The sequence below is a fragment of the Cryptomeria japonica genome, chromosome 8 (assembly GCF_030272615.1).
Source record: "Cryptomeria japonica chromosome 8, Sugi_1.0, whole genome shotgun sequence".
Taxonomy (NCBI): Eukaryota; Viridiplantae; Streptophyta; class Pinopsida; order Cupressales; family Cupressaceae; genus Cryptomeria; species Cryptomeria japonica.
Genome location: NC_081412.1, coordinates 98,628,993 through 98,701,081, shown reverse-complemented (window position 1 = coordinate 98,701,081; position 72,089 = coordinate 98,628,993).

The following is a 72,089-nucleotide window of genomic DNA, read 5'->3' as shown; positions in this document are numbered from 1 at the left end:
ACACACATAAGACCAAAAAGAAAATGTTGGGACTGGCTATATAAGGGTTCGCTATAGTCAAACCTTTCGCTTTGGTGTTTCCACCTCTATAAACAATCAAGACAAATAAATAGAGAAAAGACAAACAAAAATAGCTTCAAGGGTGCTGGTTATAACTCCTTCAACAAAGGAAGACATGCTTCTTATAAGGATAGAGTTTCCTTTGTGCCAATGCCATAAGGAAGAGCCAATAATCTTTAAAGCCTCAGTTAATAATCCCAGTATGGTAAAATGAAGCTTCAATAAATTATTGTGAGAGAGATGAATGGGAATGTTGTAGAGAAAAATGGTGTGTGAATGAAAAGCTTCTCCGAATCTGAGAGAGTATTTGAATGAATGAAATTGGAGACAAAATAGAAGTTTTATGCTAGATTGGTATGTGACGTGTGAGGGAATCATAGGTGTTTGTGTGTAGGATCAAAGTAAGGATGGGAGATAGAGAGGTAAGGAAGGCATGAATCACAATGGAGACAGAGAAAAAGCGAAGCCAAAGAGCATTTATGTGAAGAAAGGTAAGGGTCATGTTGATTCTAGGAGAATTTTTTATGTCAGTGAGGAACCTAGGGCTAGATAAGAGTGATACATGCTGCATTCAAATTCTATCAAACCCCTATTAGATCTACAAGGTGAATATAACTTTTCTATTAGCTTTGACCATCTTAGGGTGGCCTCAGTTGCTCAATGCATAGTTGATTATTTGGCCTCTTCTCGATCTCCCTCTCTAACAACAATTGCTCCTCATTTGGACACTCAAACACTTCTGGCATGCAAGAACAAATCAAATATGTATCATGTTTGTAGTGAATTTTATTTAGTGCAACTAAATTGTGAAAACCATAACTCTCCTCTAGGGTTCTTCTCATCTCTGGATTTGGCTTCTCCTGAGGCACAAGTTCCAAATCCCAACTCTATTCCTCTTTGCCTTCCAACATTTGTTTCGGTTGGGGATGTAGAAGTTTTTTTCACAAATGAGCCTATGGATTTCCACATTTTCAGCAGCTATATTGATGCAGCTTCTACAAATGTGGGGAACCGTTCTTTGGTCATCAAAATTTTGAGTAAACAACTACCTTTGGATCGAGTTCTAGAGTGGATTAAATCACATTGGAGCAAACTGACACTCCCTCATAAAACCTTTGAATTTTGGTTTCTATCTTCTTTATTTTAGTTCTTCAGATTGAAACTATGTGGTCTGAAATGGTCCTTGGTTCGTCAATCAATCAGGTATCTTTGTTACACCTTGGACCCCTTTCCTTAATCTTTCTTTTTCTATAACCACAAAAAACCCTATATGGATAAGGCTCTACAATCCTCTTATTTTGCACGATTCATAGATCATCAAGAATCTAGTTAACCAAGTGGGTATATTAGTCAAACAAGACACTGTTGAGGTAGTTCCACCGTGTAGGTTCATAATGTTGGACATGTGTTGTCATTAATGCCAAAGGATTTTGTCACTAAGGATATTGCTGGACATATGTTATTAGTTGAGTATCAAACATGCTACTTACTTGTATGGTATCTAGAAGGTTGAAGACGGTATATTATTGTCTTGTCGTGCCAAAGGATTTTGAGTTGCAATAGTACTATGGAATGATATGATCATAGAATTAGTTGTCTATAATATCATGGTGCATCTACTCATGTTTATGGAAGTGGTCTAGAAGTCTATTTTCAAGTGATAGAGACATGTTACCCAAACACTTAGCTTGGTCCAGTAACCTATTGTGATCCATATTTCTTCATGTTTAGGAGTTATGTCCTATTGTTTGAAAGGGGAGTATGTCTACACATATTTTATCAATATCTAGAGTTTTTGGAGTTGTGGTGTAGAGCAACATAATGTTTGTTTTGTTATTTTGGTTACTGTATTGTTGGTTGACCCATTCATCTTCCAAAGTGATGCGACAGTGGTTTGATGTGTGTGTTGTCAGATACTAAGGTTATATGTTCGTTGGGACAAGATAGATCCTTAGTATGATTTTCAAGACATGTTCCCTTGTGTGGAACCATGTATAAGATTTTTGGTCCAAACCTATTACGTGATTGGTATGGTTGACTTGAAAATGTGTCGTAGCATGTGTATCCACTGGAGATTGTGTGGACAACCTTTAGGACCAGATTAAGATACCTTGTGAAGTGTGTGGTGTTTTCTTTTGTTTTGAGTAGCGTGTGGGCTAATTGGACCTAGCCTATTACATGTTTGATGAAGAATTCTTTGTGTGGCCAACATGAAAATGGTTAACTATGTATTGGGCCAACTTATGATTGTAATTGTAATTCTAGCACACATATATAGGCAATTCCATCTGTTGGCATTTGGCATAACTGATGCAGATCAGGTGATGCAATTGAAGTTGGATGACTACACCGGTAAAAGATAGAAGTCTATTTGTGATGAAGTGATTAAGATTCTATAAATAGATGACATGATCAGTTATTTATGTCATTGCTGGGAACTGATGTTCCTGATGTTTTATTTTGCCATCTAAGTGATTTGGTTTACCAAAAGACATGGTTTACTGACAGTGAACTAAAGTCTGTGAAATAGGACTTTAATTGGTAAAGCATAATTGTTTTGATTGGATCAATCGATCGACGATGACTGGTGATTTACGGTTTGGATGGCGAACTTGTATCATGGAAAGGTGTATATGACTAGAACCAAAACTTGTGATGATTACCGGATGGCATGTTTCAAATTTCTGATGAAGTTTTGTTAAGGTTTTAGTAGGGTTTAAAGACTAGTGAAGAAATCATCAAGCCGGTAATGAATTTTGTTATGACGGTGATCGACAGTGAGTCTACATGAAGTTGGTAACACAACATAACCCACATGAAATATTTGATAGCTATTTTGGTGTGATTCAAGGAATATTTTCTTGGGAATTAGTGAAATGCTTAGTAGACTATTTTGAGGATACAGATTGGATTTCTATGATGGGTTAAGATCAACCAACAGTTGATATTGCATTGTAATTTTTTGTAATGATCTGTATAGAGATCTATGATGATCTCTTATGATCTAATTATAAATTCATGATGTAATTAGGTTTTGTGGCCAACCTAGTTGAGATGGTTATTTAGGTTGACATAGTTGATGTTTACTGTGTCAGTGGTCTTAGAGAATGTGTTAAGCCATCCAAGTGAAGTGTGAGATCAGCCTGAGAGTTGCAGAGTGTTGTGTATAACTGGATCTGATTAAGCAAGCAAAGAAGTGCAAGTAAACATATCATTTTCTTACTGTTGTTCCCTAACAGTTGCAGCAGGTTAAATCCCTTAACCGGGTAGGTCCTAACAGGCCTTAAACATTTAAGTCCCCTAACAGGGCAGATCTCAAAAGAGTTTTAAAATCCTCTCATGAGGTTGATCCTAACAAATCATCAAGCTCCTAACCGGGCTGCAAGGCAAATCCCCTAACTAGGTGACTCCTAATAGGGTCCTCTCCTAGCCAGACATATTGTAATCTCCTAATAAGGCTAAGCTCCTAACATGGCATACTTCAAAAGAGTACAAATATTTGTGGGTGCCAACTCCCACCATGGTTTTTCCCTATTTGGGTTTCCGTGTCAAGAACTTATGGTGTTCATGTATGAAATGTTTTTCATGTGAGATTCTTGTTTATATTTCATTTCATGCATTATTTATGCGACACCGGTTATGATGTTTTATTAAAAGTTTATCAGAGGTTACCGGTACTGATAAGAAGTTATTTGATCTTATTGATAACTTTAATGTGTTGGTAAATGATAAAGTTTATATGATTTCTTTGGTGGTGAAAGTATTGGTAAATGATTTGATTATTGTGTTAAGCAAATCTGATAAAGAGGTTATTAGATTTGATTACAAAAGTTGAGATATTTGTTAAATGGTTTCAAATCTAAGATAAGTTTGATTTTGAGTTAAACTTTGAATTGTTCTTAATATTGATTCACGCCCCCCCCTCTCAGTATTAACTGGATCCTCATAGGATTAACAATTGGTATCAGAGCTTTGGTCCTCTGTGTGCAGAAAGCCTAGCCACTTAAGGAAAATATTTTGAGGAATTCAAGATGATGAAGAAAGAGGGTCCCAAGTTCAACAAGGATAACTACAAGATTTGGGAAGACAAAATGAAGATCTACATCAAAGGTCTTGGTGCATAATATTGGAAGCAATTTTTAACAACATATGTTGCTCCTACCACTACTCCCTTAACATTGGATGAAATCAGAGAATAGAAAGATAACATAATCCCTAGAAACTATTGTAAGTACTTTATCTAATTCAGAATATATTGATGTTCAAGGATTGGAAACTACAGGTGAGATTTGGGAAAAGTTAGAGACAATCTATGGAGGAGATGATCATGTTCAAAGAGCCAAAGAGGAAAGATTGAGAGGAAAGTTCGAGGACATGAGAGTGCTTGAAGGAGAGAGTATTGGACAGTATGGTTAGAGAATCAAAGAAATTGTTGGCGGTATTAAGAGTGCTGGAGGCAAAATAGAAGATGATACAATAGTAAGTAAAATGCTCAGAACTCTTCAGCCTTAGTATGCTATAAGAGTATCGACAATCCAAGAAACTAGATCTATTTCAAAGGATAAGGTAACTGTTGATTCATTGATTGGTAAGCTTACAACTTTTGAGTTAAATAGTTTTGACAATAGTGTGACAAAATCTATTGAATCTGCCTTTAAATCTTTTGTTACCAGTTCATTTGCTAGAAAAGGAAAAGAAATATGTCAAAATCATGAGTGTAGGACAAGTCATGGAAGTAACCGGGGAAATGAAGACAATGAAGATGAAGTTGATGAATACTAAGAGGGGGGGGTGAATTAGTATGCCAAAAATCAATGCACTAAAACACTTACACAGTCTAAAGATAAACCGATAAAGCAGTCTAACAGTCAGACCGGTTACCACACATGCAAACCAAAATGCGAATAATGCATTCACCCACAAAAGCAATACAACCATAACACAAGATATTTGACGTGGAAACCCAACTGGGAAAAACCATGGTGAGATGGAACTCACAAGTCACTATCTGCAGAATAAAAACCAGACCGGTTAAGGTCTTACAATGTTCTTCACCAGAACAGATCCTGTTAGGAATCTCAATCTCTGTTAGGAGATAAGTCCGATTAAAGACTACATTGTTAGAGGATATTAGAATCATAGGTGTGAACCACCTTGTTAGAGGATTTTACAAAGGCTTTGAGGCCTACCCGGTTAAGGGCTACAGACTTGTCAAAGATGTGAGTAATCAACAAGTGTTTGATCTATCTAATAGCACAAACTGCTTGATTAGATCCAGTATTGCTCACAACTAATGCATTCAAGCATTACTTCAGTCTTCTCTCTCTCTCTCTCAGTTACAACTTGATCTTCTCAGATAAGATCGTTCTTACAACAACTCAACAACCACCTTAAACCCTAGCACGACATTAACCCTTTCAACAACAACTTAAAACCCTAGACATGATGTCCTTTTAAAGGAATCTGATTTCATGTCGGTCCAATAGGATTACATTACAATTTCCTAGGTTCAATGAATCTAGACATACTCAGTAACACGACACAAAAAGCACCATCAATGTGTCGGCACTGTCAAACAATCGGTGGATTGGTAACTCATCACAAAATGTCGGTTGGTAACTCATCACAGAGTATTACCGGTTCATACAAAATACCGGTTGCCAGTTTGACAAAAATGAAGACTGGTAAGAATGTGTTGTGCCGCTTTGCTCCCTCGTACCACTTGGGATCTACGAACCGCTTGGGGTCAACATGCCGCTTCAGACCGGGAAACACATTCTGCAAAATCACCACTAGTCTAAAGACTATAATACAACATACCGGTTGGAACAAATACCGGTTGAGCACAAGCTCATACATATAAAGGGGATCTCAATACAAGTGTGTGTCCATCAATGACAATCATAACTTAAATAAACAAAAATGCCAACAATCTCCCCCTTTGGCATTGATGGCAACACTTAGGAAAATAAAATTTTGACATCTAAGTGTTTTACAACAAAAACTTGCCATTAACAAAATTGCTCCCCCTAAGCATATACACTATCCCTTAATCAACACAGTGTATAGCAATTTTGCATACAGAGCATAATCATTGAGACATCAGAGCATATAGCATATATCAAAATGTCAAAACCAGATACTTCTCCCCCTGTGTCAAAAGATCAAAATTTTAAAAACAAAAAACCAGATACTTCTCCCCCTTTGCCAACAATGACAAAGAACCGCTGAATAACCCTGTTTCCATATATATATATAAAAGTTTATGACAATAATGAATAATACTTGTCAAAAACCGATTTATAGTCTTGCAAAAATTGTTTCATGGATAGAGACCAGGACTCAAGTAGGGAGGTTGCCACTTCCTTCTCTGTTTGCATCTGGGATACCTGTTCCTCCATGGCATCTACTATGCTCAGTTCCTATGTGACTGTCAGGGCATCCAGGTTCAGATAACACTTCTGAAGAATTTGCAGTTGTGGAAGTAAAACCAATTGAAGCTCCTGCAAATCCCTAGACCGTGTACTGATCTCTTGCTCCATCTTGGCTGACTAGATCTAGAACCGGTGAACAGTTTGCCCATATGCTGCAAAGGAATCATAAGGTGTCTTAAATGTGCCCAAGTAGGACTGTAAGTCTGTTTGAAGCTTTTGCTTCTTGGCTAGCACATCATCATAGAACAGATGAGGTTGACAGATTTTGCTGAGTAGCAAGTTTCCCTCATCCAAGGCATTCCTTATGTCCTTTTGATCTTTCAGCAGTTTAGTCCTAAGCTCATTCATCTTTTTCACTAGAGAAACATTAAGAGCCTTTTGGTGCTCTTTCTTGACATTGGCCTCTGCTACTTCTTCCAGACTCTGCACCTGATCATCCACTACAGTACATAGAAGTTTGAGCTATGCTAGTGATGATTCAGTGTCAGGAAGATTAGTACCGGAGATTAAATCGGTAAGGGTGTCTACAGCTGCCTGAATTATGTCCTGTTCCTTTTTCCTGTGAATGACTTCAAGGCGCTCTTGGGCAACCTTGATGCTCTGCATAAGCTCAGACTCACTTGCAGATTGGAGATCAATAGGAATCAAGATAGCAGCCGGTTTGGCTTGGCTCCCGGTTGCCTTAGGAGTCTCCATCTGTGTGCTCTTCATTGCTTCAGCTGTCTTGTCTGCTTCTTCCTTCTTTTTCATCTCCTTCTCTTCTTTCTCTTTCTCTTCTCTTTTTCTTCTCTTCCTCTTCCATCTTCTTCTTGTCTTCCTCTTCTTTCTTCTTCTTCTCTGCTTCTTCCTTCTTCTTTTCTTCCTCTTCCTTCTTCTTCTGTTCTTCCTCTTCCTTCTTCTTCTTCTCTTCCTCTTCCTTCTTCTTCTTCTCTTCTTCTTCCTTATCCTCTTCTTCTTTCTTCTTCCTATCATCTTCTTGCTTCTTCTTTTCTTCATCTTTTCATTTCTCCTCTTCCTCTTTTCTCTTCTCTTCCTCTTTCTTCTTTTTCTCATCTTCATCCCTCTTCTTCTTCTCTTCCTGTTCCTTTACCACTTCCTGTGTGTCCTTAGCCTGTTCACCGCCCTGTTCTGCTTGTTGCCCCTATTCAATTCCCTCAGAAGGTATGTCCTGAGTGACATCTTCTACATCTAGGGCATCGACATCGATGGTGTCGATTGGTTCTTCCACCAGGTTTCCTTCCTCATCAAAAACCTCATCCGGTTTGGAAATAACTAGTTCTTTTTCCGCTTGGAGGTTGGCCATTCATGCTTTGTGAGGTAGAACGACATGATTCATGTGTTGATGAGTGTCTTTTTCCACATCATCAATTCTCCCCTCCAATAGCCAGTGTCTTCTTCTCCTTGTGAAGAAGAGACCTTTATTTTGATCCAATACATCAAACAATTCTGAATTTGAGAGTTTGGGAAAGTATTGTGAAAAGACTTTCTCCCTAATCTCCTATTCCTTTTCAATGGCAATGTGCCATTTATTATCTATTGCTTTAAATAAAGAAGCCGGTGTTTGAGATTTAATCTCTGATGGCGACCGATCATTCTTGCACAAATAAACAATGATTTCTTGTAGTATTTCCTCCTTCTCCTCATCACTGAAATCATCATAGTGTAAAGCGGAAAATCGCGATCGAACCCTAGTTGCTCTCCCCTCTTCCAACTCCAAGGAGAGAGAAGGGAGATTCACTAGGGTTGATGGTTTTCACTTAGGGGAGAGACTTTACATTCAAAAGAGGGGTTGAAACCCACAAGATCCAATCCCACACAATGCAAGATTGGATGCTAAATGTGTTTCAAGGGTTAAGAAAGCAAGGCTACCCTCTTTTGTAAAGAATGTTGATAGAAGAATTAAGCTAGGAATGCATAGAAAGTGACAAAGATTCGCTTATAAACTGAGATAGGGATATAGGATGAAGCTGCGGACCTGGAATTAGCAGTAAAATGTCGATACGGCGCTGTCCTGCAAATTTGAGCAAAAGTTGTCGGGACGATGGCGCCCGAGCGCCACGGTCCTCCGAAAAATCCGCGAAACGAAGGGGAATCTGTTCGTCTCTGCACAAGGATTCTAGATCTTCGATTTCAGCCGCTTACCTGCAACCTACACACAGAAAAGCGAAGACGATTGGGGGGTTAGGGATTAGGGGTTTGCCTTTAGGTCAAACCCCGGTTTTGGAATTAACCAAGAAATGAGCAATGCTGTAAATGTAAATGTCTGTAATGTAAAACAAGTACTAATACCTTGTTGTAAGGATGTTTGTATCCTTATGTGCGAAGGTATAGATGTTGTATGTTGTATGTTGTAGTAGTATGTAGTAAGTGATCTCCTCTTCAATGGTTGAATCCTTGTCTTGAATGCAACACTTAGCCTTGAATGGAGACTTGAAATGATCAATTGCTTGAAGGAATGCTTGAATGCTTGAATTCTTGAGTATAATTTCCATGCTTGTTCCATCATATCGAATGAAAGAGGAAAATGTATTTTATATACTTGTCATTTAGGGCTGATAGACTGATTTTCCCGACCTTCGGCCGACCAGGAAAGATAATTTTCCAATTTGCAAACATAAAGACCCGAAGTCCAAAAGAGACCGGGCCCAAAATAGGACCTAGGGACCAGGGCGCTGGGCGCCATGGTCCTGGGGACCAGGGGCACCTTGGCCCTGAAGGACCAGGGCGCTGGGCGCTCTGGTCCCACCTCCCGGGACAGCAGGGTGCAAAGGAGGTTTAGGCCAGGGTGCAAGAAAATGTAGTTTTTGGTGTCGTGAGCAAGTTTCAGGGTCTCCATTCAGGTTGCGTGTTGCATCGCCATCGTGAAGACCGAAATGCAGTCGAAATTGCAAGTGTCACAATTTTAGGACGCTACACATAGTAATATACTAAATCATGAAGTAATTTTCTCCTAATATTCTTAACTGTCCTTTGAAAATGTGTCAAAGGTTTGTATGAGGAGATGTCAATATTTACTGGTGCGAATGCTATCCGTTCATTCTTCTTCATCTTCTTTGTCTATCAGGCCTTCTTTGGCTTTTCATTAGACTCGATTTCTTCAGAGTCTGGTTCGTTTGTCTTAGTCTTCCTCTTTCTTTCGAAGACTTTTATCGGTGTTACCGTCGGTTTCTTCTTTACCGGTGACCGCTTGGTCACTCTTGGAGTTGTAGTGGTAGTCGGTGCCGATGCTGCAGGCACTGCCTTGGCTTTCTTTGCTGCTGGTTCTTTTCCTTTCTTAACTGATGGTTCTTCAGCCGGTGCAATCCTCTCCAAGTAGGTTCCGGTCCTCTTAGCCTTTGGATCAATAGGCGAGGCAATAAGGGTTGAGGCATACCCTTCCAGCATGTCATACATAACTTCATAGCCTATTGGCTCTACTTCCTCCATTCAAGGCTCAACAACCTCCATTAAACATTTGTCCACCTGAATGGTGAAACAGATGTCATCTTCGTATTTCTTCACTATGTCATCTGAGATTCTTACCCTCTGACTCATCTTTCTTCTGAACTCATCAAAATATTTGTTCAGTACTTCAGGGTAGCCGGTTCCAATGGCTTGAATGCTTTCCTTTATCTGTTTAGTTACTGGTTGGTCAGGAGACCACTGGACATCTCCTACTCCAGGAAAGTAGCCTTGGAAATAGAAGAACAACCCTACCAGTAGTTGTCCAAACTTAAATCTCAGTGCATTGTCCTATTTGATTGCCTTTAGATTCAACAAGAGTTGCCTCTGCATACCGGTGCATAAGTCAAAATATGCATCCTCTTTTATCATCCGGTAAGCGGCATTTACCGCTGCAGCAGATACAGAATTAATCCTGCTGGCTGAAAACATTTTGTAGCCTATCACCATGCAGGCGTATTTCACAAGATCATCCTTGATAGGATTAATTGTCATACCCCGTGAATCACTGGTTGAACTGGTGAGCTTGGCTATTTTAGTTTTTCTCACCTTTCTCAGGGCTGGCACTTCCCCTGTGTTGCAAAAACCGATGATTGCATGAACTGCCTGAGGCGTAATATCATGCGTCCTCTCCAGGTACATCTTGTCACCGTGGACTCTGCTCAAAATAATTCTGATGTGATCCTCTGTGAAATCTTCTAGAAAATATACAGCATTATGGAATTTCTTCTTCTCTAAGATACTAAACTCTGGTTTGATCTTTTTGTCCTTGCCACAAAATAGACCTAACTGAGTGTGAATAGATAAAGACCCTAGGTCTTCTATTTTGCAATCTATAAAATCAGAAATTCCCTCTTCAACTATGACTCCAGCCAAAACTTGTGATAAAACATTATATTTGGACTTCCTCTGAATAAAACTTTCTGACTCTATGGATGTACTCGAACTGGTATGAGATGCGTAAGCCATTGTAGAGTATTTCAAGAAGATGAAAAATACCTTTTTAAATGAGAATTTAGGGCTTCCTGATTCTGCTTCACTCCACTCTCCCTCGGTTGCCAAATCACCGCTGTGTTCTCCACTACCGCTTGCAAACTAGATTTGAATCTCTTTCAAGGTTTATCAATTTCTTGAAATCTTAGCTCAAATCGCCTTTTCTTTGCTCTGCACTTGAAAACTTTTCTTCGCTCGAAAACAGATAGTGAGAAATGATTTGAAAAATGCATTTATACATGTCTCTCACCTACTGTCATTAATGCTCCCCTATTAGGGTGTAAACCCTAATTTGCCTTTTTACCGTTTCTGGTCTTCTGCCAAGCAACAGGTATCGCATACTGGTTAAGGTCTTTTATCGGTGTAAATCGGGGGTTCGAAAGCATTTCGTCGTTTGCTCCCCCTAAGCCTTTGAGGCTTAGTTTGCCGGTTTTGATATTTTCACACTAGGTGTAGAAACTGGTTCCTCTTCCGACATTGTTGGTTTCTTCCTCCATGTTTTGTTCATGTCCATTTGAACTATTTCAACATCGATTTCTCCTTCCTGAGTGACTGGTATATCATCAGATATATTTTTTCTGCTTCTGCAGAATCTTGCAATGTGACCCGGTTTGTTGCAGTGATAGCAAACAAGTCCAGGTGCTCTCCAAGGTCCATTGTACATGTTTCCATTCTTCCTTTTGCATGTTTCAGCAGTGTGACCATGACCATGACAGATCATACAATTTTCTCTCCATTCGGTTGCCGCTTGATGGCCACCGCTTCTCGACTGATGATTGAAGACATTAAACCGGTTGTGGTTTCGGTTCACAAAAGGTTCAGGACCAGTTCCTTGGGTCCTTAGAGGATATCTTCCAGTGTTATCCATCACAGACCTGCATTCAAATGCTCTATGCCCAAACTTGTTGCATGCATAACAATGACCATTGAACTTATTGGATCTAGGTACATTGTTGATAAAATATGGAAAATTATTGTAGGCTTTGCTCCTACATACATTAGCAGTGTGTCCTTCTTTAAGATAGTTAAAGAAAACAGGTTTGAATTTTTGCTTACCTTTTCCTTTGAGTGCCGATTGCTTCTTTGATGCTTCAGAATTTGTTCTTGAGGATTCTCCTTCCTCATGTCCAGAGAAACCAAGACCATTGGTATTCTTTGCCGGTCTAGATGACTCAAGCTTTTGCTCTAGCTTGACAGTACTTTTGCCAAACTTAGCAAGTATTTCCTTTGACTCAGAGAGTTCTTTGGAAATAACAGTGTTTGTCTCCATTAGACTTGCATTTTTCAAGATGGCTAAGTTCAGTTCTCCTTGCATGTCTTCCTTTTCCATTCTTCTCTCATGAAGGCGAGTAGTCAGTGCACTAATCTCTTGTTTCAACTTGGAGATCTCATGATCTCTATCCTTTATCTGATCTTCAACTTTTCTCTGGTTCTCAAGCTCTTGACTAAACCGAATAGTCAGTCCTTCCAACTCCTTTCTCAAGTTGGAGTTTGATTCATTCAACTTGTTTACTTCAGCTATCATGGCTTCCATATTAGCTTCATCTTCAGAACTACTTTCAGATAGCTCCATCAGCTTTTCTGCATGTTCTCTCCTTTTTGCTTGAGATGCCTTGTATTTGACCATAAGATCATCATAGGCTTGCTCAGACTTAGTGAGCCATTGAGTAAGTTCCCTCATGGTGTATTCCCCCATATCTCTTTCCAAGTGGTTAAACTTATAGAAAGGTAGGCTAAGATGAAGTTGATGAATACTAAGAGGGGGGGGGGGTGAATTAGTATGCCAAAAATCAATGCACTAAAACACTTACACAATCTAAAGATAAACCAGTAAACCAGTCTAATAGTCAGACCGGTTACCACACATGCAAACCAAAATGCGAATAATGCATTCACCCACAAAAGCAATACAACCATAACACAATATATTTGACGTGGAAACCCAATTGGGAAAAACCACGGTGAGATGGAACTCACAAGTCACTATCTGCGGAATAGAAACCAGACCAATTAAGGTCTTACAATGTTATTCACCAGAACATATCCTATTAGGAATCTCAATCTTTGTTAGGAGATAAGTCCGATTAAAGACTACCTTGTTAGAGGATTTTAGATTCATAGGTGTGAACCACCTTGTTAGAGGATTTTACAAAGGCTTTGAGGCCTACCCGGTTAAGGGCTACAAACTTGTCAAAGATGTGAGTAATCAACAAGTGTTTGATCTATCTAATAGAACAAACTACTTGATTAGATCCAGTATTGCTCACAGCTAATGCATTCCAGCATTACTTCAGTCTTCTCTCTCTCTCTCAGTTACAACTTGATCTTCTCAGATAAGATCGTTCTTACAACAACTCAACAACCACCTTAAACCCTAGCACGATATTAACCCTTTCAGCAACAACTTAAAACCCTAGACATGATGTCCTTTTAAAGGAATCTAATTTCATGTCAGTCCAATAGGATTACATTACAATTTCCTAGGTTCAATGAATCTAGACATACTCAGTAACATGACACAAAAAGCACCGTCAATGTGTCGGCATAGTCAAACAATCGGTGGATTGGTAACTCATCACAAAATGTCGGTTGGTAACTCATCACAGAGTATTACTGGTTCATACAGAATACCGGTTGCCTATTTGACAAAAATGAAGACTGGTAGGAATGTGTTGTGCCGCTTTGCTCCCTCGTACCGCTTGGGATCTATGAACCACTTGGGGTCGACATGCCGCTTCAGACTGGGAAACACATTCTGCAAAATCACCACTAGTCTAAAGACTAGAATACAACATAACGGTTGGAACAAATACTGGTTGAGCACAAGCTCATACATATAAGGGGGATCTCAATACAAGTGTGTGTCCATCAATGACAATCACAACATAAATAAACAAAAATGCCAACAGAAGTGATGGAACTTGAGACATTGTTAGCAAAGAGATTTCCAAGAGGCACTGGTAAGTATAAAGGAAAGCTACCTTTGAAGTGTTTCTCTTGTAATAAAATTGGTCATATTGTTGCTACTTCCCTAACAGCGATAAGAAAGAAAATTTTAGAAGATTCAAAGGAAAGGGAAAGAAACATTATTATGCTGCAGTAGATAAAGGTGTGACCGATGAGGAGTCAAATGAAGAAGATGACAATGAATAAATTGTGTTTGTAGCTGTGAAGGGGGAACTGTATGATAAAAAGGCACTAGTATCTCATATGGAGAATAATGATGGATGGATTATACACACTGGCTGCTCACACCACATGATCATAGACAAAAGCAAGTTCATAACCCTTAATGAATTTGATGGATGTGTTGTTAGATTTGGAAACAACTCTCCTTGTATGGTGAAAGGTAAAGGTTCAATCTCTCTAAATGGAAAGAGTAATGTTGATGATGTATTTTGGGTTGATGGTCTTAAGCATAATCTTTTAAGTGTTGGTCAACTCAATGATAAAGGTTATTCGCTTGATTTTAAGAGTGGAGTATGCAAAATTATTGGAGGTAATGGTGAGCTGATTACTACCAGGAAGCAAACTAGAGGTAACTTATTCCATTTGAATAGTAATGTTAATAACTATTTGGTTGCAAGAATGGAAGCCAGTTGGTTATGGCATAAAATATGTTGTCATGTTAATTTTGATAATTTGATTAAGATAAGCAAGTCAAGTGTTGTAAGAGGATTACCCCAACTTGTCAAACTGGATAGTGTGATATGCAAAGATTGTCAAATCGGTAAGATGACCTCTATTTCTTTCAAGTGCAAGAATGGTATTTCTGAGAATGTTTTAGATTTGGTACATACTGATCTCTGTGGCCCTATGAGAACAAAGAGTTATTAGGGTGATAGGTATTTCATGATCTTCGTCGATGACTATTCTAAAATGACGTGGGTAACATTTTTGAGAGAGAAATCAAAAGCATTTAATAAATTTAAATCATTTAAAGCTTTGGTTGAGAAGGAAACTGGTAAGAACTTGAAGTGTTTAAGATCACATCGAGGAGGTGAATTCACATTTGATGAATTTGTTAAGTATTGTGATGGACATGGTATAAATAGATTGATGTCTGCTCTGAGGACACCACAACAGAATGGCATAGCAGAAAGGATGAACAAAACAATAGTTGAAGCTGCAAGAACCATGTTATTACTGGGTAATGTATCCAAAATGTTTTGGAGAGAAGCGGTCAAAACTGTTGTATACAGTTTAAATCGGGTATTGGTAAAAAGAGGTAACAATAAGACACCCTATGAGCTATGGTATGGAAAAAATCCTTGTGTAAGTTATTTTAAAATCTTTGGAAGTCAATGTTTTATCAAGAGAGATAACTACACTAAGAAGTTTGATGCAAAATATGATGAGGGAAGTTTTCTTGGTTACTCTTCTAATAGTAAAGCATATAAATGTTACAATAAGAGAACTAAGAAAATTGTTGAAAGTGCTAATGTAAAATTTGATGATTTATTTGATAAGTTTGAAGGTACAAGTAGATCTGAACCTAAAAAGGATGATAATGAGGAAAAGTTTGTGATCATTGAACCGAAAGAAAATAATAATGAAGAACCGACAAATGTAGAACTAGGTGCTCAACCAGTGAGCGATGATAGTGAGGAAGAAGATGAATAACCAGATGAAGAAGATGAAAAACTAGCACAGGCAATACCGAGATATGTCAAATTGAATCATTCACAAGAGAAGATAATTGGTGATAAGAATGCAGGTGTGCAAACCAAGAGAAAGATTTGAGAGAACTCATGTTTGATATCTACAATTGAACCCAAGATAGTTAAGGAAGCACTAAAGGAATATGATTGGGTTAAGGTAATGAATGAAGAATTAGATCCAATTGAGAAGAATCAGACATAGTTGCTTGTTCCTAGACTGGAGGATAAGAATGTAATTGGAACAAAATGGGTCTTTAGGAATAAATTGGATGAAGAAGGAAGGATTGTAAGAAACAAGGCAAGGTTAGTCTGCAAAGGGTATGCTCAAGAGGAAGGTAATGATTATGGTGAAATATTTGCACTTGTTGGTAGATTAGAAGCTGTAAGGATGCTACTGGCATTAGCTACATATAAGGGATTCAAAGTCTACCAAATGGATGTCAAGTCAACCTTTCTAAATGGGATTCTAGAAGAAGTATACATTGAACAACCAGATGGACCGATGATAAAGACATGGTGTGTAAATTGCACAAAGATTTGTATGGTCTTAAGCAGGCACCGAGAGCATGGTATAAGATATTACATGCACATTTGATTAAGATTGGATTCCAACGCACCAATGAGGACAACAACATTTATTTGAAGACTGATGGAGACAAGATGCTGATAGTAGAAGTGTTTGTTGATGACATAATTTTTGGTGGCAATGATGATATGTATATGGACTTTGCTGAAATAATGAAAAAGGAATTTGAAATGTCTAATCGGTGAAATTAAGTTCTTTATTGGCTTATAGGTTCAACAAATGGATGGTGGTATATTTATTTGTCAGACCAAGTATATCAAAGAGGTGTTGAAGACTTTTGGCATGGAAGACTGCAAATTGGTAGGGACACCGATGGTGACTAGTTGCAAGTTGTCAAAGGAAGATGATTCCCTTGTTGTTACTAAAAAAGAGTATATATCTATGATTGGCAAGCTACACTATGTTGTTCATAGCATACCAGATATTGCTCATGTTGTTGGATTAGTGGCTAGATTTTAAAAAGAGCCTAAAGAAAGTCACATGGTGGCTATGAAGAGAATATTTTGGTATCTCAAAGGCACATTAGATTATGGTTTATGATATCCCTATAAAGGTGATCTTACTTTAGATGTCTTTACTGATGTTGATTGAGTAGGTAATGTGGATGATCGAAAAAACACAACTGGTGGAGCTTTTCTACTTGGAGGAAGATTAGTGGCATGGCAGAGCAAGAAACAAACATGTGTTTTTCAATCTACAGCTGAAGCTGAGTATGTAGTTGCATCCATGAATCGCATGTAGGCAATATGGATGAGATATGTTCTAGAAGGATTCAAGATAGATATGTCAGAACTAGTGACTATCTATTGTGATAATACAAGCACAATCAACATTTCTAAGAATCATGTACTTCATGCTAGAACCAAGCACATTGAATTGAAGTATCACTTCCCAAGGGAAAGAGTTCAAGATAAGGAGGCGAGGATGGAATATGTGAAGAGTAAAGAGAAATTAGCTGATATCTTTACTAAGCCCTTACCGAAGGCTCCCTTTAAGTTTCTTAGAGGTAAACTAGGAGTTAGACCCCTACACTGGAAGAACTAAAATGATGAAGATCCATCAATCCTGTGGATTTCATGTTTATTTTTCACTAAGGATTGATGAAGGTACAGGCTAGGGAGCAAGTATGATGTAAAGTTCTGATTTAATGCTCTGTTATAATTAATCTGATTTATGTAGCAAAGATGATGAAAGAGGTAGCAATAGAATTAAAGACAAGTGATGCATTTACATCTTTGGCATTGTTGTCAAAGGGGGAGAATAAAAGAATAGAAATCAGATATGGCAAACATGTGAGAAGTTGAAGATCAAGTTGAGTGAAGCATTGGTTAAGGGGAAGATGAGAAAAGGAGAACCGATAGAGATGTGATATCGGCAAGCAAGTTGTAGATGATGATGTTATTCTAATTTTATATTTGATTATTGTTGCCATCAATGCCAAAGGGGGATATTGTCAGCATTTGGCATAACTAATGCAGATAAGGTGACACAGTTGAAGTTGGATGACTGCACCGGTAAAAGATAGAAGTCTATTTGTGATGAAGAGATTGAGATTCTATAAATAGATGACATGATCAGTTATTTGTGTTGTCATGGCTGGCAATTGATGTTCCTGATGTTTTGTTTGTCATCTAAGTGATTTGGTTTACCGGAAGATAGGGTTTACTGACAGTGAACTAAAGTCTATGAAATAGGACTTTAATCGGTAAAGTAGAATTGTTTTGATTGGATCGATCGATCGACGATGACTGGTGATTTCCGGTTTGGATGGTGAACTTGTATCATGGAAAGATGTATATGACCAGAACTAGAACTTGTGATGATTATTGGAAGGCGTGTTTCAAATTTCTGATGAATTTTTGCTAAGATATTAGTAGGGTTTAAGGACCAGTGAAGAAATCATCAAACCGTCAATGATTTCTATTATGATGGTGATCGACAATGAGTCTACATGAAGTTTGTAACATGACACAACCCGCGTGAAAGATTTGATAGCTGTTTTGGTGCGATTCAAGGAAGAGTTTCTTGGGAATTAACAAAATGCTTAGTAGACCATTTTGAGGATACAGATCGGATTTTCGTGATGGGTTAAGATCAACGTATGGTTGATATTGCATTGTAATTTTTTGTAATGATCTGTATAGTGATCTATGATGATCTCTTGTGATCTAATTGTAAATTCATGATGTAATTAGGTTTTGTGGTCGACCTAGTTGAGATGGCTATTTAGGTTGACACAGTTGATGTTCATTGTGTCGTTGGTCTTAGAGAATGTGTTAAGTCATCCAGGTGAAGTGTGAGATCTGCCTAAGAGTTGTAGAGTGTTGTGTATAACTGGATCTAATCAAGCAAGCAGAGAAGTGCAAGTAAATAGATCATTTTCTTACTGTTGTTCCCTAACAGTTACAGCAGGTTAAATCCCTTTATTGGGTAGGTCATAACAGGCCTTAAAAATTGAAGTCCCCTAACAGGGCATCTCTCAAAAGAGTATTAAATCCTCTCATGAGGTTGATCCTAATAGATCATCAAGCTCCTAACCGAGCTACAAGGCAAATCCCCTAACCGGGTGACTCCTAACAGGGTCTACTCCTAACCGAGTGTATTGTAAGCTCCTAACAGAGCTAAGCTCCTAACAAGCCATACTTAAAAAGAGTACAAATATTTGTGGGTGCCAACTCCCACCATGGTTTTTCCCTATTTGGGTTTCCACGTCAAAAACTTATGATGTTCATGTATGGAGTTTTTTCCATGTGATGTTCTTGTTTATCTTTCATTTCATGCATTATTTCTGAGACACCGGTTATGATGTTTTATTAGAAGTTTATCAGAGGTTATCAATATTGATAAGAAGTTGTTTGAGAAAGTATTTGGTCTTATTGATAAGGTTAATGAGTTAGTAAATGATCAAGTTTATATGATTGCTTTGATGGTGAAAGAATTGGTAAATGATTTGATTAATGTGTTAATAAAATCTGATAAAGAGGTTATTAGATCTGATTACAGAAGTTGAGATATTTGTTAAATGGTTTCAGATCAGAGATAAGTTTGATTTTGAGTTAAAGTTTGAATTGATCTTAATACTGATTCACCTCCCCCCCTCTCAGTATGAACTAGATCTTCATAGGATTAACATCATCTAATGTATACATATATGTATACATCTAGTGTTACAAGTTCATATGTGAATTGGAGAATGATGTTGAGTGTAGTATCCTGATTTATTTGTGTCATTATCAAAATATCATATGTTGTGTAGGGAACTGTTTGGATTTTGATCGAATTAGATGCAATTTGTGTTGTGAAGTTGAAGGTCCTCAATTAATATCATTATTATTATTGAGACTGAAGTTCAGTTGATGCTCATATTTGAGCATAGGGGATTGGTTTCTCTAATGGGTTGGTTCTCACAAATACATTAGATGATTGGTATATCTAGTAGGTTAATTCCTACTCAATTATTGTAAGTTATTTATTATTTTGTGAGGCTAGATTTGGGAAATAGATCCAAACTACTATTTTCACCATGGTTTTTCTCATCTTTAGTTTCAACATATATCTAATGTTCTTTGTGTGAACGTGTGTTTGTTTATGTTGTTTAGATGTTGCGTCATTAAGGAACCTGGATTAGGTTGGTTTGTTGATTTATGATCATTACTTGGAGAAATTATTAATGGTAATCAATGTTTAATTTGAGTGGAAATCGGATATACCGATTCACCTGCCTGCCCTCCCTTCCCTTTTTAATACATTGTTTTCCCTTCAATTGGTATTAGATCAAAGATTCCTTGGAAAAAATTTAACAGCTTGAGGTAGATATGAGATGACATGCTTAGTTTCTCAAGCAGGTTTTTCCTCAAATCATCCTCTATAGTTTGATAGATCCAATTATTCTTTTTAAGGTGGAAGAATGGAATCATATTTGATGGGTTTAGGATTTGAGATTTGGCAATTTGTATTCGATGGATATGAGATCCCTGACACTCCCCCAAGGGATCACACTAGTAATAAATCTTGTGAGAATAATGTCAAGGGTAGGAATATCATTATTTTTTGTTTACCTAACTCTAAGTATGTGAAATTCACGCACTTCAAAATAGTTAAGGATGTATGGTTCAAATTGGATACAATCTATTAAGGAGATGAAAAGATCAAGGAAGCAAATTTTCTTATTTGCAGAGCTCAGCTTGAAATTATAGATGAAGTAGAATGAAAACATTGTTGCAAATCACTTTGAGTGGATGAGATAGTTGTTCTATTATAGGATTTGGTGAATCTAACTAAAAGAACCAGTTATTAGTTATTCTATTAGAGGACTTGCTACTATCAAATAAGTTTTTGATTACGGGAAAAGCAGGTTTTGAAGGTATCCCGAAACCCTTTACAAAATATCCTTAAGAGATAAAAGCATTAAGAAACAAGAAAAGACAAACTGCCAAAAAACCAGCACAATCATGGGCATAAATCAACAAAAAATCCCAACAAAACCAACCAAGTCCAACTAAAACACAAACGAGACAGAAAACAAATTACTTCATGTTTTTTAGGGCATTAGCCAAATTTCCGCTAATCCCTTGCAAATCTTTGATATTATCCCTAAGCTTAGGGATATCCTTGGAAGAGGCCACAACAACTTTTTTCATGCTTGCTCTTGTTCTTTTCGCCGCACCACCAGGAGCACTTTCCACTGTTCCTTCCTCAATAGCATCCTCATTAATATCCAGATCCACTACAGGTTTGGGGGTGCTGGAACCATCAAGGAACTTGGAAATATCATCTAAATTCTTAGTAACAACGGTAAGGATATCCGGAATCATTATCAGAAAGTTTTTCATAGCTTTTTTTTCATTCCTCAAGATTACCAATCTGAGCTTCCAACTTCTCCAATTTTTCCTCCATTCCTTTTTTCCACTATTCCTGGTTTATTTCGGCTTTCTTCCCTTTTTCTTTCTTTTGTTTCTCAGTTCTTTCCATCTTCTTGATTCCTTCATAAACCCATGCGAGCCTCAGACTGGTTTTTGAGTTTGTCCAGAATAATCCCCTCTCCATCTTTATCCTGACACCTGCTCGAATTCTCCTTGTCCTTCTCCTGCTTAGTTTCCTTGTCCTTTTCTTGCTCAATTTCCATTTCCTTTTCCTCATTAACCTTGTCCTTCTCTTCCAGTGGTTGACTGTTAACAATTCCTATGCTCATACTGTGGGTCATACTATTTTGATCAGAAACTTCCTCAACTCCTCCTTCCTCTTCTCCCACTTCCTCTTCCTTCCAGCTCTCCTCTCCATCAGACTCATCAGTCTTCATCTCACTTCCATCTTTACCAATGTCCTCAGATTCAATCTCTATGTTCTTCTGATTACCCTTATCCTCTTGAATTTTCTCCAAAGTAGCTTTTTAACCTTTTTTTCTCTGTATACCCTCTTCCTTGCTAGGCTCACCTTCCTCCATCTTCCTCTTACCTTTCCCCAAGACACCGACAATCTCTTGTTTTCCTGGATAGCCAAGATCTTGCAATGCTCATAAATGAGCAAAATAAGGCCGCTATGAATCATAGGCGAGGCAGGGTTCTTGCTATGTTTATTCAGAGACCGCGACAAAGACCTAAAGAGGTAATAAGGAAGAGATATCCTCTTCTCATGTCTAAAATTATTTAAAAGCACAAAATGGTATGTGTGGACCCTGGTAGAATGACCCTCCATAGTAATATATTCTATGATGGCATTGAGCACACAACCCCAGATTTTCTTAATATTAGAAGCATCTTAAAACCCCCCCGTAGCTTTTCCTATTTTTGCTCTCTCCTTCTCTTTTCACAGATAAAGTTTAAGAATGTTATTAGACACTTTCAAGTCTCTAAAGAAGTTAAGACTAGAGTGGGGCATACATGTAACCGTCGCTATGAGATCCGCATCTAGCTTAAACCTTACACCATGAATTTTGAAGGATCCGTTAATCCAATTTTCAGTGACTTTGGTGACCGCTAGGTTAACTCTGCCTTTATCATAGTCGACCAGCCTTTCCATGAAATTCGTCATGAATCCTTTCTCCAACTTAGCCCAAACCTTAGGCATCTCCTTCCATGTCAAAATATTATTAGGTTCCTCTCTTCTTAGATCTCCCCCCATTGTAGGATTTGATTTACAGTTTCTTCTCTTTTGCAACTTCAAACCTTTCTTCCCAATGACACTCAGAATTTTGAAAATGCATACCCACAAAGTGTGCGGTAAATTAATATTTTTGATTAGGACTCTGTCATTTTGACGTGTCATCATTACCTTTCTAAACATTTGAATATTACTCATTACAACATTCATGATTAATCTGTGCAATCCCTCTTTCCCCATTAATTTGTCCTTTCTGATAAGATCTTTAATATTAAAATCCATATTAACTTCCCCATTCCATATATATTGGGCTTCGTACATAACGCCTAGGTTTGCTAACCCATCCGCAACCCCATTTTTTTATCTATAGGCATGCTCTATAATAATAAATTTAAAGCTAGCAATTATTTCTATAGCTCTAAAAATAATATTTTTTATAATCCATGAAGGCTCAATTTCTCCCTTAAGGCATTTAATTATGTTAAGAGAATCTCCTTCCAACCATAGATTATCATGATTAAGATCTTTTGCAATAATCAAAGTGTTCAATACTGCAACAACTTCGGCATAATGACTAGTCTGATTACCCAAGGGGCCAGCAACTGCCACAATGCAACTTCCAGCAAAATTCCTGACAATTCCCCCATAACCAACTTTCCCCAGATTCCCCTTAGACGCCCCATAAAAGTTGGCCTTAATCCATCCCTAAGAAGGAAAGCACCATGCAAGACCATCCTGACCCTTATCCACACTGATTCTGTTATTGGATAAATTCCATCTTTCATTAAAGTCTTCTTTAGTAGCTAAATCATGATCAGTTCCATTTAAACATTCAAAAATCCCTCTATAGATTTTATCCACCACCACTTGAGGGTTAGCACTTTTGTCCCTAAAAATCTTGTTGTTACGCTCCTTCCAAATGTTCCATATAACATTAGGGAGAGTAAGTTTCCAGAGCTCAACATTCTTAGAATTGGAAGTTGGACAAAACCATTGCTGCCAAAACTCTTCCAAAGAATTTGGGAAAACCCAACACAACTTCCACCTACTGAAAATCATATTCCAGATTTCTTGACTAAAACTACACTGGTAGAGGATATGACAAGTAGACTCCTCCTCCTTGCAACAAAGAGAACACCTGTTAGGAAAAACAAATCCACGTTTGTGGAGATTATCAAGAGTTAACACCTTATTTTGGATAAAATCCAAAAGAAGATATTAATTTTGGGCATCAACTTCTTTATCCATACTTTAGCACACAAAGGGATCTCGTCTAACACTTTGTTGTGGATAGACACTGCTGAAGACACAAAATATTTCCCATCCGAAGTTTCCTTCCAAATCATAGAATCCTCAACGTTGTCCCTAAAATTTTTAGAAGAAAGCAAAATCTCTAGACATTTTAATCTCGAACAATGTTGGTTGAACTCAATCCATTTCCCATTTATCCAATAGTTTCTAACAAAGCCTCCATACCTACTGTTGAACCATTCTTTCCATTCTTTAAAGATAGGAATTTCCTCCAGCGGTTTATCCATAAGCCATCCGTCCTCCCAAAATCTAATAATTATCCCATTCCCCAATTTCCACATTCTTCCAGCTGCTGCCCAATCTTTAGCTGTTTGAACTACATTCCAAATAGCAAAACCTTCAACCAAAAAAGTATTTTCCATAAATTCTTCCTCAGAAGGTTGCATGTAAAGATATTTCTTTTTCTAGATTAAATTCCATTCTCTTTCCTCCCCTTTCATTCTCCAGATTTGTTTAGCTAACAAAGCATTATTCATAAATGTAACATTTCTTATTCCCAAGCCCCCATACTTCTTAGGAGTACAAATATTATTCAATGCAATAAGGGGGATTCTATTTTTATCTTCCACTCCCGACCATAAGAATTTTTTTTGAATTCTTTCAATTGCCTCTGCAAACTTTCTAGGGATTTTAAATAGACTGAGGGCATAGATAGGCAAATTTTTAAGGGTAGCTTTAAGAAACGTCACCTTACTCGCTTGGCTAAGGAGGGCTCCTTTCCACCCAGCCAACTTGGTATTGAATCTATCAACCAGCTTCATCCAGAAATTCTCCGAAGGCTTCAAACATAGAGGGAGACCCAAATAGGTTGAAGGGAACTCAACAATTTTGAAACCAAGGATTATTTCAATCCTTATTTGTCTATCCTCAAGGATATTGATAAAGAACAAAGAACTCTTATCCCAATTTATTTCTTGACTTGATGCAGTTTCATAGGAATCCATAACACTCTTCATGTTTCTTGCTTCCCTAATGGTAGCTTCTCCCATTGTGATCGAATCATCAACAAACTATTCATGAGTATAGGTTATATTGGAAGATGAAGTAAGGCCTTTGAGTTTACCTTCTTCCACATTTCTCATAATAAATCTACCCAAACTTTCAGCTAAAATAGTAAACAAGATTGTAGAGATGGGGTCCCCCTATCTTAGGCCTCTAGAACTTTTAAAGAAACTGGAAGGGGATCCATTAATAATAACTATAGAGGTAGAAGTACTGGTCAATTGAGAACAAAGCTTAATCACCTTATCCACAAACCTAAAAGCTTTCATAATTATAAAAAGGAATTGCCAATTCACTCTATCATAAGCCTTAGACATATCCAGCTTAAGAAAAAAGCCCTATTTTTTAGCAGCAGTTAAAGATTGAATATTCTCATGAACAAAAATAATAGAATCCAGAATCTATCTTCCAGGGACAAAACCATTCTGCTGAGCCAAAATAATGCGGGGAAGAATATCCAACATTCGAGAAGTAAGAACCTTAGATATAATCTTGTAAACAGAATTACAAAGGCTGATAGGTCTGAACTTATTAAGAGAATCAGCTCCAGAGATCTTAGGAATAAGAACAATAAAGGTAGCATTGAGTTCTTTTAAAATCCTCCTCGAACCAAAGAATTCTTTAAATCTATTATAGATATTAGTCTCCACAATATGCCAAAAGTTCTGGAAAAAAAACATAGGGAATCCATCTGGACTAGGAGACTTATCTCCATTAAAACAAAACACTGTCTTTTTTATTTCCTGATTTGAAGGGATTCAAGATAGATTTTTGTTATCTTCCTCCTTTAAAATAGGAGGGATAGCTTGAACAAGAAGGTCTTGATTACTGATATCCAACGCGTCCACCCCTCCCAACAGATTGTTAAAAAAATTTATAGCTTCCTTTCTTATTTCATTTTCATCCAATAAAATTCCCCTATTGCAAGATAATTTGGAAATTCTATTAGCCGCCCTATGCTTAAGAGCAGTCAAGTGGAAAAACCTGGTGTTTTTGTCACCTTCCTTCAGATACAATGCTCTTGATCTTTGTCTCCAAAAGGTTTCTTCATTAGAGATAATTTCATGGTATTTAGACAACAATCCATTTTCAACATTTCTCAAATCCTCAGAAAGCCCTTCCTCTTGGATTTTCTCTTGAACATCTTTTAAATCAGTCTTAATTTGATCTTCACTTTTAAAGATATCTCCAAAAGTCTCTTTGTTCCATATCTTGACTTTAGCTTTTAAAATGTTAAGCTTTTTAGCAACTCTAAATAAGGTCGTTCGCTCAATCTCTGAGTTCCACCATTTAGCAACACAGACTTCCAACGTCGAGTGGGATAACCAAGTTTTTCAAACCTAAAAGAAAAATTTCACTTGGCAGACTTTGAGTTGGCAGTGAAAGAAATAGGGTAATGATCAGATCCAATCTTAATGATTGAAGCCAAAGAACAATTATATTTAGATATCCAATCAGGAGAAATAAGGGATCTATCAAGCCTTACTTGAATAAGATCAGATCCAGTTCTCTGATTGGTCCAGGTGTAATTAATCCCTTGAAGATCCACATCCATCAAAGCTTGATTATTAATAAAATCCATAAGATCTTGTCTACCCTCCATTTGGAAAGTGAGGTCCCCAATCTTTTCATCCTCTTTTAAAGGAGTATTGAAATCTCCCATGATCATCCAACTTTTGTCAGCAAAACTTAATCTGTCTTCAGCCAGACTCCTCCAGAACTTAGTTCTTCTAGCTTTAGAATTGGGAGCATAGACATTAGTGATAACCCAAACATAGTTATCCTTTATATTCTCAAGCAAGACTGAGGTCCTATTGATCCTTGAAGCAATTTCCTTACCTATAATAGTATTCTGGTTCCAAAAGATAGTTGTTCCACCTGAGGCACCCTCTGAACTAGTTCCTATAACCCCATTACTTTTAAAAATTCTAATTCTTTCCACTTTATCCTTGCACATCTTAGTTTCCTGAATAAGAATTACATCTAGCTTATGATCTCTAACAATATTACACAACACATCCTTCTTATGAGGGGCATTCAACCCTCTTATATTCCATGAGATTATCTTCATACTTTAATCGGGGATAAGGTTGACTCAATGGAGCTCTGTGTTCCATCAGCACGATTCTTCCAACTTTCTTGTTCCCTTTGATTCTTTAGGGAAGGTCTCCCCTTCTTTTTGCTATGACTTCCAACATCTGCTCCTTTCTTATTCTTACTTCTAGTCAAGATACCTACATTAGGTCCTCCATTATTTGACTTGCCTTCTTTAGTACCGAGAATCCTGAGATTTCCCTCAAGAACTGCCATTTCCAAACTTTTAGGAGGAGTCTTGCATTGGGAGTTCAGGATCATAATTCCATTCTACTTCGGACTTCCATTTGTTAATAACAACAAAGGCTCAGTATTCAAAATATTACAGTCCTGCACTTCATTAAAGTCTTCCTCATTTCTTTATTATTAGATGAAGCCGAAGCATCATCATAGGAACTCTCATCAACTTTACCCTGGATGATAGGACCACTCTTCTGATCCACCAATTTGAATTTTTGGATCTTTTCTTCTTTCCCATACTCTTCCTCATTGTTACTTTCTTTATTCTTGGTAGAACATTCACAAACTGATTTTTCAATGTTACTATTCAACCCTTACTTTCCTCATTTTCCATCTCAATAACTTCCTTCTCAAGGACAACCTCTAAAGGTATATCATCATTCTTCCCTTTCGTTTGCCATTTCTACTTCATTTTACTATCATTTTTACTAATCTTACTCTTATTAAGCGGGCAAGATTTCGCCTAGTGACCCGACTTTTTACAATGAAAACAAACAAATGGAAGAGATTCATATTCAATAACTTGGGTCCATTTCCCTAATTTAGACAAGATCTTGATAGATTGGGGCATGCCCGTCATTTGATTAACATTCACACAAATACGAGAAAAAACCAACCTTGATTAAGCTGCTGTCATCGGATCGATTGAAAGAAGTTCACCAAATGATCCTGCGGTCCCTTTAAAGACTTCCTCGTTCCAAAATTCCAATGGAAGGCCAGGGAGCTGCGTCCACACAGGCGCCGATGCAAAATAGGATTCATCCAATGGGAGGTTAGGAGCCCATTTCTATAAAGCCAAGGTTGACTTGCTGAACATCCATGGCCCTTCACAAAGTGCTTTCTTCATATCTTCTTCATTATTAAAGGCAAAGGAAAAAAAACCCTTAGGCAAAGCCGCAACATCCACTTGACCTTTAAGAAACCATTTCCTTCTTATGAAATTCCTTACAACATCAATGTTAGGTCTAAAACTAACAAATCTTCCCACCAAGGTCATATCTAAGCCAGACAAAGTGAAATCAACCAGCTTATCTGGAACAAAAATATCAAAAACCCTTGTCGCCGGATCAGATATATTTTTAACTTCCGGAAGACCAGATTTCACCAGAGGCCTGACTCTAAAAGAGCAGACCATTTCCTTTCTTTACCTCTATCATGTGGGTCCCCAGTTTTGGAATCTTTCTCTTCCACCGATTTGACTGTCGTCTTGTCCCCCTTAGTACTTTGAGAAGCCTGGGGACCAACATGATTAGCAACTCCACCCGCAGGATGACCGCCATCCCTAGATTTGAAATTTTAACTTCCCGCTCATCGCTCCGCTTGCCGCTCCTCTCCACCCATTCCAATAACCTTGCACTATTGATGTTTGTTTCCTATCGAATAAGTTAAAGATTTGAACAAATTGATTATGGATGAGTTGGATGGGTCCCTGACTACTTATGAGATGAGATTCGGTGATAACATATTCTTAAGGAAGGAAGTCACTTTCAAGGTGTCTAAAAAAGAAGATGAGTCATATTCTGATGATGAATCAGATCTAGAAGAAGAAAACTTTGTTAGAAGACTACAAAGAGGTTCTAGTAAGTACAAAGGTAAGTTTCCTTTCAAATGTTTCAATTATGGAGAGAGGACATTTCATGTCTAAGTGTCCCAAAAAAAATTCTAACAATGAAGGTCAAAAGAATGGAAAAAATCATTTCAATAAGAAGAAATTCAACAAAAATTAAAATAGTTTCCTTCTGAATAAAGATAGTGGATCATTGGATAAAGAAGAAGGTAAAGGCACCTCTTTGAATGATGGTGAAAGAGCTCTATTCATGGCTATGGAGACTCCTGCTAGTAATACTGGAATGAAGTCAAGAAATGATGATGATGATGATGACGATGTTGATCTCGTGGAAGAATTTATTTTTGTTGGCAAACAGATAAAAAGACTAAAGAAGAGAATAGTTGAAGAAATGAAAGTTTTTAAAAAGTTGACTCGGAAACTTGAAAAACTAGAAAGAACAATTACTAAATTGGAAGTTGAGATAGAAGAAGCAAAAATGATTGAAGAAATCTTAATAGATTGGCTACTAAACACAAACAATGACTATGGGAAACTAGAGGCAGAGATTGTTGCATTGAGAAATGATCTTGACAAAGCAAATAATCATATGAAGATGAAATTTGAAAAGTGTACAAAGATGCTAGACTAGATTATTGGAAGCTAGAGGTTACCACATATCAAAATGGGTATTGGTTTTAATTGCAATAATTTTGGTCTTAAGGTTGTGGATTGTTGGAAAGGTCTAGTTAAGAGATATAGCTTTGTTACAAAAATGTGTTTGCTTCATTGTTTGATTTTAATAGCATTTTTCATAAGCCCAAAAACTATGGTCATATTGCAAGAAACTATATAAACAATTTCATGATTTCACCCATGCTAGAAATCAAAGGAAACAAATTTGTTAGTTAGAACAATGATTTTAAAAAGGTTTAAAAGAAGACAAAAGAGAAGAAGACTAAAAATTCTTTGATAAATAAAATTGCACATCATGCCCAAAATGAGAAGAATTTGTGGATCATTGATAGCGTATGTTCAAGTCACATGACCACAGATAAGTGTAAGTTTATGAATTTCAAAAAAAATGATGGTGGAGACATTACTCTTGGTAATGATTTCGTTGCTAGGATTTTTGGAATGGGTGCCCTAAGTCTTGATGGTGGTAAGACAAGAGCCTACAATGTTTTGTATGTAGAAGGTTTGAAACATAATATTCTAAGTGTAATATAGATGTGTGACAATGGCTATGGTTTATCTTTCAATGAGAAAGATCATGAAATAAAAAAGAAGGATACTACAGAGTTGGTTGTGAAAGGAATCAGAATTAATAGTGATGTGTATAATTTGAGAAAGGTAAATAGACAAAATTGTTTCATTATATAGAGCAAAGAGACTTGGCTTGGCACAAAAGGTTGGGACATATCAATTTTGATGATCTTGTGAGAATTAGCTCAAAATGAATGGTGAGAGACATGTCTAAGATCAAGAAGCCTCCATCTACCAGTTACAAACCATGTCATCAAGGAAAATAGGTAAAGACTAGATTCCCTACTAAGGAGTATTCTACTACAAAGCCACTAGATTTGACTCATGTTGGTCTATGTAATCCTATGAGGACAAAGAGTTTACAAGGTGATAGGTATTTCATTATGCTTATTGATGATTATTCGATAATGTCATGGATTAGTTTTCTAAAAGAGAAATCAGATGATTTTGAGGGTTTTAAAGATTTTAGGGATTTGGTTGAAATTAAACTAGGAGAAGAATCAAGTTTTCAAGATCAGATAGAGTTAGAGAGTTTACTTCTAACAGATATGAGGAGTACTATGCAAAGCATGAAAATTGGATACAATATTCATCACCTATAAATATGAATCAAACTTGAGTGACATAAAAGAAAAACCAAACTATTCAAAAAATGTCTAGAACCATGTTGAATTAGGCACAATTACTGGATATGAACTAGTGAGAAGCATGTCAAACAACAGTATACAATTTGAACAAAGATTAGATCAGACCAAGAACTACAAATACACCATATTAATTATGGAATGGGATACCAACATCTATTATGAATTTGAGAATCTTTGGAAGCAAATGCTACATGAAAAGAAATGAAGAGAATTTGGGTAAGTTTGACTTTAGATCTCAGGAAGGTATTTTTCTTGGTGATTCGATGACAAGAAAATTATATATATGTCACATCAAGAGATTGGAGAGAGTAGTAGAAAGTGAAAATGTAAGCGTTGATGAAACAATCTAATCACTTGAAGATCTAAAGAAAATGACAAGGTTGATTTAGTCCACAGAAGTAAAGAGATCTCTGAAATTGAGTAGAGATACCAAGTACTAAGAATCTAGCAAGGTATGTGTTATCACAAAAGCTTGTACCCTTGCTAAGCAATCAACTCAGCAACCTTGTGAAACATGGAAACAACCCTGAAGTGTGGGACCTTGCAAAAGGGGTTGAATCTCCAGAGAAGGCTGACTTCCTTCTTCAAATAGGTGTAGGTGTTGAAGCAACTCAACACTCTAAAACTAATTCCTAAGCCTACCTAAACAACTTGCAGAGGTAAAGGGAAGAGAGAATATTGTAAGTAGAAGGAGGTGATGCACCAAGAAGAGATTGTTCCTCTCCCCACTCGAAATGGCACAAGGGATCAATTGAAATTCCCAAGAGACGCACAAAATTCAATTGCATGATTGACCCAAATGCATGTGGAGGTTAGGATTTTCTAAGTGTCAAGAGAGGAGAAGGATTCCCACAAGTGACACTTAGAAAACAAGTTAACACATTATACATGTGAAAGAAAACCACAAACATACACTTATAATGGAGGTAAGAGCACATACACAACATGCATAAGTTAAAGTAAGGCAAGAATGGTAGTTTCAATTCATTTAAAGGCCAAAGGCAACACTTACGGTTGCAGAAATGCAAAAAATATTACAAGTCTTTAAGAGAAGAGAAGAGCATCATAAATCTCAAGCTAGCAGGGAGAGAACCCTTTACAATGAGGCTTAACAATCTTATATAGAAAAAGGTTACAAAGGTTATCATGACCCCTGCATGTCAGTTTGGAAGTGCAAGGAAGTGCATGCCTTGACTTGTATTTGCAAGCAACCTAGCCATACCCACAAAGAGAAATCCTGAGAAGGTGGATTGACTAACTTTCCAAAGTCAAACATGACATAAGTCACCAAGCATGGCCCCATACCTCCCTGATGGAAATCTTGCCAAAAACATTTAATTCACCCTTGTGGCTCCACAAAAGAAAGTGCACAAGTCACCAAAACTATCGGAGTATTAAAAGCCTTGAGTGTTGATCACACCATCTGGAAGTATCGTCAGTCAGAAGGAAGTCCGAAGACTTCAAAAGCCCGGACTCCCGAAGTGAGGAAGACAAGGGAATGAGCAAGGAACTTTGGAACCTTGAGGTTCTGGAGTTTCAAAGAACTTCAAAAGGCTAAGGAAAGAACTTCGGAACCTCAGGGTTCCGGAGTTCTTGAATAGAGAGAGGAAGAGAAGAAAAGGAACTTTGGAACCTCGGGGTTCCAAAGTTCCACAGGAACTAGAGAGAGAAGGAAAAAGGGGAAGGAACTTCAGAACCTCAGGGTTCTAGAGTTCTGGAGAGAAGAGGGGGAAGCGAGGAAGAGGACTTTGGAACCTTGGGGTTCCATAATTTCAAAGAAAAGAAGGGAAAAGAGCTAGGAGGGAACTCCAGAACCTTGGGGTTTTGGAGTTCCAGGAAAGGGGAGAAGAAAAGAAGGAACTTCAGAACCTTGAGGTTCCAAAGTTTCAAAGTAGGGGCTAAGCTAGAGAAGAGAACCTTGGAACCTCGGGGTTTCAGAGTTCTAAAGAAGGGAAGGGGAAGGGAGAAGAACTTTGGAACCTTGAGGTTCCAGAGTTCTGGAGAAACTGGAGAAGGGCTAAGGGATGGAAGGGAACTTTGGAACCTCGGGGTTCCAGAGTTCTGAAGCAGGAAAGAATGTGGCTAAGGCAAAGAACTTCAGAACCTTGGGGTTCCAGATTTCTAGAGAGAGGAAAAGAGGGCCTAGGAACTTCTGACAAGGAAACACTTCAAACCATGATTCCACTTCTTTTAACCTTGATCAACTGAGCAATGCTGGTCCATGGAACATCTCTGATCGGTTCTTACTGATGGACCAAGGGTGTCATAAAAATGACAACATTTTTGGCAATTTCTGTGGGATTCTTGCCTGCTAAGAATAAAGTCCATAAGCCTTAAGCATCCATTGGGGGTCACTGAAAAGACCCAAAACATGTGTGTACCATCACTTGGAGGAAAACTGAAAAACTAGAGTGCACACCCTCTTAAGGAGAATGTGGCATGTGCATAAGCACTTATGAAAGCAAAACAAATTTTAGTCTAATATTTACAAGGTTATCAACACCCTCTTCAGAAGTAGGGCTTGAGATGAATCCCATTCACTGGGATTGGAAGAAATTCACCATCAAGCTTGGAGAGATGAAACACATTGGCCTCCTTGCAACTAGTGATGACATATGGGTCACTCTCGATAGAATCAAACTTAGAGTGTCGCCTAGCTTTGGCTCTATCTGCATCCCACTTGAGAAATAGATCTCCTTCTTTGAAGACCCTATTAGTCGCCTTTTTATCAAAAACCTTCTTGACCTGCTTTTGATGAGTCTCAAGTGTATGCATAGCCTTACTTCTAGCCTCCTCTAGCTCCATCATCTCTTCAAGCCTTACTGTCATGGCATCATTTGTTGTTAATTCTAGTTGATGTGCTAGTTCAAGAGATGGTAACTCTAGGGAAGCTAGGATTCTTCCTTCCCATATACTAGCATGAAAGGGGAGTTACCAGTTGCCCTCTTGGGTGTGATCCTGTCAGTCCATATGGTTGTCTTCAACTTTATATGCCATGCCCTCTGATTGTCTTCAATTGTTCTTTTAACTATCCTGATGAGGCTCTTGTTGGAAGATTCATCTAAGTCGTTACCTTGAGGGTAATAGTTGGATGATGTATTCAAGTATACACCATGCTTAACTGCCTAAGAACTGATTTGGTTTCCAACAAATGCCCTGGAATTATCTGATATGATGGTGGAGGGGACACCAAATCTTGTCACAATTCCCTCAAGGAATTCCAGCACTGAGGCCTTAGTGGCATCCCTCAATGCAACTGCCTCTGTCCACCTAGTGAAGTAATCCATTGTGGCCAAGATCTACCTATGGCTAGCACTAGAAGGTGGATTTATCATGCCAATGAAGTCTAAACCCCATTGAGAAAATGGTTGAGCTACTTGGATGAGATGAAGAGGTAGGCCAGCTAGCCTTTGCTTCCCAGAGAAAAGAGCACATTTCTTGCAATTCTTCACCCATCTATGTGAGTCACTGAATAAGGATGGCCAGTAATAACCAACCCTCATTATTTTGATAGCCGTAGTCCTTGCAGAGAAGTGGCCCCCTAAAGAGCCATCATGAAATTCCTCTACCAGTCTATTGACTTGGTTTTTCTTGATGCATCTTAGTAAGACTCCATTGGAGTCTTTTCAGAAAAGAGTGCCATTCACTAAGACATAGGGAATGGACTACAACCTGAAATGCCTTCTTTTGGTCCGGTCCAGACCTTGGGGGTATCTACCTTCCATTAAGAAGGTGATCATGTCACCTACCCAACTAAAATGAGTGTTGTTGCCAGTTGGTTGATTATCTTGTAACACAAGGGCGACCTCTGAAGTAGTCTCAGAAGATGAGACAAGTTGTTCACATAGGCCATTGCCTCTTACAAGCTTGGTGATCTTGATGTTGATGTCATACTCCATGACCTTGGTTATAAGCCCAACCCTCTTCTCACTAATGTCCTTGTTTAGAAGGAAATCCTTAACACTTGCATGCAGAACTAAGAGATGGATCCTATTGTTGGACAGGATGTGCCTGAACTTTTTTAATGCCCTTACAATAGTGAGGACTTGATTTTCTACATAGCTATACTTAAGCTCATAGTCCTTTATCCCTTCACTAAAGAAAGCAATAGGTTGCTCCAACTTGTCATCGTTTAGCTGTGTTAGGACATCTGAGATATTGGTTTCTCCTCCGAAGGTATAGAGTATAAAATCCCTTTCATAATTAGGATTGACAAGGGTAGGGGCCTGAGAAATTGCTTGTTTGATCTCTTCAAAATTGGCCCTTCCCTCCTTGGTCAAACTAAAAGTCAAGTTTTTCTTCAACATGGAAGTGAGGGGTTTTACCATGGTGGCAAGGTTAGGAATGAATCTCCTCACAAAGTTGATCCTACCAAGGAAATTTTGCAATTGTTTCTTGTGACTGGGGAGTGGAAGAGAAAGAATAGCCTCCACTCACTCTGGATCAATGGTCAAACCCTCTTTGGATACGATGTGTCCTAGCAATCTTCCTTGATTAGTAGAAAATACACACTTGCTAGGGTTCAAGGACACACCATACTCCATGCATTTCATGAACACCTACTCAAGGTTACCAAGATGGTCAACTGCATGCTTCGAATAAACAATTATGTCATCAAGGTATACAAGCACAAACTTTGCTAATACACCCTTGAAGGTCATGTCCATTGCTCTTTGGAATGTAGCACCCACATTAGTTAGCCCAAATGGCATTTTACTATCCATTGCTCTTTAGAATATGGCACTCGCATTGGTTAGCCCAAATGGAATTTTACAATAAGCATAGGTATCCCACTTAGTAATAAATACAGTCTTGTATTGGTCTAATTCTTGGACCAAGATCTGATTGTAGCTTGAATACCCATCCAAGAATGAAAACCTTTCTGAGCCACTGACCTTTTGGAGAATTTGCTCCATGGAGGGAATGGGATAATGATCCTTGAGGGAGGCTCTATTGAGATCCCTAAAGTCTACACATAGCCTAATTTCCCCATTATTCTTCCTTACAGGGACAAGGTTGGTCACCCAGGAGGAGTGCTTGATAGGAAAGATGATATGGGCTTTTATGAGCTTGGTCAACTCCTTCCTCATTAGTGGCTCAATTTTGGGGTTTATTGGCCTTTTCTTTTTTCTAACTGGCTTTGCATCTGGGCCAATCTCTATGGTATGATGGGCTAAGATAGAGTCAAAACCATTCAAGTCTTCATAGGTCCAAGCAACTATGTCATCATATTGTTGGCAAAGATCAATAAAGGCCTCTTTCTCAATTGAGGAACACAGCTTGGCCAAGTTCAAGGACCTATCCTCAACAACAACAACTGGCTTGTAATCACCCCTCTTTGCAGGCAAGTTCATTTTCTTCTTCAACTGATCATCTGAGTTAAAAATGCCTTCCAAGGTAACTAGACCTTTAGGCAACTTGTTGGAGTTAAGCTGCATGATTTGATCTCCATACTAGTCTTGCAGCTTAGACTGATTTTTAGTAGAAAATTCTGCTTCATTTTGCAAGAAGTTGATGATCTGATGATCGCTTTCAAACACTTGCTAGTTCACTTGATTGTCTGGGACAATAGGCCTCACAACAAGCTTGATGTGTTGCTCCTTCTCACTTGCAACATGCACTGGTATGTCGAATTGAGCGCCAACCACTGCAAGCATATCAACATACTTTTTCTAACCTCTAGGAATGCTCTGGATATTGAAGGCCTCAAATCCTTCAATCAAATCCCAAACCCTATGTTTGTATGATTTGAGTAGGTTGTTTTTTGCTACACTTTAGGCTCAAATGTGGTTAACAACCAACTCACTATCTCCAAATACTTGCAAATATCTGATCTTTCTATTTAGTGAAAGTTTGAGACCTTGGATCAAGGCTTTATACTCAATGACATTGTTGGTGCAACCAAATTCAAGCCTAAAAGAGAAGAAATATTTCTCTTGCTCAGGAGACACAAGCATCACCCCAACACCTGCACCATTTTTTTTTCTTGAACCATCAAAAAACATGTTCCATAACCCCTTTGAGTCTCCTTGTGTCTTCATGAGGTCAGGGATAGGAGTATCCTCCTTATAGATACAATAGGTACCAAGCCCAGTCTCTTCAGTCTCAGCTAATGGATCAAATTGAAAAGCATTGGCCCATTCGTCCAACAAGCAATCAGGGACCTCCTACAAAAGAGTAGCAGGCTCACGGACAACACACTCCTCCCCCTCTTCATGCAAACTGCAATTCATGTTTATAGGGTTGGGGGTGTAGGGCTCAATGTGGTTTTGGGCAATGGGTTTTGCTCTTATAGTGACCTTGGTACCATACCTTGTTCAAAATAGCATATGGGATGAGTCAAAAGACAGGTACCCACCTATCTTGGTTGTGAAGTCTCTAGACAGGCATATGGTAAAGAAGGCAGGGAGGTCGATGATGGATACATTTTCCAAGACAATGCAACCAGGGCATGCATGCAAGGTTAACTTCAAATTTTTTGCCACCCCTACTATCTTAATAGAAGTGCCATCTAATAGGACCACCCCTTTGGTCACAAGTTCATATTTTATGCCAAGAAGATCAACTACTTTATTAGGCATGACTGAGCTACTAGCTCCTGAGTCTATCATGCAGTTGTCAATGAAATTATCTTCTATGATTAAGGAGATATAGAAGGGTTGGGGGGGGGGGCTTTCTGATCTTGCTTGAATATTTCTCCTCCTTGGGTTGCACCAAACTGGTGGAGACTGCATTTTCTTTGATTGTTGCCTCATCACCTGACTGATTGACATCCTTCAATTCCTCCTTAAGCAAATCCCTTTGAGATGGGATTGAAAGAGCCTCCCACATAGTAACGTTGAGGTTGGCCTTCTTCATCTGATCAACTAGGTTGAAAGGAACACCGTTTGACTTTAGAGGCCCCTTTGAGGCTACAAGGTTTTCCTTTTCTCTTTGGATGATGTACGCCTCCTCCTGCCTCTTGTTCCCTTGCATGGTACTTTGGCTTGTATCATGGACGACTACATTGGGTGTTGGAGCTTGGGCTGATGTTGAAGGTGAGGTAGCCTCCATGGATCTCTTCTTTGACCTTGCATACTGCAGCATGGACTCACCATTTGTTTTGTTCAAACCATAGAATTTTGCCTCCTGCTAATTGACGAAGGTAGAGTCACCTTGTAAGTGAGCTTGAGTGCCAACACTAGGCTGATTTGGGTCATATTGTTGGCCAAAAATGGTTGGCTCATCTTGCACTACTAAAGTTTGGACAAACCCTCCATTTTGACATGCACTTTGGTTGTGTGGTTGATTGCATGGTTGACACCAATCTTTCTCTTGGGTGAGGTTATTTTGCATTGGAACTATCACCTTTGAGTTGCTTATGGTTGTGGGGCTCACACTATTCAACGATCTGGCATTTCTCCATTGGTTTTGCCCTTGAAAGGGTGGCCTATTTTGCTGATAATTTTGAACTTGTGCTTGGTAAGATCTACTATATTGAGTTTACTGCCTTTTTAGTGCCACCAATTTATTGCCAAAGTTTTGTAGTAGAGCCTTGACCTCATGGAGCTCATTGGAGGATGTAGAGGGTGTGGATGATTGTCCTGCGGGGAACATGGGGATAGGAGCCAAGGTGGGTTTTTGAGTAGGATCTTTTGGAAACAGAGGCATTGGAGGCCTTGGAGCTATCTTCCTAGCCTAAATGAGACAATTTTTTGCTCTTATGGTTATGTCATATGCACCCGGTAGAGAGGCTCCACCCATTGATTGGATCATGACAACTATATCATTGTTGAGAGCTCTAAGATAATACAAGAAGGTATGATTTGGAGATGGCTTCATTAGAGCGGGAATTATATTCCATGTCTTATGAAATCTGAAATTGAAATCTTCCATGAACTCGTGAGGTGCCCTCTTGATCACAGTCAACTGCTCCACAAGTGATAGGTGGTCACTTTTGTCTTCGAAATGGTTGCACATCCTCTCCCCCAATTCGTCCCAATTGTGAATGGAGCTAGATGGCAACGCTCTATACCACTACAAAGCTTTGCCTTTCAAAGATGTGGCTAAGAGTCTAACAACAACATTATCTTGAGTGATATTATTGATGTAGCAGATGTTTGCAATGTCTTGAATATGCTCAATGGGGGTAATAGCTATTTCACCAGTGAAGTATGGTATACTCTTCAACACAGCCACTGGTATGTCACTCCATTGAGTCAAAATAAGGGGACTCCCTCCATTGAAGGTAAAAAAAACCTAATTTCTTTCCATGTGAAATAATGGTCTGTTGATATGAGTGGTGGGAGCCCTTGATAGTAATGGTCTTTTAAATGGAGGAGTAGAATGAGACCTGAGAGATGGAGTGTTTACAACCCTGACAACCCTGATTGCTGACAATGAAGATCTACCTCTCTGCCTTCTAGAGCCTGCAGATGGAAGCTCTACGAATTGGAAACTGCCTCTAGAAGATGCCCTTGTATGAATTATGGGCATGAAATCTACAACCGACCTCGAAAGTTTGAAGGTCCAGAGTTGCAGAGTATGACCACATTGACACCTTGGGAGCTCAAATGTCTAGAGTGAGGAAGATCGGGAGTTTGAAACCTGGGGGTTCTGAGTTTCCGAGCCTAAGCACCTTGGAACCTGGGGGTTTCGGGGTTCCAGGGTAAGATGGCTTCACTAACCTCGGAACCTGGGGGTCCGAGGGTTCCAGAGTGAGGAAAAATTGTGTGCAAGAGACCGGTCTTGTGAGAAGAGTCACCAAGTGCTTGAAAATGACTGCCTCTAAAGGCTGAGATGCCAAGAACAATATTGAATCCTTAGCATGTGAATTGAATAAAGTCCCATCGGGCATCCCAAAAATTGTTATCACAAAAGTTTGCACCCTTGCTAAGAAATCAACTCAGCAACCTTGTGAAACATGGAAACAACCCCGAAGTGTGGGACCTTGCACAAGGGGTTGAATCGACGGAGAAGGTTGGCTTCCTTCTTCAAATAGGTGCAGGTGTTGAACCAACTCAACACTCTAAAACTAATTCCTAAGCCTACTTAAAACACTTGCAGAGGTAAAGGGAAGAGAGAATGTTGGAAGTAGAAGGAGGTGATGCACCAAGAAGATATTGTTCCTCCTCCCCACCTAAAATGACACAAGGAATCAATTGAAATGCCTGAGAGATGCACAAAATTCAATTGCATGAGTGACCCAAACGCACGTGGAGGTTAGAATTTTCTAAGTGTCAAGAGAGGAGAAGGATTCCCACAAGTCACACTTAGAAAAAAAGTTAACACATCATACATGTGAAAGAAAACCACAAACATACACTTATAATGGAGGTAAGAGCACATATACAACATGAATAAGTTAAAGTAAGGCAAGAATAGTAGTTTCAATTCATTCAAAGGCCAAAGGCCAAACTTTCAGTTGCAGAAATGCAAAAAATATTACAAGTCTTTAAGAGAAGAGAAGAGCATAAGAAAGCTCAAGCCAGTAGGGAGAGAACCCTTTACAATGAGGCTTAACAACCTTATATAGAAAAAGGTTACAAATGTGATCATGACCCCTGCATGTCTATCTAGAAGTGTAGGGAAGTGCATGCACTTGACTTGTACATGCAAGCAACCTAGCCATACCCACAAAGAGAAATCCTAATAGGCTGGACTGACTAACTTTCCAAAGTCAGACATGACATAAGTCACCAAGAATGACCCCGTACCTCCTTGATGGAAATCCTTCCAAAAACATTTAATGCACCCTTGTGGCTCCACAAAAGAAAGTGCACAAGTCACCAAAACTGTTAGAGCATTAAAAGACTTGAGTGTCAATCACACCATCTGGAAGTATCACCAATAAGAAGGAAGTCTGGAGACTTTGGAAGCTCGGACTCCCAAAGTGAGGAAGACAAGGGAAGGAGCAAGGAACTTCAGAACTGGGTTCTAAAGTTCTAGAGAACTTCAAAAGGCTAAGGAAAGAACTTCGGAACCTCGAGGTTCCGGAGTTCCAGGATAGAGAGAGGAAGAGAAGAAAAGGAACTTCAGAACCTCGGGGTTTCGGAGTTTTGGAGGAACTCAAGAGAGAAGGCAAAAGGGGAAGGAACTTCAGAACCTCAGGGTTCCAGAGTTCTGGAGAGAGGAAGGAGAAGCAAGGAAGAGGACTTTAGAACCCTGGGTTTTCAGAATTCCGAAGAAAAGAAGGGAGAAGAGCTAAGAGGGAACTTCAGAACCTTAGAGTTTCGGAGTTCAGGGAAAGGGGAGAAGAAAAGAAGGAAGGTTCTGAAGTTTCGGAGAAGGGGCTAAGCTAGGGAAGGGAACCTTGGAACCTCAGGGTTCCAAAGTTCCAAATAAGGGAAGGGGAAGGGAGAAGAACTTCGGAACCTCGAGGTTCTGGAGTTCCGAAGAAGCTGGAGAAGGGCTAAGGGAAGGAAGGAACTTTGGAACCTCAGGGTTCTGGAGTCCTGAAGTAGGAAAGAAAGTGGCTAAGGAAAAGAACTTTAGATCCTTGGGATTCCAGAGTTTCGGAGAGAGGAAAAGAGGTCCTAGGAACTTTTGACAAGGAAACACTTCAAACCATGATTCCACTTCTTTTAACCTTGATCAACTGGGGCAGCGCTGGTCAATGGAACATATCTCTGATCGGTTCTTACTTATAGACCAAGGGTGTCATAAAAATGACAACAGTATGTATAAAAGAACCATTTTGGAGATTAGACTATAGGAGATAAGGATAGTGGTGTTCAAACTGGAAGAAGAGAACAAAGAACAAATGAACAAGTGCATTTTATTTACTGTTAAAGATTTAACGAAGTAGTTATGTAGAGACAAGCAATGAGAAAGGTTGGAAAGATGATATGGAAGAAGAGTTAGCTTAGATTAAGAAAAATGGGACATGGGAGTTAGTTCCAAGACCTAAAGATAAGAATATTGTTGGTGTGTCAACTTAGAATTAATCTTTAGAATAAGCCTGCAACTTATTAGTTTTTCAACAAATATTGATAATGAAAGCTACAGGAAAACTCCAAATATCAACCAATGAAACAAAGCAAAGGTACAAAACAAGAAAATATAAAGATTATACCTTTACCCACCTATCTCATTGTGTCCTATCCTTATTGTTCTTGGTTGTAGATGATTGCTCTCAGACATGCACTATGTGGCTTCCAAGATGAAAAAACATGGAATGGACAGATAACTGATAGTTGGATATGATTATGCTAAATGATTTAAGCTATGATGTAAGATAATAACATGATAATGCTAAAGTATCCTAAAATGCGCATATACTCAAAATGCTTAAACTTACGGATGCAAAATGACTACTGCAAGATCACTATTAGCTCTCAAAATACTTGAGAAACTCATGCAGATTGGATGGCTATGAAAATATCGGTTGAGATGTGAGAGATAAAAGAGGAAGATGTTCCTCCTACACCTACAAGATGGAGGAAAAGGTGGAAGGAGAATCCAAGTGTCAGAAGGCTCACCTTGACTAAGGATGAAGACTTGAGAGTATATAGGATGGTTGGAGAAGATTTAGGGATATGAGGGGGTGAACTCACAATATTGGTTCCCACTTTTTGACCAACTTTGACACTTAGATGAACATTTTGAAAAAAAACCTTCACTTTTCCGACATCTATAAATTTTAGACCGTTAATAATTTAAAGATGATGTAAACTAGTGATTTGTAGCATCTTGTATGTGGATTCTAAATATATTTTTTTCAATTTTTTTGGAATAAAATTTTATCGATTTTTCCATCTCCCTCGAAAAGTAGTTTTTTACAACAATCAACACTTTTTAAGAGTGATAAACATCTCGAAACGCATAATTTTTTTTTCTATAAATGATAAAAACTTAATTCTTTTGAATTTTGGTTTGTAACATCAATACCCAGGGCATGTAGTTGGTTTGATAGTGATATATTTTTCATTTTATTAAGTTTTGAAGTCCGACTAATTATAATATAGATATAGGTGTACATTTGAACACATAACTTGTTCTATATATATCAAAATTCAATTTTATTTTTTTTGTTCGAAAGAAGACATCAATACCTAGGGCATAGATATTTTTCAGTATTTTTTTGAATTAGTTAACTATTTTTTCCAATGCGTTGAACAAAGAAGTTCATGTTCAATGAAAACCTATATTCATAAGAAATAAAACAAAAATATATTAATATTTATACTATTGCAAGTATGAATTCATTTGACCCCCCAAAAGATAATATAAAAGTGGTTTTTTATTAGCATTTTGATAGGTGCGAAGGAGACTCCATTGCAAGTATGATTTAGAAATAGAGAGGTTCTATCAAAGAAATTTTGATCTTAGAGCCTTTGATCTAACTCTCTTCAATTACTTACTTCAAATGGGACCTCTTAAAGATTACATCATTATATTTTTTTTAAATGTATAATTTCAGCAAAAACCAAGATGTACCAGAAAGTGGGAACAAGTGGACTCAACTCCCTCCAAAGATATAGGAAGGTTGGATAAAATATAGGGAAGGTGAGGATGAGTGTACGTACACATTCTCAAAAGAAGGAAATGAGGTTAGAATTAATATGGCTAATTAATAATCAAGATTTAATAATTTATTTAGCCACATAAAATGTGAGTTGGCAAGGTTGAGTGACATGAAGATGAAGTGAGGTGGATTTGAGGATTTAAATTATTTAATTGATGAGACTATAGAAGAATTAGTTAGAAAAAGATTAAATATTAGATATTTAATTGAATTGATTTAGAAGAAATGGATAATGAATTAATTAATAAAATGTTTCAATTTAAATTAATTAATAGAAGAATAAGCAATAATCTTTTCAAATTAATTATTTAATAGAAGAATTAAGATTAAAATGAATTAAATAATTAAATTTGTCAATTTAATTATTTAATAGAGGAAATTAACATTAAATAAATAATAAATATTTATTTAATTATTCATAGGCTATTTTTGAATGTATACATTTTGCCCCTCTTTAAAATATTGTTGTAACAACATTATTTTAAAGAATAAAATCAAGTCTTGATATTGCCCTTGTCGGTGATGAAATGTCGATTGCATGCCCCCTTGGGAGATTGATCGTGAAAATTTGAGAAAATTGCTTGAGCGATTAATCTCACAATAAAATGATAAAAAGGTTTGATTAAAATCCCTTAGCAAGACAAAATTATTTAAAATTGCCCCCCTCCTTTTGAAAAATTAAAAATTAATTACCCTTCATTAGGTAAAAAAGTTAATTATATAACCCATGGATGGGCCCATTTCCACATCATTTGCACTGTTGGCTTTTGTAGAGTGATTGTTGGTGAGCTTGGTGGAGATTTTGGAGTTCTTGTTGAGCTGTCAGGATGGTTGTCCCTTACGAGCGACATCATTTTGAGAGAGTTTGCAGATACCAGAGACCCCAAGCATACGGACCCCTAGTAGGTACCCTTATTTTGCTTGTCGTACAATTATTTACGTGTTTTTCACATGTTTTTGTGAGTTTTTGAAATTTATGTTTTTATTCCACCATGAAACCCTTTTTTCACGCATTTGTTTGAAGTTTTAGTGCTTACACTTAGTTTGATAGCGCATTTAATTTTCACGCTTTTGATGTTTTCACGTATGTACATGTTTGAATAGCATATTTGGTTGTTCTAGTGCTTTTACTCATTGCTTTTGATAGTTTTGATAGCGCTTTTGTTAATTATGGCACTTTTGCTTAATGTTCTCGCGTGTTTGTGATGTGTTGTGGCGCATATGTTTTATTTAGCACTTTTGCTAAGACTTATCTTGCATTTGTCATTTGGTGTAGCGCTTTTGTCTCCAATTTTTCCATATGTCAATGTTGCTTGATGAATTTGTGATTTTTGAATTGTTGATGTTAGATTTGATGTTGATTAGATAGATAGAGGATAAAATAATGATGTTTGATATAGATTGATAATCATGATTGATGGTTTTTGATTGGATAGAAGCTCTAAGAGACCAATCTAGTTTCTGATGAAGAGCTGATAAGTTTAATCAACCGAGTACCACTTGTTGATTGATTGCATAGATTGTCTAATAGATAGGATAGGATTGATATGTATGATAGATGATTTGATTGATAAGATAGATGATGTGATTAACTTAGACACACTTGTTTGTGAAAACAAGAGAGATTAGATGTTCTGCAGTGTTGTGAGCGGTTTCTGTCGATGAGATACTTAGTTCTAGAGCTAGATGTTGCAGCTATTAGTCATATTGATGCGTGTGGATTGCGACATCTCCTATATATGCATGATATCAAGATAAACAAGGGATTGTTGACAACTCTTGCAGAGAGGTGGCATAGTGACCACAACTCCTTTCACCTACCCATCGACGTGAGTAGTGTGACTCTAGAGGATGTATATAGGATTCTTCATATTCTGATTGTCAAAGAGCTTGTTCAGTATGATTACCGAGACATGGGAGGTGTAGCAGCATTGAAGACCATTTTTGGAGATGAGTTGATTGATGGATCAAAGATCAAATGGGAGGATATGTTGATGTACTATGACACTCTTCCTTCCATTATGGTCAAATTAGTTGGAGTTTTCATTTGCCCAGATAGGAGATCCTGAGGATTGTCAATTAGATGGGCTAGGGTTCTTTTGATCATGATGCAACACAATACAAGATACACATGGGGTGTATGTGTGTTAGCTCATTTATATCATTATTTACATTAGGTTGTGTATGATGCAACAACTAGTCTTTCCACAGGAGTGACTCTCTTACAGGTTTGGTGTTGGAAGCATATAGCTATCACACGGCCTATTCATGATAGGGTATGGGCGGATGAGAAGCCATATATTTATTTATATAGTGGCATGATTACCCAACATAAGCTGGGTAAGCTTGAGTATTGGCGATCAGTTCTTGACACTATGGACTCAGTGATTTGGAGGCCATATGTTGATTGTGAGCCATGGTATGATGATGCGAGACTGTTACCTTTTGTTATGCAGACTAGATACTTGATTGGGAAGACTCCATTTGTTATAGAGAGACAACTTATTTTTTGAGTCCTGAGACAGTTTGGTAGACCACAGGGGATGCCACACGGTGTTGCCTTGTATGCTCATACATACAAGGATAGGTGATACTAGGGTCCTCTTTCCTTTGATGCAGCTTAGACAGAGTTTATTTCATTACCCTAGTTCCATTTGATCTATTACCACGTGTTTTGGATGTGGGTGCCACTGAGGAGTATGCCCAATTTCTAGCAGCACATCCTTTCCCTAGGATCATAGATCCAATAGATTCTCCACCTAGCTTTGGAGATGAGGATGATGATGAGGATGATCCCCACTAGAGGAGGAGATGATGATGATGGGGTGGTAGAGGAGGGGATGGGGAGGAGGGGGATGATGGTAGAGGAGATAGGAGGGGTGGGAGGAGAGGTGGTCGTCCATGGGTACTAGGAGGACCGTTTGGTTATCAGGGTAGAGGTGGACCACTACCTTTGGCAACTAGGGATGGAAAAAGGGATGGAGGCCAGGGACAGGGGGATAGAGGCCGAGGAGGTGATGATAGAGGTCGATCGAGTGGGAGAGATTGAGGCAAACCAACTAGGAGAGTTAGGGTTCGAGGTGGAGGTAGTAGAGGTCGATGAGGTATTGATTTTGGGTAGGTTTGTTTTGATCCTAGTGTATTGACTTCTTATGGGGGAGGTGACGAGGAGGATTTTGAGGATGATGTGCCACTAATTAGGCACAAGATCACTAGTCATATGCAGGTGGGTGGAGAGGATGAGGCGATGCGGGATATGCCAGAGGTACTAGGGGGTGATGATACACAAATAAATGGGGATGCTCCTGAGATCCTAGATAACATTGCTAGCTTAAGAGCATAGATTGTACAACTATAGGCACAGGCTCAAGCTCTAACTCTTGAGAGGGATACTGTTGGTAGTTTGGAGGAATTGATTTTGTGTTGCATTGATGTCAACACTAGCCTATTTGGTTGTCTACCAGATTCCGGTAGAGTGGTTGGACTTTGATGATGATCAGGAGATTTGTCTCCAGTATATTCCGATTGGTGGAATTGGTTTGGTTCGGTTATTCATGTGGTTCAGATGTATCTCACATTCAGTTGGTTTAGGATATGGTGATATGAAAGCTATCATATGTTTTAGTAAGCCTTTTGGTTACCAATAAGGGTTTTACCGACAGTGCTTTATTGAACATCTTTTGATGAATTCGATAAGTGGTGCTGGTGTGGCTTCTAGAAGGTTTTCAAGATGCTGATGGCTATCATGTGCATGTTCGTGTTCCAATTGATTGGTGGTATTTCATTTGGCTTATGGTGGCCTATTTTAGGTCCGGTCTTGTTTTGCTAGGTTATGGACCAATTTATGTAACATTTTGGTGGATGCTCCTGATGCGTTACCGTGGTTTTTTCCTTTACCAGGTTTTCGACGTACAAATCTTGGTGTTATGTGTTGTGGATGCATGGTAATTGGTTTATGATATATGTTTGTGCTTAATTGATATATCTGTTATTCCGGTATTTGGTTTATGCATTTCGGTAAAAGGTTTTGTGTGCTTAAATTTTCATAATATGTTAACAACTGATTCACCCCCCCCCCCACCCCACTCTCAGTTGTTCACCAGTTATCCTAATAATTAGTATCAGAGCTTGGTCCTCTCTGCAAAAGCTTAACCACTTGAGGAAGATCCTATGGTGACTAATCATTCAACTTCAATTGATTACCAGAAGGACAACATTAGGCTTGAAGGAACAAATTACAGAGTATGGAAGCTTTAGATGGAGACTCATTTGAGATGTCTTAGTAAGGAGATTTGTGAGATCAGTGAGAAAGGCTATACTCCTTATGATCCAGCATCTGGAAACCCTCCTCCGACGGACTTGGATAAGAACATTGAAAATGATTTTAGAGCTAGAGAAGCCCTCTTGAGCGTCCTTTCAGATCAGCAGGTAATGGGATTAACAAACAAATCATCTGCAAAGTTTATATGAGATAAGTTGGAGACTCTGAATGAAGGTGACCCTACTATTAAAATTGCTAAAATCGATGGTTACCGGGTAAGGTATGAGAACCTGAGAATGGAGGAAGATGAAACGATTACAACTTTTATGGAAAGAGTCAATAAAATTGTTTTGGGAATTCAATGTTGTGGTGGATCTCTGAGCGAAGATGAGATTGTTTCTAAAGTATTGAGAGATTTACCATCTGCTTACAAGATGAATACTACTGCAATTAATGAGCTGAGAACTATGTCTAACACTTTTATTAATAGGGATACTTTGGTTGGAAAGCTATCTACTTTTGATCTTGAAGAATTTGGTCCTCAAGGAGCTGCAAAGACAGATTTTGCATTCAAGGCATCTACATCATCAACTGACAAAAGTGATTGGAAAGCATTATATGCGAAGGAACTTGAAGATATGAGGAAACAAGATGAAGAGCTTGAAGAACTTGAAGCCCTATTTTCTGGAAGAGTATCTAAAGGTTTGCCAGGAAGTAAGTGTGAAGGAAAATCACCTTTCAAATGTTTTGTATATAATAAGATAGGTCATTTTGCATCTAGATGTTTTGAGAGGAATTCAATATTTGAGGAGAAAGATAGAAGATATTTTATGCCTAACCATGAATATCAGAACAAGCATAAGTACAGGAGGAACAAAGATAAGTCATTCTACTATGCAGATGAGGAAGGTGTAACTGATGATTCTGTTGATGAACCGACAAAAGATTCAACTAGTGGATCTGACAATGGAAAGGGATGGGTATCCTTGGCTATAAAGGAAGATACTCTGGATCCTTTCATTCATAATGAAGAGAAGGCCCTTGCAGCTAAGGTTGAAGACAAGGATGAATGGGTGATAGACAGTGGATGTTCACATCTTATGACTGGAGATAAAAGGAAGTTTGTATCTTTGCAAGAATTTGATGGTGGTCTTGTCAGATTTGGAGCTGAAAAAGCATGAATGATCAAAGGAAGAAGAACTATATCATTGGATGGTAAGCATAACACTGATAATGTCTATTATGTAGAAAGCTTAAGGCATAATCTTTTGAGTGTAGGTCAGTTGGTGGTTAAGGGATTTCAATTACAGTTCAAGGATGGAAAATGCAAAATCATTAACAAATCTGGATTGGAGATTGCAATCGGTACTCAGACTAGAGGTAACATCTCTCATTTGAACTTCAGTGAGAAGACATGTTTGACTGCACATATTGATGAGAGTTGGCTATGGCATAAGAGGTTGTGTCATGTGAATTTTGATTGTATTGTAAAGATCAGTTCAACTAAGGAAGTTAGAGATATACCTAAGATTGTGAAGCCTCTTAATCCGGTATGTAAGGAATGTCAAATGGGTAAGCAAGTCAGAACTTCTTTTAAGAGTATACAAGAAAAATCTAATGATGTTCTTGATCTTATTCATAGTGATTTATGTGGTCCTGCTAGAATAAGAAGTTTTCAGGTTGATAGATATTTCATGCTAATCACTGATTACTATTCTAGAATGATGTGGGTTACTTTTCTAAGGAAGAAATATAAAGCCTTTGAAAAGTTAAAGATAATTAAAGATATGGTTAAGACAGAGATAGGATTGAAAATTAAATGATTAAGATCCGATCGGGATGGTGAATTCAGATTCGGTGAATTTAATAGTTATTGTGAGAAACATGGGATAATGAGACAGTTGTATGCACCTCGAACACCTCAGCAGAATGGTGTTGTGGAAAGAAAGATTGGAACTATCCTGGATGCAGCTAGATCTATGATGATGGAAGCTAATTTGCCACATATCTATTGGAGAGAAGTTGTGAGAACGATGGTGTACACATTCAACAAAGTTCATATCAAAGGAGACATCGGTAAGACACCTTATGAGTTATGGTTTGATCATACACCTACTGTTAAGTATTTCAGAATCTTTGGTCGTAAATGATATATCAAAAGAGATGATTCCATTGGAAAGTTTGATCCTAGATGTGATGAAGGAATATTTCTTGGTTATTCTAATCAAAACAAAGCATATAGATGTTATAACAAAATATTACCAAAAATTGTGGAGAATGCTAATGTCAAGGTGGATGAGCAAAACAAAGATCAAATCAAAACTTATGAGAGAGAACCAGAAGTGGAAATGGTTATAACTGAACTAATAGCACCTGTACCGGAACAAAATGTTGAACCAATTACTCTAGCAGTATAAGAAAATTCAACAGTAACTGAAGATCAGAGTAGAGAATCAGAAAGTCAGAAGACTCCTCGGTATGTAAGGTTGAATCATTCAGAAGACCATATCATTGGAGACAAGAGAAAAGGAGTAATGACAAGAAGAAGGTTGGCAACTGAAGAGGTACGTTTAATTTCTCAAATTGAACTGGCATCAATAGATGAAGCATGTAAGGATGAATGTTGGATAAAATCTATGGAAGAGGAATTGGATCAGATAGAAAAGAACAACACATTAACTTTAGTTCCCCGACGTAAAAATAAGAATGTTATTGGAACTAAATGGGTTTTTAGGAATAAATTGAATGAAGATGGACAAGTTGTGAGCAATAAGGCTAGACTGGTATGTAAAGAATATTCTCAGAAGGAAGGAATTGATTATGATGAAGCTTTTTCTCTGGTAGCTAGGATTGAAGCTGTGAGATTATTTCTTGCTTATGATGCCCAAAAGAACTACAAGGTTTATCAAATGGATGTCAAGTGTGTATTTTTGAATGGAGATCTTGAAGAGGAAGTTTATATTGAGCAACCTGATGGTTTTTCACTTTCAGATGACAAAAACATGGTTTTCAGGTTAAGGAAATCTTTATATGGATTGAATCAAGCACCTAGAGCTTGGTATGCTAGATTGGAAAAATATCTTTTGAATCTTGGTTTCACTAAAGGTAATGTTGATAGTAACCAGTATTATAAGATCACTGATGATGACAAATTGGTTGTTGAGGTCTTTGTTGATGATATCATTTTTGGAGGTGAGGATAAGTTATGTATGGAATTATCCGATAATATGAAGAATGAATTTGAGATGTCTATGATTGGAGAAATGAGATTTTTCTTAGGTTTACAAATTACTCGGACTGATAAAGGTATTTTCATCTATCAAACTAAGTATGCTAGAGAGTTGTTGAAGAAATTTGGTATGGAAAATTCCAAACTAGTTGGTACTCCTATGGTTACTAGTGAGAAATTGACAAAGAAAGATGAATCAACTCCGGTAAATCCTACAAGGTATAAGTCTATGATTGGAGGTTTGTTATATTTGAATTAGACTAGACCAGATATAATGAATATTGTTTGTATTGTATCAAGATATCAGAGTGATCCTAGAGAAAATCATGAGAGTACGGTGAAAAGGATTTTCAGATATTTATAGGGAACAATTGAATATGGTTTGTGGTATCCTACAAATGATGACTTTACACTATGTGCATATACAGATGCAGATTGGGTTGGAGATGTTGATGACCAGAAGAGCACATCCAGTGGAGCTTTATTTCTTGGAAAGAAACTTGTTTCATGGATCGCCAAGAAACAGTCATGTACTTCTTTATCTACTGTTGAAGTTGAGTATGTTGTTGTTGCTGCTAATTGTACACAAGTTCTATGGATGAAGAAAATGTTAAAGGATATAAGGGTAGATTTAAATGAACTCATAGTTATTCATTTTGATAACTCTACTTCTATTTACATATCAAAGAATCTGGTATTTCATTCTAAGACAAAGCACATATCAATCAAGTACAACTTTTTGAAGGAGAAGGTGGAAGCAAATGAAGTGAGATTGGTTTATGTGAACATTAAATAATAGATTGCAGATATCTTCACTAAACCTTTGCCTAAGGAATCATTTGAGTATTTTAGAGACAGATTGGAGATCTCTACCCCTTCAGTAAATACTTGAGTGATGTTGATTGGCATCAGTCTGGTATGCATTTATCATAATTTTTAATTCATTCTGGGTCAATGAGATGGTGCTACTACTCAGGGGGAGTAGTCAGCTGTATGGTTCAAAGGTTTTATGGTTTTTCTTTGATGTTTATGTCATATTTATGGCATTGATGTCAAAGGGGGAGATATATACATGTGAAAAATAGAGATATCAGTCACAGGGGGAGTTTGGTCTTTGGTTTGGATGTCTTCCATTTGGGGAGACTTGTTTGGCATTTATTGGCACTTGGATGTTTTTCACATCTAGTGTTGCCATCAATTCCAAAGGGGGAGATTGTTGGCAATTTGGAGGAATTGATTATGTGTTGCATTGATGGTCAACACTAGCTTATTTGGTTGTCTACCAGATCCTGGTAGAGTGGTTGGACTTTGATGATGATTAGGAGATTTTTCTTCAGTATATTCTGATTGGTGGAATTGGTTTGGTTCAGATATTCATGTGGTTCAGATACATATCACATTCAACTGGTTTGGGATATGGTGATCTAGAAGCTATCATATGTTCTAGTAAGCCTTTTGGTTACCGGTAAGGGTTTTACCAGCAGTGCTTTATTGAAGATCTTCTGATGAATTTGATAAGTGGTGTTGGTGCAGCTTCTAGAAGGTTTTCAGGATGTTGATGGCTATCATGTTCATGTTTTAGTTAATTGGTGGTATTTCATTTGGCTTATGGTGACCTATTTTAGGTCTACTCTTATTCTGCTAGGTTATGGACCGGTTTATGTAGTGTGTTGGTGGATGCTCCCGATGTGTTGTCGATTGAATTTATTGTTTGGTTAATGTTGTTTCGGTCTTAGGCCGACTTGGTTTATCATTGGTTTACAGTTTTATGTAATGGATCTATTGTATCATCTTTTAGGTGGGCGACCTAATTTTTTAGGTCCTGGATTGGTATAAATATGATGTAAGATCTCTTTGTAGATTGTGTCATGGTTATGGGATTATCTGTATGCGAATAAATTTGTAATTATATGCAGAGGATTTGGTCGATCATAGGTGATCGAATTGGATTTGTGTAAGAGGTTTAAGACCTCTATCATTGAGCTTAACCGGAACTATACTCAGGCATAAGAGATGTTATTCTTGCAGTTCATTCTTATTTCCGGATTGTAGTCTAGATTTCTTTTGTAGTCAATGAGGCTCCTTTGTGATGAGCAGTGCGCTCTAGGCTATTGGCCTTCATGCATGTGCATGCCCCTTATTTTAGTCACATACTTAATGCATAAGTATTATCTAGGTATGGATAGGCTTCCCACCGTGGTTTTTCCCTTTACCGAGTTTTCCATGTACAAATCTTGGTGTTATGTGTTGTGGATGCATGGTAATTGGTTTATGATTTATGTTTGATCATGCATTGGGTGATGATACACAGATACATGATGATGCTCCTGAGATCCTAGATGACATTGCCAGCTTAAGAGCACATATTGCACAACTGCAGGCACAGGCTCAGGCTTTGACTCTTGAGAAGGATACTACCAATGAGAGATATGGTCGAGAAGAGAGTAAACTAGACAAGATTCAACAGTTTGTCTTAGGTTCTCTCTCAAGTGATACAGTTAGATCTTTGATTCATGCTTGGATGGAGATCTCTCACTGGAGTAGTCTATATGAGAGTATGGTTCCTCCTAGCCAAAGAGAAGGCAGTTATATCTCTACACAACGATTAGACATACAAGTCCAAACAAAGTGCGGTGGAGTTATGGGACCACCCTATTGAGATAGAGATCCAAATCTTGGAGCAGGACCATCAGGTGGGGCACACCCTACTCGACGAAGATATACAAATTCTGGTGGTCGTGCCACATGATGTACCTTGAGACTTGATTTTCTTTGATGTTGTATTATGGGGCATTGTACACTATTGATTATTTTTGTTGATATCATTGTACACTTGGAGAGTTTTATGATTTATGATGATATGCAAACATTGATGGACTCTATATGATTCTACTCTATCATGGTTACTATGTTATTCATGCATGATGATGTAATGATGATGATTTCCTTATTATGATTTCTACATGAAGATCTATATGACTATGCGATGATTCTATATGATGCACCTATGTTAGGAGATGATGATACAGATTGGATCCTTGGATGAGCTACATGATTGTGATATATGATGACTTATATGCATTTATGATGATGATTATGATCTTTATACATTGCTAATGAATGATGCTATGATGATGTATGCAATGATGATATATGATTTATACATGATAATATTTATGATGTTTTTATGATGAGATGTTTTACATGTGATGCATATTGATGATGTATATAGATGATGTGCATAGATTATATGATGCTTATAAATGAAAATGGTTATGATTTAAATGAAAAATGGTATTGATGAAAATGATACTAAATGCTTATAATGATGATATGATGAAATGTTGTAAATGCAAATTAGTTAAATACAAATGAACCTAAATGAATGAATAAAATGAACCTAAATGCAAATTCAAACGTTTTTGTTTGTCCAAGTATACTCAATAATTATTTCAACCATTGATCCTGAATGTTGATGAATTCTTATAATGCAAATGAAAATGCAAAGACCTAAATGATATTGCCATATTTTTCAGTGTTTTTGAAACAGTGCTTAAATTCATCATTGAGCTTTTAAAATGTTGTAAGAAAATACAAGCATCTTGATATAAGGATTCAAGATGACTTGAGTACTTCTTACATGGATTTTAATATAGCAAGTTAATACAAGCATCTAGGTATAAGGAACCAAGATGACCTGGGTACTTCTTGCATAACAGACAAGGATTATCCCCTTTCATATATGACTCGGAACGTCCTCAATGATCTTTTGTCAATCATGTCCTTAGATAAGTACATACATTACTAAGAGATAAACCACAAGTAGCAGACAAAGAAAAATAACCATGCCCCATCATATCCCCTCTAGTCTTGAACATCATTGAGTTGCATATCCTGATTTTATTTAAGCCTTGTTTCCTTACCACTTGTCGTCTATTTCTAAATCCTATTGTTTTTGGTTTTTCTAAGTTTTCCAATGTTTTTGGATTTTCTAGATTTCAATGTTAACCCCATCTAAGTTCAAGATTTGGCCCACAGCTTAGAAATAAACTTTATTATGGATGTACAATGATGATCCAAACCATGGTGGGCACCAAAACTGTGTCAACTTGGAATTAATCTTCAGAATAAGCCTGCAACTTATTAGTTTTTCAATAAATATTGATAATGAAAGCTACAGGAAAACTCCAAATATAAACCAATGAAACAAAGAAAAGGTACAGAACGTGAAAATATAAAGATTATACCTTTACCCACCTGTCTCATTATGTCCTATCCCCATTGTTCTTGGTTGCAGATGATTGCTCTCATACATGCACTGTGTGGCTTCCAAGATGGCAAATGTGGAATGGACAAATAACTAATAGTTGGATATGATTATGCTAAATTATTTAAGCTATGATGTAAGATAATAACATGATAAAATGCTAAAGACTCCTAAAATAATTATATACTCAAAATGCTTAAACTCACAGATGCAAAATGACTACTTCAAGATCACTATTAGCTCTCAAAATGCTGGAGAAACTCTCTTTTTATAGATTTTTTATGTGCAAAATCCCATGTGGTAGAGATCAATGGTTGAGATTGAATCATGCAAATTGGATGACTATGAAAAGATTGGTTGAGATGTGAGAGATAAAAGAGGAAGATATTCCTCCTACACCTTCAGGATGGAGGAAAAGGTGGAAGGAGAAGCCAAGTGTCAGAAGACTCACCTTGATCGAGGATGAAGACTTGAGAGAATATAGGATGGTTGGAGAAGATTTAGGGATATGAGGACAAGTGGACTCAACTCCCTCCAAACATGTAGGAAGGTTGGAGAAAATATAGGGAAGTTGAGGATGAGTGTACGTACACATTCTCAAAACAAGGAAATGAGGTTAGAATTAATATGGCTAATTAATAATTGAGATTTAATAATTTATTTAGCCACATAAAATGTGAGTTGGCAAGGTTGAGTGATGTAAAGATGAAGTGAGGTGAATTTGAGGATTTAAATTATTTAATTGATGAGACTATAGAAGAATTATATAGGGAAAGACTAAATATTAAATATTTAGTTGAATTGATTTAGAAGAAAGGGATAATGAATTAATTAATAAAATGTTTCAATTTTAATTAATTAATAGAAGAATAAACAATGAATTAAATAAATTAATCTTTTTAAATCAATTATTTAATAGAAGAATTAAGATTAAAATGAATTAAATAATTAAACTTGTCAATTTAATTATTTAATAGAGGAAATTAACATGAAATAAATAATAGTAATAAAATTAAAAATGGCGGATTTGGGTCTGCAAAAATGGTTGGATGACAATGGCGGATCAGAGGAATTTGGGAGGGTGGATGGAAGCAAGTTTGCAGAAAATGGCGAGATTGTGGTGGATCTCACGAAAGAAATGGAGGAAGATCATAAGTTTTGGGCTGATCACATTGTTATTGCTAGGATCCTCAACATCAACTGGTCCAGAAAAGAAATTAGATCATGGGTTGAAGAGAAATGGGGGGACCGAATTGTTATTAAGTTTATACCAAAAAGATTTTTTGTGGTGCTGTTTGAAAAAGGGTCAGAAAGAGACCGTATTCTCAATCAAGAAAACTGGTTTGCAAAAAAGCATTTGGTGTATATTCAGCCTTGGACTCCAAATTTTGATCCTACCCCATTGGTGGTTTATTCATGTCCATTATGGATACGATTATACAATCTTCCGATTGAGTATTGGGGTGAGGTTTTCTTGGAAAAGATTGGTAGAATGCTAGGAATGGTTTTGGAGATAGATTTTAATGATGAAGCGGATCTATGCAAATATGCAAGACTGAGGATAGTAGCTGTGAGATGTGTCTTGGATTCCATCTTGTTGAGAGTGTCAAATGGGGTCTGGCGACAATAGGTGGAAGTCAAAAAAGAGTTACGTCTCTGCTCTAGATGCGAGAGTAAATTTCATGGTCAAGAAGATTGCAAGATGTTTGTTAGGAAAGCAAGAAATTCACACAGGCGTCCTTCACAAAAATGGAGGCCTAAATTGGCCCAACCGACGAAAACAGTTATGGGCTCAATTGTTAATTTTCAAGAAGCAAATTTTCCAACTCAGCAACAAGATAAGGCATCCTCGTCTAAAAATGGGGAAGCCCCTTTGGTAGTAGATATAAATATCATCACTAATAGAGAGTCTGGAGGTGGTGAGGATTCTCTCAGACATGATGCATCAAAAATTAGGGAGGGGAAAGAAGTTTCGTCACCCCCGCAAAGCAACTATTCATGCAAAGGCTTATTTGATATGCAGTTTGAATTAGACAAGGAATTCGAAGAAGAGTTGTTTCATGAGGGCATCCTCAAGAATGTGGATCCGAGATGTATAAGTCAGTCAGCCAACGCTCTGCTAGGGAAAGCTAAAGACTGTCAGGGTAGAAGGAGTAATCGTCCAAAAAGGGAAGACAGAGCTAAAGAGAAGGGAATAGTTAGTGTGTTTGACTTTATGCAAATAGCCAAGGGAGAAGGCCTCTCCCTTGGAAAGAAATGAATATTACCACATGGAATGTCAAGGGTCTCTCTGCCCCTTACAAAAGACACTTGGTAAAATGAGTGATTTGCAGAAGTAGCAGCGTAATTATCTTCTTATAGGAAACAAATCTTAGCTTAGAGCAGCCGACTAGTTTTTTTAAATATTGTAGAGGGTGGGAGGGCATTTTTCAAGAAGCCAATGGTGTAGCCGGAGGTCTTGGCATCATCTAGAATCCAACTTTAGTGAAAGTTACCTTGTTAGAGAAAGCTTAGAATTGAATGATGTGTTTTGTGTTCTACTTTAAGGAGAACCTAGAATTTCCATTATTCAATGTATATGGGCCAACGAAAACCATGGAAAAGTTCCATGTTTGGAGTGTTCTTTCTGACAAAATTCTTACATTGAATAATGAAAGATTAGTTGTGGCTAGAGACTTTAATGCATTGCTTGACTTAGACGAGAAAAAGGGAGGTTTGAGGATGTCTAACAAGGTGATGGAAGACTTTCAGGACTTTGTTGCTCAGAATCATTTGATGGATGTTGTCCCAAAGAATGGTCTATTTACATGGACTAATCGTAGGGCCAATTTCGCACACATTTCAGAAAGATTGGAGAGACACTTTGTTGGAGAATATTGGGTAAAGTCATCCTTTCAGGTTGAGGCATCTATTCTTCTCGTATCCTTGTCGGATCATTTTCCTGTAGAGTTAAAATTGAGTGATGCTCCATCCAAAGGAAAGAGTAGCTTCAGATTTCTGAGTATGTGGTGGAGAGATACAAAAATTTTATCACATCTTGAACGATGGTGCTGCGAAAGTAATATTTTCTTTGGTTCCCCGTCTTTTACCTTTATTAAAAGATTGAAATATTTAAAGAGAAAGATTAAAACCTAGAACAGAGACATATTCAAAAACATTTTTGCTGAAAGGGAGTGAGTAGAGGAAGAATTAGCCTCATTAAATAATATTATTATCTCTTCTGGGATGTCCAATGAAGAGTATCATAAAGAGAAAGCTCTTAAGGAGGAATTGGCAAAGTTAATACTTAGAGAAGAATTGTTTTGGCGGGACAAATCTAGAGAATTATGGATTAAAGAAGGTGATACTAACACAAAATTTTCCATGCATTAGTGAAGGTGAAAAGGAGCAGAAATTGCATTGACTCGATTTTGGATAAAGATGGTAATCGGCATTCTTCACCAGAGGCTATTGAGAAAGTGGCAGAGAATTTCTTCAGAGAATTGTTGGGGGATGGTAGCAATGTCAATTCTTCTTATCTTATGTCAGATGTTATTCACAGAGAAATATTAGATGCGGACAATAAACCTTTATGCTACCCTTTCACTATAGAGGAGGTTAAAAAAGCGGTGTTTGATTTACACCCAAACAAGGCTCCTGGCCCTAATGGGTTCACAATGGATTTTTATCAAATATTGTTGGGGGTTTTTGGGGCATGATATTCTAAAAATATTGGAGAATTTTAGAAAGCAAGGTAGATTTGTGAGGGAAATTAATCATACCAGCATTGCCCTTATTCCTAAGAAATTGGATTGCTCTTCTGTAGTTGATTATCGACCAATCTCTTTATGCAACTCCATATACAAAATATTGTCCAAGGTGATGGTGAACAGGTTGAAACCAATCCTAATGAAGATCATTTCATCCAATCAACATGGATTCACTCCGGGGCAAGAGATCGCGTATAGCATTATCTTGGCTAGTGAAACTATTCACTCAATGCACTCCTCCAATCTCAAAGGTATGATTGTTAAATTAGATGTGTCCAATGCATATGATCAAGTTTTATGGAGCTTTCTTATGGTGGTCCTTAGAAGATTTGGTTTTGATAATATTTGGTTGAAATGTATTAGTCATTGTATCTCTTCTGTTAGCTTTTCTATCATAATGAATGGGTTTGTTAGTGGTTTTTTCCCTGCTACTAATGGGCTTCGACAAGGAGATCCCATGTCGCCCTTCTTGTTTGTTCTTATGGCTGAAGTATTAGGAAGGAGCATTACAAGTAGGGTGGGGCAAGGCTTATGGAAAGGGGTTTCTATTTCAAATTCCTTGGATCCGATATCTCATTTGCAATTTGTGGATGATACTATTTTGTTTGGAGAAGCCTCGGAGAAGGAAGCTTATACCATAAAGGAGGTGTTAGATGATTATGAAAAGGTATCTGGGCAGTGCATGAACAAGCAGAAATCTATGATTTACTTTCTCAACACAAGTAGGAGAATTCAATCGAAGATAAGGGGCATCCTTCAGTTTGGTCAAGGCAGTTTTCCTATCAAATACCTTGGAGTTCCTCTATTTGTTGGAAGATTGGACAATAAATTTTGGGATGAAATAGTTGACAAGTGCAAAGTCAAGTCAGCGGCATGGATGAATAATTGGCTTTCACAGGCAGGGCGCATTCAGATGATTAAGTTTGTATTATCTGCAGTTTTGATTTACTACATGTCGTGCTATAGATTGTCCTGCAAGAAAATTTCTACTTTAGATGGTATTCTTAAAAAAATTCTTTAGGAAGGGTCGAAAGAGGCAAAATAGATCACATTAATCAATTGGGATATCGCATGCCTACTCAAGGAGGATGGCGGGGATGGCGGGGTAGGTCTTAGGCAAATGAAACTACAGAATTTAGTACTTGGGGCCAAACTAGCATGGAAAATGTATAATTCCCCTCAAAAGGGATGGTGCAAGGTTATGGCTGTGAAATATTTGGACTCAAGTGATCCAGAAAGGATATTCATAGTGGCTAATTCGGTTGGAGGTTCTCCGATTTGGAAATTTGTATGGGAGAGTAGGAAGATTGTCACATATCACCTCACTTGGAGAATTGGCAATGGGAAAAAAGCCAAGTTTTGGAAGGACTCCTGAAATGGCAAGGTTGCATTGGTAGACATTATAAATGACAATGATTGGATTAATCAAATTGAGGCAAATATGGGAGTTTATGTGGCAGATTATGTTGAATCTTTCCACTCCCTTAATGTTCCAATCTCATGGAAACGGGTAGGAGATCGGCTGAGCAACAACAATTTGAAGTTGGATGAAATACTTAAAAGCATAAAGACTTTTGTAACATATGAAAATGACTCTCTAGTGTGGAATGTAGCAAAATCAGGCAAATATAGAGTGAATCTGAGGTATGAACTACAAAGAAAGCGACAAAAAGATGGTAATTGGCTGGCAATATTGTGTTGGGATAAAATAATTTTGCCTAAAGTCGGTGCCTTCCTTTGGATTGCCTTGCATGGTAGGATACTAACATGTGATAGACTTAAAACCATAGGTATAGCAGGGCCTAGCAAATGCTCCCTTTGCAAGAAAGATTAAGAAACAACAAAACATCTGTTGTATGGTTGTTTGTACACAAAGCAGTGTTGGGATTGGTTATTGGCAAAGCTCCAGAATCAGATGGTGTGTAATCAGAGCTTTAAAGACTTCATCTTTTCTTGGTTAACGGGTGGTAAATGTTCAAAGTGGGGAAGCTTATGGATTGTTAGTCCATCTATGTTAGTAGGGCATGTTTGGAAAGAGAGGAACAGAATGATATTTAGGGAGGAAGAGTTGTAGGTCTCTGTCCTTTTTGCTAAAATCCAAGTGGCTATTAAAGAAACCATTAATGGAAAGATCAATGGGAGGAGATTCAAATGTTACACCAAATGGGATATGGAGATGGAACTAGTTTGGAACTTGAAGCAAATTAGTAGTCATTTTCAGAATTTCAAGTCTTTAGAAAGAATGAAAGTTAAATGGTCACCACCTCCATCCGGATGGAAAAAGTTGAATTTTGATGGGGCCAATAGAGGTAATCCGGGTTTAGCCGGGTTTGGTGAGATTGTCAGAGATGAGGAAGGGTGTTTATTTGGGGCCATTTGTGGCCCTGTGGGTGTGGCTTCAAGTAACATTGCAAAAATCATAGCATTAGAAGAAGGGTTGAAATTGGTATGTTCTTTCGGATTTTTGAAAGTTATGATTGAGGGTGATTCTCAAATTATATTAAATGGGATCATAAAAAATGGCTTCATGAATTGGAGACTTAATGCTTGGATCCCGAGAATCAAATTCTTGATCGATAAATTGTTGGATTATCAAGTCCACCACATTTACCGGGAGGGCAATAAAGTGGCAGATTATCTTGCCAACAAAGGAATTTTTGAGCCTAGGATAATAGTCATGTCATCTGCTGAGAATGGGTTTACAGATTTGCAGAAGATTATGTACAATGACGACGAGCACATCCCAAGGAAGGGAATCAGATAAGGTGCTCCATCGATTGGTTTGTTGGGAGAGGAGAGGTCCTATCTCTTCTGTGCAATATCATGTGGTTTGGACAATTTTTTTTACGGCTCTCTAAGAATGGATTGTGTCTGTGCAATAAGGATCCAGTGGAGGACAGAGCTGGTGGTTGGCTTGATTGAAGTGCCAGTAGAACTATCTAGAGGCGATCGGTCTATTTAAGCAGAGCGTGGAATAGTGTGTATCCACAGTGGTAACAATGGTGCATCATTTTGGGTTAAGTTGCTTATGTCGTGAGGAAACCTTGGAAGAGAAATGTGATTGGCTCTTTGACATCGAGCCAGAAGGACAATCCGTTATCCATGATTTGGTTGACAATGCGTTAAGCGAGGACCGACATTGGTGTGATGGGTTTATTTATGAAACTATTTTATGCCTTTTAGTTGATGTTATGCCATCAAAAGAGCCATGCATGGAGAAAATTGCAAGCTTTGTACGGGAGGAAGATACGAAGTTTGTGGGTGGAGCGGTAATGGAGGTAGAGGAGGAGTGGGCTAGCATTCTGGGCCCCTACTTTAACCCTGCTTGCTTCATTTCGGATGTTGAGTGCTCGGATTCAGAAGATGAAACACAGATGGAGGCGGTCGCTCAGAGAAACAAAAAGGTGGAGTTCATGGCAAAGGCCTGGGAGGTGTTCAGAGTAGGGGTCACAAATGCAGATTTGGCACCTTTTCGAAGAATGGTGCAGAAAGAAGTTGGGTGGCTATCGGAGGCTAGCATTGACAAGGTGGGCATAATTGGAGAGCGAGTGGCCACTATCATGTGGCTTCTTTAGTGTTGTCTTGGTTATTTTGGGTTGATTAGGTTGGTAGTGTTATTTTTGTTGTGTTGTGTGTGATGGGCTAGTAGGGAGAAGGAATCTGATGATCATATAATGTAATTCTCTTTTGATCAATATAAGGGCGCTATCCCCACCTTGATAGCACTTTCTTAAAAAAAACATTAAATATATAATAAATATTTATTTAATTATTCATAGCCATTTTTTGAGTGTATACAATAGGCACTAAGTGGGTGTTTAGAAATAAGTTGTATGAAGAAGGTAAAGTGATAAGGGATAAGGCTAGATCGGTGTGCAAAGGATGTGCTCAAGTTGAAGGTGTAGATTGTGAGGAGATATTTTCTTCGATAGCTAAACTAGAGGCTATCAGAATGTTTTTGGCATAAATTAAATTTGGATTCCTTAACGATGCAACAAATAAACAAAAAAAATAAAAACACCTTCACACAAATAACAATAGATATATGTGGAAACTCAAGATGGGAAAAACCATGGTGATAATAGATACTTGGATATATTGCCAAAATCTAGCCTCACAAAATAATCAATCACTTATAATAATTGAGTAGGAATCAAGCTACCATAGACACTAATCTCCTAATGTATTTGTAAGCACCAACCCACTAGAGACACCTATCCCCTATGCCAAGATATGAACATCAACTTACCAACTAGGGCTTTAATCTCAATAATAAGAATGATATGAATTAAGGACCTTTAGCTTCAACACACATCTTTCATTTGACTTTATCAACCTCTAAACACTCTCCTACACAACATATAATATCTTGATAATGACACGCATAAATAAGGATACTACACTCAACATCATTCTCAAATTCACATTATATTAACTTATAACCTTATAAGTACACATAAACATTAATTTGAGGCACATAAATATATATGTATTGTAATTGCATTTATAATTATTTCATCCCAATACATAATCAACCATTTTAAGGTTGGCCACACAAAACCTTCTTCATCAAACATGTAACGGGCCAAGTCTAATTAGCACACACACTACTAAAATAAACAAACACAAAACACACTTCATAAGGTAGCTTGATTTGGTCCCAAAGTTTGTCCACACACAATCTCTATCAGACACAAATGCAACACATATACAAGTCGACAATATCAATCGTGTAATTGTTATAGACCAAACAACTTGTACATGGTTCCACACAAGGTAACACATCTTGTATATCCTATGAAGGATTTATCTAGTCCCAAAGGACATCAAACCTTAATCTCCAACAACATACACATCAAATCACTACCACATCACTCTAGAACATGACCTAGATCGACCAACAACATAGTAACCAAACTAACATAACTCTGGAATATGACCCAAGTAGACCAACAACATAGTAGCCAAACTAAGAAAACAAACATTATGTTCCACTATGCCACAACTCAAAAAACTCTAGATACTAATAAAATATGAGTAAACATACTCCCTTTAAAACTACAGGACATAACTATTAAGCTTGAAAAAATCTAGATCACAACAAGTTACCAGACCAAGATCATTATTTGGGTAACAAACTTCAATCACTTTGGAACATATTTTTGGAACACTTCTATCAACATGAGTAGTTGCGCCATGATATTATAAACATATCCCAGCTGATTCCACAATCATATCAATCCATAGTACTACCACAACTCAAAATTATCTAATATGACAAGACACTAATATACTTTCTTCAACCTTCTAGATGCCATAAAAATAAGCAACAGTTTGATACTCAAGTGATAACATATGTCCATCAATACCACTTAATGACAACATCCTTTCACATCAATGACAACACATATTCAACAATCTTCCCCTTTGTCATTGATGACAAACAACAAAATGTTGTTGGAACAACAACATAATTTGATAAATCTAATGTGTCAAGATCATGAACTCTCCCTATTTGAAATAACTTGATTTCCACTCACTTTCAATCACCTTTTAAGAAATTTTAGCATTTTGAGGTCATTTCTCCCCCTTTGATATCAATGGAAAAGGCCAACTATCCAATTCTATTTGTTTATACTAGTTTACCACTTAATCCAAAAATTGTCTTCTAGATAGACTCCCCCTGCGTCCATGAACCCAATCCTTCTGATATGTATATTTTCCGCACAAGCATTTTTGAAACATTATGCAAGACCACCAAGACTTCTTGTAGCAAGGAGTCAACACCCCCCTCAACCTATACTTCCTCTTGATTCAAGAGGAGAAAGAAACAACTCCTAGCTTCTTTTGAAGATACTCTAAAGTATCCTTAGGACAAGGTTTTGTGAAGATATCTACAATTTGTTCCTTAGTCTAAACAGACTGGAACTCCCCCTGAGTCCATGAACCAACAATCCTTCTGATATCTATATTTTCAGCACAAGCATTTTTGAAACATTCTGTAAGACCACCAAGCCTTCATGTAGCAAGGATTCAACAACCCCCCTCAACTTGTACTTCCTCTTGATTCAAGAGGATAAAGAAACAACTCCTAGCTTCTTTTGAATATACTCTAAAGTATCCTTAAGACAATGTTTTATGAAGATATCTACAATCTATTCCTTAGTCTCAACAAACTAGAACTTCACTTGTCTATAACCTTTTCTCTTAGAAAATGTTACTTAATTGTAATGTGTCTTGTCCTTCAATTCATTACTGGATTCTTTAATATATCGATAACACTTGTATTGTTAGAAATAACTAAAATAGGCTCATCAAAGTCTACCTTCATCTCCTTCAGGTTCTTCTTCACCCACAATACTTGAGTGCAACATAAATTTACTGCAATATATTCTACTTCTATTGTAGATAGGAACAATGAATCATGTTTCTTACTCAACCATGACACCAGACTATCACTAAGAAAGAATTCTCCTCCACTTGTGCTCTTCCAGAAATCAATACATTTGGCACAATCTTCATTAGTGTAAGGATGATGCAAAATGTTGAGATCTCTTTTGGTCTCTCCCATGTTGACTCAAGACACGTGCACCCTTCTTCCATTGTGGTTCTACTTTCTTTGGGGGATTAGGTCAATTCAATGCAAATACTTCAAGATATACATTATTTATCATAAGAGCATACTAACCCCATAGTTAAGTAGAGCCCTTATGTGTTTTATGTTTTGTGATCATTATCCTTTGGTTTGTCCTTCTTTGGGGCATACCATTGTGATAGTGTGCTTGTCTTTTGGATGCATGTATACTACCTTAAAGAAATTTCTCCCATTGTGGCATACACAATCACTTAATGTGGGGACATACACTTCACTCAATATTTCTCTTTGCATATCTTGATACTAAAGTTACTTTGCAAACTTAGTCTTTTTCTTCGTAAGTTTTGTACTTTTCTTTTCATGACTCACGGTAAGTGAATCTTACTAGACTAGTAGTCATGGTTCCCTTTCTCTCTCTTTCTTATGATGTCCACTGGGGGCTTGGTGTGTCTTGCATCTTTAGCATCTTGATGAAATCTTTTCAATATGAACCTTTGTACTTTACCGAGAGTATGATCAGTCTCATACTCTCACTCAAGCGGGGGCTAAATGTAGCTTCCTAAATTGTATTACCTTACAATTTTGTCCTCAATTGGGCCCTCACCTTGGCATTCATTTCCCAAGGCCTGATTGGAGCCCTGATTCTGCTCACACCATGCAACTTGCACTTCATCTGCCCTTTGTTTCTTTGTTCTTGATTGGTCAAGACTAGGGCACTAATGCTCTAGTCCTTAGAGACCAGAGTGCCTAGCACCCTAGTCCTCAGGGAATAGAGTTCCCAGTGCCCTGGTCCTTCTAATTAGGACACATTTTTGGGCCCCTTAACGGTCACATTATTTTAGTTGGGACCTAGATCTTTTGTCAGCTCATGTCAAAAAATTGTTATTTTTCAATGAGCGGGTATAAAAAGAGGTCTTCCCATCTCCTTTTGATATATCCAAAAAAGGAATCACACATCTATCAAGTAATAAAACATTCAAATTCAAGTGAACAAGTAATCAATCTTCTCTCAAGCATTGGAGCAGAAGTAAGGTCAAGATTCAAGTATTGGAGTTGACATTCATGTTCTATATTTATGAAGACTTAATGAAACCCTAATTCCTTGTGGAGACAAACAAAACTCCATTAAAAGGTATATCATTAGTGTTTCAATCATTATTCAGCATCTCCCTCAAAAGGAGAACATTTCCATCGCTATAATTCAATTACATTTCATTTATATTTCATGGTTAATTCTAAAATTGGGGTTTGACCTAAGGAAAACCCCTATTCCCAGCCTATTTCCCTTCTCTAGCATGTGCAGGAGAAAGTATGGAGTTGTGTGGTGCAGGAGCACCCTTTCAATCTCTCCCTCCTTTTTGTTTTGTTGGTATTATGCTTCTTATGAAGCCATTGTATATAAAATAATGAGCCAAGTGCTCATAGGTCCTAGAGGGGATCTTAGGGGTCATAAGTCAAAATTGTGATTGCTTTGAAAATGGAGGTTATGTGTGTCTTGGAGGTGTTTAGGGGTCATATCATGGTGGTGACCTTAGGTTGGCTCATTGTGGGTCTAGGAGTCATGAAGAGCAACATTGGGAAAGTTGCTCAAAAGTTGCAAAAGTTGCATGACAACTTTTAAAAGTTGTCAAGCAACTTTTCCACCATGTTGTCAAAATCGTTAGGTTGGCATGGACAACCCTAAATGTGGCACACCGATTGAGTTATGGGTAGTATAATATGTTTTCAACCCTAAGTCAAAGGGTTGGTTGTCAGATATTGTACGGCTCAAGCAAACTGTATTGACTGTGACTGTTTTTGAGTTACCAGTCTGTGTTGAATGAAGTTACCGAGCAAGCAAATGGACTGATTTGTGATCAAACCTATGTGGAACATTTTCTTTGATGTATATAACTTCATTGTGAGTGATTATATTATCTTTTTGATTACCGGTAGAGTGTGTTTGTAAATAGTTTGTGAATTGCAGTCTTACTGTCCAGTTTTGGTCTGGTTTGAGTAAATGAAGTCTTGACTCCATTCCCCATTATGGAACCACCATGAAACCATTGGGAATGGATGTGGAGAATTTGTACTATATTCCTAAGAAAGCAAGGCCCTTGTAAATGCAAGGAGGCCAAGCATATACCCATTCCTAGGCGAGACTGGATAGTGTCCGGTTAGGAATGGATGTTGGTGCAGAGGTCTTGGAGAGCAAGGTTGATTAGTGGAGAGTGCATCCTTTGAAGGAAGTGTAGAGGAGTGAGTGAAGAATCATTGGTGTGAAGGAGGAGCCTCCACCAATCCAAACAAGGTGGCTAGAATACAAAACCTTCACTGTGACCCAGACAGACTCTAAAAACCCTCACAAAAACCCTCAAAAACCTTAAAATCCACCAAGGACAGAGTACGGACACCTGGAGGCCTAAAACCTAGAAAATCCTTGAGTCCTTTCCAAATTAATGGTATTCCTTTTTGGGAGATTGGGTTGTTTGTGCATCGTTTGTGAGAGGGAGCCCTAGAAGACCGGTTAGGAGGCCTAATTGGTCCTAATCCTTGTAGCCCTTTCTGAAGGCAAAAACACTAAATTGTGAAATTGGGAAGGGGTTAAAGGCTTGAAACCTCTTGGGGGCTCATGAATGGGTGGAAAAACTTTGAAAAAGACCTAAAACAACCTTGCTAAGACCTTGGGAAATGTGGAACCAGCTTAGCCCTTATTAGCCATAGTAAGGGGATTTGAGTCTCATGAGTAGGTGAGACCTTAGAAGCAGCATTGCAACTAATTGGTGGGTGGATTGGGCATGGTAAAGGGATTCCTCAAGCAAAGGGAAGTCCTAAAAGACCCTAGGGTGTGTAGAGAACACCAGGTGATCCAAGGAAAGGATCCAAGAGCATAGACTAGGCTAGTTTATCCCATACCCCATCCCATCATTGTGATATTCAGAATTCTCTTTATTTACAGTGACAAACAGATTCCCCTTTGGATGACAAAAAGTATGAAGGACCTGTGTGATGGGTATACCAGTCCCAACATTTCAGGAGCTCCTTTTGGGAACAAATCCGAATACACTTACATTCCTTAGATCCAGGTTTGTGGTTTAATCCAACAATTGTAGCTTACTGTTTATGTATTTTTACTTCAATTCCAACATATTTACCCTAATTTTAATATTTTCATAATTCAACTTAAAAGAGGGTAATCAATCCAAATATCTAGTAAATGCAATAGAATTCTCAGTCCTATCTTTGAACTTTCATCCTGATGATGGATCACGGAGTGTGATCTGAAACGTTACTGATTAAAAAATTGCACACAATCAAATCCAGAAGTCACTCAATTAATTATTATGGATTGTGGAAATCTGATAGAATTGAGTCATATCCTTGTTGATTTGTGACTAGATCCACTGGGTTTACCCCTCTTGTAATGTAATGGTCCCTAAGTAAAAATTAGTGGTTTTTCATATATCTAATTGTGGAAACCCTAATTTTTCATGTATCATGCAATAAATTCTTTAACCATCCAAAATTTTCTATAAAATTCATCTCTTTATTTCTACACCAAGGATAATTATAACTGTATAGAGTTAATATTCTTTCTCAAAGCACCACACTTATCATTGGAAATATTGAATGACTTAGCTAAATTACTCATCTCAAATTCAAGGGAGTCAATCTTTGCCTTATGATTTGTTGTGACAGCGGGCTACATGATGCAATACTTGTAGACACTAGCAATTGCACTCACATACTTCCTCATGTCCTTAATGCATCCAATTAACTTCTTTTGTGCAATAACATACTTTTTGCTCATCGCTCTCTACACTTCATCTTCAATATCTAGTTTATCTGTCATGTAGGCTTTAAGGGCTAATTTCTCACTCAACTATTCAAATAATTCTTTCAGGAGCACATTCTCAACTGAACCAAGAGCTGTATCATTTTGAAGTAAATAAATAATCAAAGCTTCTTCAATCCTATCTTGACCATACGATGGTTGCAATAACTATGCATCTGTAATTTTCTTAAATCCATCATGTTCCTCAAGAACCTTCAAAATTTTGTCAACTTCAAAAGGATCTTCATAAGGAGAACCTAAAGGTTTCTCTTGCAAAACTTCTTCCACTACTACTATCTCTTTCTCCTTAACATCAACCTCAATATTCTCAACATCATCAATGCTTATAATTTCAGCGTTATCTTTTCTAACTGATTTTCTCTTTTTAGCGATTGAAGCAGGGGGCTCAATTGATCTTCTATTTTTCTTCCTGCTAGAGGAGGGTCCTTCTAGAGCCACTTGATCAACAACATCTAAACCAACAAGTTCTTCATAAGTTTCAACTTATCTTTTGTGGAATCTACTTAAAGCCTAAGTGGTTCATCTGCATACATTATACATTCTTCTTCACTGATTTCGTATCCAAAACTTGATAACTAGACCATCTAAGGCAACACAGCTTCCATAAAGTAATAATTAGTATTTATCAAGGAGGTAATGGTATCTTTGTAATTCTCAACATGACTTTTCAAGATCTTATGTCTGAGAATTAAGTTCTTCTAGAGTTCATGAAAGTATTCCTTGCATGAACTGTCTCATGAAATAGTGTCAATTCATAGATCTCCTTGATCTCCTATTACACTTGTCAATGCTTCAACCTGTTTGTTCCTTACATATTTCTTTGCAAGTATGGTTCCTTTTGAACAAAGACCAGTAACCACCTTCAAATCTTCTTTAGTAATTTGATACGGTTTATCTAGCCAAATGTAATCATCATGAATTCTGTTGAGTAAAATTAACCAAGTAATGAAAGAATGTACTTGCAAGTAGCTGTAAATGAAAGACTGAATTGTAAATCACCTCAAGGGAGGCTGTAGTAGCTATGTTGATAGAAATTCTTGTGTGGAATTGAATTTTGAAATCAATCTCCTCGTCAATGGTTGAATCCTTTACTTGAATGCAACACCTAGCCTTGAAGGAAGACTTGAGAATGCTCAATGTTGGGAAAGAATTCTTGATCGCTTGTGCAACTTGAATCTCTCCAACTTTGACCTATCCAACTTATCAAACTTATCCAAATGAGAGGATGAATGCCCCTTAAATGCATGCTAGTGGATTTGATTTTCATCACGGGCCGACATCAGGGGAGTTTCCCGCTCGATGCACAACCAACAATACAACCCTAGGAAGGGTCCTATCCCAAAATAGGGTAGGGACAGGGGCACCACACCCCTCTTCTGGGAGGACAAGGACACCACACCCCTATCCAAGGGGGGATATTGGCACCATTCCCCTATCCTACCCCTTTTTCCAGGGCAAAGTGCGGACGAGGTAATGCATGATGAATAATGATGAACAACAAATATCCTAACTGGTACTGAGAGGGGGGGGGTGAATCAGTACAATCAAATACTTTCTGACAATTTTTTCAAGCTAGAAAAACACTAACCAGTTGTCTTCATCACTGAACTTAACCATGGAAATACCAATTAAACACAATAAGACTTCAGACAGCATAGACCAGTAAGTCTGAACACTTCAAATACATTTAATACTTGATAGCTACTTTATCCATAAACATATGCATGTGGTGTGTCACCAATACCATAACCATTAGCTCTGCATGCATAATCACTTAAATAAAGAACACTTAATCATCACATGAAAAATGCACAACACATGACACACAGAGTTTTCACGTGGAAACCCAAATGGGAAAAACCACGATGGGGATTAATACCCACAAGCTTGTTTTTGAACTCCTTTGAAGCTTGCTCTATTAGGAGCCTAGTCCGGTTAAAGACTTTACAATAAGGTTGTGATAGGAGCCGATCCTATTAAAGATCACCTGGTTAAGGGATGGCTATATAGCCTATTAAAGGTTGAAACCCTATTAAAGGTTACCTTGCTAGAGGATTTGAAGAACTCAATGAACTTGAGTCACCTGGTTAGAGGATTTACAATAAGCCTGTTAAAGCTACCTGGCAAAGGGATTTTCCTTCTGTTGAAATGGTTAGAAGACAACAGGTAAAGCTTTGATTTGATAATAGTACTATATGCTAAGGCAGATCCTTTTCGGTTCCTCTACTTCTGCAATCACATTCTGCAATTTTCTCTTACTGGTTTGGCAAGTATCTCATCACTCAGATACACACACAACAATTTCCAACAACTTACAATAACAAACATCATCGACCTTATAGACAATAATTAGGTTAGTAGCATAAACCCTAAACCCTAATCATTTTAGGTTTACAATACAAGCAGTCCAATCCTAACCGTCCAAACACTTTGCATAATACGATTTCAAACAGATCACAAGACAATCTACATCGTCCATTCTTCACCGCACATACAAATCAGTAACTCATCACACTTTCTTCTCATGCCGCTAAGAAGAATGTTTATTCCCGAGGTAGACATTTAATGCAGTCAATCTTCTCATGCAAGATCCTCAAGGAAATCCTTCACGTGCACAAAGTTGATGTGGCATCACGATCTCATCTTCATCTCTTAGCTAACTTAACATAGAATGTCATCGGTTGCATCGCACAAGCGATATTGCTAAGCTGAAAACCCTAGAGCTGAGACTACCAACCGGTAGTCACACTCAATGAAACCCCAACACCGGTTCATTGCATTTCTTCATACCGGTTCACCAACTTCTTCCAATCTGCATACCAGTTCACTTACACTTATTGACATCAATGACAACATACATTATCATCATATCAACATGTCAGTTCATCATATGCCAACAATGCAGAGGCCAAGGAAGAAGTTGTTTCTGAGGGCTAAGCAATCTTAGGTCTTCGATCAAGCTAGAGGATTCGAACTCGCATGCGTGAGGACCCTAATGCAATCGAAAATTGCTAGGGTCACAATTTTATGACACTACACTTTCTATGTTTTATTGTTGTTTTTGTTGTGTTACTCTTGTTGCATAAGTCGGTCAGTTCTCTTTTGAGGGTTTGTCGGTTATGGCTTCATCAATTGGTATCAGAGTTGGTTATGAACTAGTTGGTGGAAGAGTTGTTTGCGTACCTTGAGGCATTCCTTTGGGTGGACAGATCACCGATTGGAGGCAAGCTACGCGTGTGTTCAATAGATTGTTGAGTGAGAGGCAATT